Here is a 69,929-nt window from a genome sequence, read left to right as displayed (position 1 = left end):
AATTGAAATGTGCAACGTGCGAGCCTTCATATCGTGTTTTAGTCAGTCTTTTCATTCCGTATGATAGCAGTTTCAATCAAAAACTGTAAATTTTTTAAACATCAACATTTATATAGATGTCTCCTTTTCTGATAGGCAGATTATTTAATTTATGAGTTTGAAAATATTTATATGACAAAATTCATGTCACTTGCAAAGAATGGTCTGTGCTAAAGTGAAATACTCCTCGAGCACTTCTTGCAAAAGCGGAGTTTAATAATGTCTGTTATACAGGTATCTAAGACTCATACTTCGACTTATTCCGTACCTGTGACGCAGATAATTACCATTAGTGCGAAACTTCCCTCACAATTGTTATCTTAGCGAAACGCGTGCGATGAATGTTTATCACCACTAATAGTGTAGCCCTCTCACAGAATGCAATTTAAAACCAACACGAACGTAAGTAGGAGAGATTTAACATAATTGTAGTGTCTTGTATCAATTTCCATTTAATTAATTGTCGTTATGATTTGCCAAAGAAAGACAGAACGAATTTTAGTTTCGGATAATTTATAGCTTTTCTCTGATTCTTGGCTGTTATTTACTAGCCAGGTACATAATTTCATAAGCAGCCATTTTTTTAAAGCGGAGCCTCATTTTATTAATATGTTTATGACCTTCCGCTTAATGCTGTAACTAAATACATTTCCGTGTGCTATTAGCGGATAAGGGACATTTATGTATGAATAACAGTATATAATATGAAAATGGAAGCGATCCTCGCAGCTATAAACACAACTTAAGCAATAATAAAATCCGTACATGCCTGAATTTTTTTCAAGCCTTATCTTCACTACTGCTTAAAAAGTGTTCATAACTGCGAGGATCGCTTCCATTCTTCAACCGCAGTTCATATATACGATTTTCATATATTTATAGTCATTTACTCACCACTTCACAGGTTTATTTGGAACCATCATAATGACCAGCTCCCAATTGGCTTGTTAGCTCAGTTGGTAAAGCGCTGCACCAGTAGCGCAGAGGTTGTGGTTTCAATTCTTCAACCTCAGTTCACATATACGATTTTCATAAATTGACAGTCAAATATATAATATCTTGTGAATAATTAATAATATGCCTTTTCATAAAAACTATTACCATGGTAGTTGAGAGTAGAAGGGAAGGGGAGTTGAGACTCAATTGGGACGTTTAGCCGATGCTTTGAGAGGATCACTATTTTTTTCTTTGAGAAATTGTTAGTTTATCTTTCTTTCTTTCTTTCTTTCTTTCTTTCTTTTTATTTTATTTTATTTTATTTTTTTTTGGGGGGGGGGTACTTCTGTTCAGGTGACAAAATCTGCAGTCACAAGTGGCATGAAGTGAAGCATTGCTTCAAAAACAAAAATTCATAAACAATGTTTGTATGTCCACTACACCGACTGGATTCCACAATGGGTATCAATGCCTATTGTTACGAGAAAATTTACTGATTTTCCCGTGTGTGTTATTCGGTACATATTTATTCGTTAACTGTCACATTTAACCATTTCAAGTTCTTTCATTTTAAAAAATCAAAAAATGCATAAAAACCACAATGGCTTTTAGAATGGATTTTGTTGATTACTCACTTTTACTATGCACCTGCTTATCGGCACTTTTGTCATTTATTACATGGTTTTCTTAGGTAAATATAAGTGTTAATGGTCTTTCTGGAAACATTGGTTTTCATAGTAGATAGCAGCTGAGTTTATACGCGTAAATTTAATTTCTTTTCATGCGATAGTTTCCAAACCAACCTTGCATAAATAAGCAGAAACTTTTAATTGCTTTTCCGTTTTTATTTCCTAAGCTGCGCTACTGCAATTAAGATAGGTATTGTTTTCTATATCAGAGCTGTAAATTCGCACCTAAGTTCCCTACGTTAATGGCCTAGAATGTATTGCATCCGTCTTTTTAATTTTGAGATTCTTTCCGTCGTTGAAACAGATGGAATATTTAAGTAGTTTTCGTTTAACTTCAAAGAGACTTTTTCCGCTCCTTTGTGTCCTTATTCAAATATTGCGATTTGTGTAACAATAGCACTTCACACCAGTTACTTCTTAAGCAAGTACCTTGTACAGTTTTGATGATTACAAACTAGAGTATGCTAGAGGTCATGTCGCTTGTTGACCAGACCTAGAATAAAAGTACTGTGGAACCAAAGATTGTCTTATCCTTGACGTCCGTATAAGCTCGCTCGAAGCAGATCTCCGTGTACCAGGAAATCGTGACGAGTTTCCGTTCTCGCTGCCAAGTCGTCTCTACAGAGTTATTTCCCCCAGTTGTTATTGTGCCGTCCGCGAAGATTCAGTTTTCCAGTTTGGGCGCGAAAACCTATCGTCACACTATTCTCCGCAGAAAGGCTTATGTTTGAAGATTTCTATTTATGTGTTAAATAACACTCCTGTGTCTGCTACACTCTTAAGAGGCTGTCTCTCTTATTTCCACCCGGTCAATTTTGCGTCAAAAATAATTTTGCCTGAAACTCTGTTAACAGAAAGACTAAACCTAGGAAAGACCTAAATTAGATTTGGTTTGATTCGAAATAATTTTCTGACTGCATTACGGGCCATAATTATTTCCCAGTCCGTAGGGACCGTCGCAACGTCTCGAAAATTGAAAAATAGGCATATTTTGTAACGTTGTAAAATATTTGATTCGCATAGTTAAGCCACAGAATTTATATCAGATTGCTTAAAAACCTTTCTAGTTTGCCAAGAAAGTTAGAATTTTCCCTCTCAATATATTTGAAAAGGCGAATTTTAGCATATTCTGACCACTAGAAATCGCCATCGGCCGATGGCCGTAAATAACCTTGATTTAGACGTTAAGTTTTGGAATTTGGGACCTGGTTGATAATTCTACCCTATACAGCCGTTAAGTTTAGACCTTTATAGGCAAAAATTTGCAAAAACGCCTGTACGTTTTCGATTTTTCAAAAGTTATGACCGTTTGAACCAGCACATGTACGAGCATTCGCGATTTTTTCACCTACACCAAAATCGAACCACTGGAGCAGATTTCGTCATAAATACAGCTTACCTTCGGCGCATCTTGGGTTTATGTGAAATTTCAGATATTCCTCGCTCCCCAAACTGGTGAACTTTATGATAACTCCAGCAAGTAACTCCAAAATTCAGCGGTCGGCATCTATCGATACTCTTCTTTGACTCGTTGTTGCGAACTAAACTCGAAAACTAAAGCCATGTTTCGCGCTTAATGTCCCGTTGAAACATTGAATTGCAGCTGCATTCTCTTCAAGAATCAGTCATAGAACTCCACTTGTAAGTCTTTGCGCCGAAGTTTGGGGTTTTGGAATTTAAAGCTGAACGATTGCACTATCGCGCATAACAGAGGTCCACATTAACCATTGGGGGTGAACCCGCTGACCCTTTATTTTTTTTGGAAGGCGTGCAAGTGTAGTATGGCATGCAAGTGCTTTTTCAGCGAGGTTGTTAAAGCTTTCAGAATGTAGAGGTGATATCAATGATCATCTACAAGCGTGTCACTTAGGTCAGCTTAAAGGAACGGTACAAGAATATGAGCTTATCGTTAACAGGTCAAGGTTGCCACACGACCTTTACCCTGAGTGTTCTTTGATTCGTCGACTATGCTCACTGCAGTTGTTGTTCCCTTCACTGGGTGTTGCGTCAATGCATCTCTCATGTCCAAGGCAGTTAGAACATCGTGCCCTTCGTTGCAGTAAGCACGAATAGAGGACTTCATTGGCGAATCAAAGAACACTCTCTGTATAAATAAGATTGAGCATTTTAGTAGCTTCCACAACTTCGAATATGGAGATACCAGTCTGAGAGTTTGGAAATGTTATGGCATCGGTAAAGGGAAGTACATTCCATATGACGTAATTTATATCAAGCACCAAGGTCAAACGTCCCTTCAAACCATAGAATCTCAAGGGTTTTATGATCCTCTTGAAAAGCGTGTGGTCAAGCGTCGTTCAAAGGGCAGCAAGGAAACAGAGAGTACAACGCCATTGTTTGAATGCTCTGTGTTTGGATGTGTTGAAGTGTTCGAAATCTTTTCGCAGCTAGAGCTGCACCTGGACGTTGGAAAGCATACAGTCAGCAGGTTAAGACAGTATGATGCAATCAAAAGGGACTGGGCCCTTAAGTTCTCGTCGATAGATACCGCTGGTATCGAGTGTTCGAGCTGTTCGTTAGATTCCAGTACACCACTCACTTCTCCCGTGGGTACTTCACCCTACTCGTCTCTACGAACAGGATGGGCCGTAAGCAAACCAAGGGGCAGCGTTAGATTTTCAGAGAAGGTAAAAGAATACCTAACGGCACGGTTTACACTTGGAGAAAGAACTGGGCGGAAGGTAGACCCCGCCCAAGTTGCAGTGGACATGCAAAATGCGAAAAAGTGAATCAAATGCACGTTTGTTCACTAGAGAACAGTGGCTGACAAAGAGCCAAGTTCAGAGCTATTTCTCCCAGCTAGCAGCAATGCTGCGAAAAGATCAGGCTGTGATCGGGATATCGCTGGATGAGGAGGAAGATGTCCAATGCGTCCAGGAAAATTCAAGAGAGACAAGATCTGGTAGACAAAGTTAACAGAGAGATCAAAGTCTCACATCCAGTCTGCTACGACACGTAGGACTTATGTGAACGTTACCACAGTAACACACTTCAGAAATTCAATGTGGTTTTGTTGAGAGCCATCTGTAGTCATTTTGAGATCCCTGTAAAATTGAGAGACAAAAAACAGATTCTCATAGACAAACTGTCGAACGTGATTAGTGATTGTCAATGTGTTTCTGAGTAGACTTATATAAACAGTGTCTTATACGGTGGCTGAAAGTGTAGAATATGCTCTACAGATACAAACTACCTTTAGTTCCGATATCAAGTTCTGACGGCGTTGTTATAGTGTAATATATTATAATATCTAGTAGTCAGTGAACTGTTTTGATGAAAACGATCGAAAATTTACCAAAAGCAACACTTATAACATCTGTTCTTACGAAGCATGTGTCAAGTTTTTATCACGTTGGTAGCCGATTTCTCCGGCTATTGACAGGTTGCTGTTCTGTGGACACAATCGACGCGGAACCGAGAGAAGCAAGCTCAGGATATTTGAAATTGATTTATTAATTATATGATATCAAACTCCAGGTAAAAGCATTTATTCTTTTCATCCAAAATTTTTCTCCCCAAATATTACATTGGGATACAAAACAAAACCATACGGTACAACGTACGGCACAAGCTATCAGCGGTCTTCTCTTTTGTGCGGACCTTTGTGAGAACAGCAAGTTATTTATGCTGAACACCATCAGAGATAATACACTGAATACTCTCTAAAGATGAGTTCCGATTGCATGCTTCGTTCACTGCTTTCCACACCTTTTCTGAGTCACCCTTGGCTTCCTCGATCATGTCAGTAATATTTAGACTTGGCAGTTCGTACTAAGCCATTAACTTTGTTCCTAAGCTTTGCATACATTGACCAATGACGCGCCGAGTTCGATTTTCGCGCCTTTCTATGCGCCCAGTCACGTTCTTTCATAGTATCACTTATTTGACTGTTCATCCATGGAAGAGGTGTTCCCTTGACACGCCTTCTTTTTACTGGTGCGTGTTGATCAGCAACCTCCGAAAACATTTTATTCCACGTAAACAAGGCATCGTCGACGTTGTCCTCGTTTTCAATAATATGCCAGGGAATATTCCTAAGATCATCATTAAATAAAGTCGGATTAAAATTCTTATAGGAACGATACTCGAGTATTCTCGGTTTAGTCTTTGTTGTAATACCAGCTTTAATTATGCAAAATACCAGAAAATGGTCGCTAAGCGGTACCGGAACAACACCAGATTTGACAATGCGGTGTTCATTATTAGCAAAAACCAAGTCGATCATTGTCCGCGAGGTGTCAGTTATGCGCGTCGGTTCTTTTATTAATTGAGTGAAGTTGTAGGCCCGCAAAAAGTTAAGAAGTTCTTGTTTATCTCTTTTGGGCAATTTAGAACTCGCCATCATGTCTGCGTTTAAATCGCCTAGAATTACCACATCCGATTTTTCCAGATCCACAGATGATATACTCTCATGTAGCGAAGAAATAAAGGTCTGAAAGTCAGAATCCGGTGCTCTATAAGCGCAGCAGACGAGTGTTGACTTGCATTTGTTTCTAATCAACTCAATCATAGACACTCCTGACCGCCAGTATTAATATCATTCCGCAGGCGAAAAGCCAAACCCTCTCTCGCATAGATAGCTACACCACCATATCCCTCTTTGATGCCAGTGCGATCCTGACGAACGCACACGAATCCAGGAAGATTAATTTCTGTGTCGCAAATATTCCCATCCAACCATGTCTCGGATAGAGTTAGAATGTCAGAATGTCAGGATAATTCATTTGACTTTTGCTCCCCAAGTGTTGGCTATTAATAATACTTGTAAACTAATTTTTGTCTCTGTCTCTTAAGAACTGTTCCCTCACAAGCTAGGTGATAATATTTAAAGTTGCTGGTGGCCTTTCTCTGCCAAATGTTGGTAAAATTTGGTTTTCACGCTCTCCACATTTTGAAAGTCTCAACGGAACCTTAGACGTGACTTCAGCTTATCCGATTCATAACAAGAACCGTATTGTAATGAAGTGGGAATGTTTCAAACCGAAGAGGATGGGTTTTTTTCATATTTATGAACATAAATAACTTGCCAAATGTGCTTAACTCCTGCTACGCGTCATTTTATGCAGACGACACTGTGATTTATTGCTATGGTACATCCTCAAAGGAGTTGAGTGATAAGTTAAATAACGATTTACCGGGTGTGGCGAAATGGCTTCATGATCACAAACTGACTTTAAATTTGGACAAAACTAAATGCATGCTTATCGGTAGTAATAGGAAACGCGAAAGCAAAGTTGACTTGACTGTCTCAATTTTAATATCATAGTATAAGTAATGTTCGCAGCTTTAAATACCTCGGTATACATATATCTTCGGATTTCACATGGACTGATCATGTTGAACACCTAACTGGGAAAATCAATCAGAGGCTTGGGCTTCTCAAGCGTATAAAGCATTTATTGCCTTTCAGGGCGCGTCTACTTTTCTATAAAAGTCTTGTTATGCCCCTTTTTGAATATGCTGATCTTGTATGGGGCGATAAACATAATATTACCCTTATGTCTAGCTTGCAAGTTTTGCAAAATAAGGCCGCTAAAGTTATTTTAAATAGACCATTGTACTCATCCTCCACTGAGGCAATAGCCGTTCTCAAGTGGCTGCCTCTAGAGAAAAGGCGATTTCAAAGAAGGTGTGTACACGTATACAAATGCATCGATGGCTTAATTAATCACGATATAGACTTGATTAGACAAGACATACTTCATAGGCATAATACACGTAACAAAGGCAATTTTAGATTACCACGTGTCAATAGAAATTGGGGGGAAGCAAAGCCGTTTCTGATTTTAACTCCCTCAGTCAGACGATCAAAGACTCAAGGAATGTAAATAGTTTTAAACGTAATGTTTTTAAGTTTTTAATATAGCTACTTACGTTTAATTTTTACTTATACTTATTTTTAAATTTTGTGCATTTTTTGTATCTTTTTAATCCCTTTGCAATTTTATAGCTTTGTTGTTTTTACTATATATATCTAGTTTTGAGGTCCTTTTTGAAAACCATATTTTCTATGAAAAAGTTTCCTCAATATAGATGATGATTATTATTATTATTATTATTATTATTATTTATCCATTCCAATCGCACAGCCAGTGCGCCTAAGTTACGGTAGCTAACAAAAGCTAATAGAAAAAGTAGAGAAAATTGATGTGTGAACAAAGTGTAAAATTATATAATTATATAAAGCTCGAGCAACCGTATGTTTATTTAATTTTTTAAATTTTTGTTGGCCAGGTAACACGCCTTGATCGCGAGAAACCTTAAGTTGAATTATCAACTTAAAATTACAAAAACAAATGCTGTTAAGCTGTATTATATTTTTTTCTTTGTTTCATTCACTAGTGGATAATTTCTAATCACAAGCACGTCCACACACGCTTATGTTGCTTTTTTTTTTCTTTGAGACAAGCACACGCCTTTGATGAAAATTGTTTTTTCTCCCCCAAAATATTTAAATACTTTTGGTTTCTTTCGAAAGGATCTTTATATTACAACGTTAATTGTTTACTATTTGAATGTCATGAAATACCAAATGCCTGTTTCTTGTGGGGTAGGAGAGCCATAATATTTTAATTTCTCCAGACAGTTAATAAATTTAAAAGTACTTTTAACGAAGGCTTCAAAGTAACGAAAAGGGATCACAATTTTAATTTTTTTTTCTGTACAGAGGTTCATAAATACCTACATAGATAAATACATTTGGTGATTGTTTTGAGTTCCAAAATGTGAAATAACGAAAACAGTGTCAGTTAAAGTTTGTAAATTCATTGTTTCACAGCGGGGTATGGAAATAATTCACAGAGACTGAGTCACGATTTTGTATTTTCTCTTTCCTATTTTTTCTTTCTCTGGCCTCTATTTTCAAGAACAGAAAAAATATTGACTTTTTATCTAAAACCGAATATTTATTTCATCGTTATTCTTATTTGATGTAGCTTTTTTTTCCTCAACATAAGTTTTTCCGGTTTCGTGACCTATCCTGGATGTTTTGGAAGCGAATTTGTTGGAACTTTGACATGTGGTCACAGCAGTGGTCGAATCTGCTTAAAAAAACCTTCAGGTTGATCTCTAGGGATTTTGAATCCGCAGTTAAGTGTGAGAACTTCTGATTGGAATGTAAAAATTTGGGAAAGTCTATTTGTATTAGACATAAAACATTCACCCTTCAAGGGTATGTAATGTCACGATTTAAAAGCTCTAACAGTTTGCCATATCTGAATACCGCCTCATTTGAAGGCTCTTAGCAAACGTCTAGGCTAGAATTGGCGGCGTTTAATTCTATTTTTTTTTACATGCCCACGAGCGTAAAGTAACATCATCGCCCGAGATGCATGTAGAATTTCGGGGTGATCGGGAAGACCAGGGCGAATTTACAGCGTTTTACTTCCGGTGGATTCGTTTGGTTGGCGTTTCTCACAGACGTATCTTAGAAAGTATTACGTAGAAGGCAAAGAGGATAAACGAAAACCCACCTAGACTACCCTAAATCAGCCCAAGAAATTCATACCATGCCAAAAACAACCACTCGAGCAGGGTAAATTTGTCTTTATTCAATACTAGTCCAGATCGTTTCAAGGTTGAGAGCGCGAATGTTCACCCATCGCGTAACGTGAACATATTTGCATATTCACAGAAGTTCACTGTGTGAGCTTGGGCTTCCAGCGGTTGGACGTGAATTTAGATAAAAAAAATATATTTTTCTTCTGACATTATCTTCTTTATACCCGAAAAAGAAATTTCGAACAGTGCTGAAGTATTTTTAGTTTTAATTTTACTCCATTATTTTAATTTTTTTTCTGTTACAAAAAAATTAATTGTTCCGCGGGTTACGCTGAAGAACTTCATAGCTAAAACAGGATCTACAGAGCAGAATTAACATACTGATGTCTCCAAAAGCTACCTAAACAATCAGACTCAATTCAATACCATCAAACACTTGCAAAATCTTGAAACATGTCGCTACGAGGAGGCAAAACGCGTGTTGTTTGTTGCAAAATGTTGGGTTGAATTATTGTGCACATTTTCCGCACCCAAACAGAAACGCTAAACGATTTTATATGAAAAAGGACACCTAAAGCAACTCATTCAGATGCCAACAGTCCAACAGTCACCATCATGCTGCTTCTGCCCCTCTTACTATTTTTTCCTTCTTTGTTAGGATTGATGTTTGCAGTGCAAAACAGCGCTCTCTATCGATATCCAACAGGCTGTGTTTCATTTGGTAAATTCAAGTGTGATCCCTACTATTACTTATGGGAAGAGAAACTTAAATCGTCCATGGTGAAAGATCAACTTGAATGCAGTTTCCTTTGCATTGGTGAACCAAAGTGTTCTTCGTTCAACATTGCAGCGTTTCCGGACTCCGAAGGCCTTTATCTGTGTGAGTTGTTGGCTAATGACAAGTTTAGAGGAACAGGAAATTCCTTCAAAAATGCCTCATTCCATCATTTCAGTCCTTGGGTAAGCTCGCCTTATATATTTGGTGATTTTACTCGTATGTTAATTAATATAAAATGCATTATTCGGAACGTTTTTTCTTTTCAGTCTCCATGTGAAAGCGCTCCTTGTAAGAACAGTGGTGTCTGTGTTCCTGAATATGAAAGGAATTCCTATCACTGTGACTGTAAGCCTGGATTCTGTGGAACTCACTGCAAACGAGGAGGTACTTAATCCATCTCTTTTATTTTTTATTTTTCTTTTGCATGTAGCAGAAAGTGAAAATACTGCCAACAAGGGTAGCACATCAATTGAGAAACACCATATGTACTATGTTCAATTTTTTTTTATTTTCCAAGGTGATAAAAGCTGCAGTCAGATCAAATTGTGTTCTCTTCCAAGTGGCTCCTACGAAATCGACCCGGATGGAGAGGGTGGGGTAAAACCATTCAAAGTCTACTGTGACATGACCGACAAGGACGGTGTTGGAGTGACAGTTGTCAACCACGACAGTGAAAGCAGAACCCTGGTAAATGGGTTTGAGACCTCTGGCAGTTATTCGCGTAATATCACTTACATGGAGACAGATCTGGTTCAGCTGGCAAGTCTAACAGCTTCATCCGTTCACTGTGAGCAGTTTATAAAGTACGAGTGCTATAACACGGCACTCTTCCGCAATAGTAAAGCAGACGGCTGGTGGGTGGCACTCAACGGCGAGAAAATGTTTTACTGGGGAGGAGTCGATTCTGATCCATACAAATGTGCGTGCAGCTTGAACAACACATGCGCAGACCCTGATTACGACTGTAACTGCGATAAGAATGACAACACATGGCGAGAGGACAGCGGTTTTCTCACTGACAAGTCTAAGCTTCCAGTGACACAATTGAGATTTGGAGATACCGGCATTACTGATGATGGTATAGATGAAAAAGCATATCACACACTTGGAAAACTGAAATGTTATGGACTTAAGTGAGAATGAATATTGACTTTTCTTGGTTATTAGATGCATAACATATTCTTTAGACTCACTTAGTTGATATCTATGAGAAAAGAACTGCTTATCTATTCATAAAGTTCGGAGAAACTAAAAGAAATGGAGTTCGTGTAAAGGATTGAATTGACTCTTTGGGAAATTTTTTAAATTAAGAAAAAGATTATGCGCATAAATATACCTTTCTTAGTTAATTTTTATCGGTTAGTATATATCTATCGGAAAAATAGGAGCTAAGGTTGGAAATAGCAATCTGCAGCCAATGTTTAGGGGTCGTCGAAGTGTTGAAACAAAGATGCATGTAATACCGGTAACACCACGACTAAAGTTTACACAGGACGCATGTCAGTTTAGATCGAACAGAGCATTACTCTGTATTTCCTTATTCTTCTTCTCTTTGACCAGTATTTCCACACGATGTATTACCACCCTTATGTATTAACCTAAAATGAAAGCAATATAGGTTTATCAATATTGTCATATGATTAGTAAGTATTTATTTGTTAGTTATATTTGCATGTACTGCCCCTGGAACGAACAACGAACAGCGAACAAAATTTTAAATTCACAGATTTTGTATTTTTCGTTTGGCCAGTTCCTCCACAACATCTCAACACGCGATCTGATAAAATTGTAAGATGCTGTGTTAAAGTGTTGCGCGCGTTTGGCCAGGCCTTAAGGGTGCGGGAAACAAAGTTAGCGAGTAAATTAAGATGCTGCGTTGAAGTGTTGCATGCGTTTGGCCAAGCCGCAAGGGTGCGGTTGGGAGCAAGCTTAGCCTGAAAATTAACAAGAGACAAGAGAAGAACGTAGAATTTTCGGAGAATCATTTAGGAAAGAGTTATCTTCATGTTACGAAGGAACTTTCGCACCTGGTTCAGTTCAATGTCCATCTGCTAGATGATAATTGTTCGGATTTCTTGATCATGCTTTCCTGTCTCCGTAAACTATTTTCAACCTCGGCTAAGAGGTTGATAAATTCATAAACTTTCACGTGAGCATAACAATGATTGCTCTTTCATGATTGGCTGTTGCCTCTATCGACTTTGTCTCTACATTTGGAACTCGTTGTAAAAGCAGGTAGTTTTCAAGGAATCTACTTACTGAGAGTCAAAGTCCAAATTAGTAAAAGCGAATTTGTTTTGTTTAAAACGTGAAAGTACGTTAAAGCACGCATTTTTTTAAAAGATTAGGAATTTTTTCTTGACGAGTGCAAATGAAAACCTTTCAAAACAACGCAAGTAATCATAAACCACGAAATGCACTCGTAGATCACACAGTTTTTATTTTATCATATTCTCAACAAATAACTTTATAATGCTATGTAGTATTTTATATCTATTCAAAACACTTTTCAACTGATAATACGATGAATGTGGCAAACAAAGACAAACGCAATGATTTACAACAGTAAAAGTGTTAGTTGATATTTAGGAGAGAAGATGTGGGATGTGAACAAGGATTTGGAATCAGAGGCCATCGTCAATGAATGGATTTGTTATCAGTAGGTTCATTGGAAAGTTTTGATTAAGAGTAAAAGTAGCAGTGGAAGTAGCAGTGGGTAAGTGGATGACTGTGCCATTAATAAGCCAGGAAATTTAAAACACGAATCAAAAATTTTGGGAAATTTGTAAAGAAAACTTGAATAAAATGTAACTCGCCTTCCTTTTTCCAGCCTTGTCATAAAATATAACCTTAATATTATGCCTTATCTTCCGCCGACATATTTAATTAAAACGGTTTCACCATGAGCTCAGTAGAAATTGAAAAATATACATTTGAAAGGACTCACAGAATAACTCTCAAACTCAGAGTCTTTTCAACTCTGTGCAACTTTTGCACAGAGTTGAAGAAGACGAAGTTGAGTTGAGTTGATGAAGACACTTACACCGAGCACTAATAACGTAACAAAGGCCACCTTGTGAGCGATCTCCTTCTTCTATGGCCAAGTTATGAGCACTGCTTGCCATGCTGGGCAAGCAGATGTGACCAAAATCGTCCGGGATGTTTGTTGTTTTTTATTGTCCACTGCACCAGCTAATTGCATTTTGGCGAATTGCGGATGACGTACTTTTGAAGGGAACAATTTTACATCTTTAGTGTGTTGGCCTAAGAATCGCTTTTGTTGTTTATTGCTGAATCCTTGTTATTGAGAATATGGCTCTGTAATAGCCCTCAGGCCATAAAAAACTATTGAAAAAAATAAATTCACCAACCTGATAATCTATGTCTTTCCTTACCCATTTTTATGGTTTGGTAGAGGGTATTGGATCAAGAATATATCATGAAGAAAAAATCCCTTTGTCCTTCCACACTGAGTTTACAGAAATGTTACAGGATTTAAGTCATTTCATCTTATTCCAAACTGCGCGTAGACTTTAAGTCTACCAAAGCGATATCAATTTCATGAGCTGACCACGTCCTCATCAACTAATAATAATACTCAGTAAAATTGGACATCTCCAATTAAACTTAAAGTTGTACTTTGGAAATGTGTTTTTGCCCTCATGTATTTTCTTTGGTCAAAAATTGCTTACGCTTTGAGTGCTTTGACCACCTTTGTGAAAAGGAAAATCTAACTTGTATATCTGCACGTACACTTTTGGCTCCCAATTATAATTCAAATGTTTCATTTCCAAAAGATGTTGTTCTCGCTGAAAAGCATTTCATTTCAATTTTTTTTGTCGTGTGTTTTTTAAGAAACTCAATTTATTTGAAACGATCGACGTAGAGCTTATCCGCCTGCATTTACTCAGAAACGAATCATTCAGATCTTAAGTAATTTCTGATAACAGAAACACATCATAAAACATAAACGTTTTCAGTTTGCCTCAAGGAATGTTTTTCATTGACAGGAATTCTAAATTATTCTTGGAAAAGCAAGAGTAGCATAGATTATCAAGTTTATAACAAGGAGATTTCAAACCCTAATCTATAGTGAGTAGGCTAAGGTAGATTAACAACTTTATTCGGGGTCAGAAAAGCATAAACAGAAAAACTCATGTCCAGTTGATTTGAAAAAAGAACGGAAAGAAAAAAACAAATCGAATTTCCCAGTGTCTGTCATGGCTCAATGGATTAGTAATAATCTTTCAACGACTAGTTTTAATCGCCAAAGGAAATTTGAATCGCTCAGACAAATACGGTGTATGCCTGAGTAGAAGTGGGCTAGGATTTTTCGACAATTTTCAGTGAGTCGGGAGGGAAGGAAAAATTTTTATTTAGAAAGGACGTCTCCAGACAGGAACAAAGTAATTATTCTGCGTTAAGATCGGGATGCATCTGGAAAATTTTCATTTCATGACTTTCAACGTGAACATGACACAACGGAAACGTAATTGCTATTCTGGTTAGTTCTCAGTCTGGTATATTATAATAGCAATTTTAAACTAACGACAAGGAAAGGAATTTTTAAGCAATATCAGTTTTAATTTTAAACACCCATTACGTAACCTCCAAGGCTGTAGGAAATGCAAAATAAGATCGCCAGTTTAGTTACCAGATTTTATTCCCAACCAAGCTTTTATGCCCAACAGATGAACCAACTGCAGTAAATAAGCCGACATTTACGGAAAGAACATCAGAACAAGTCAGAAAATTTTAGCAAGAGATATGATAGTCCTTGAAGCAATAGAAACATTTTTTCGGATTTCTAGGTGCGATATACTTCAGCAGGATGTTGGGATAACACAAGAAAAAAAGCCTCAATCGTGAGCTTTAAGTGAGTGAATTACAAGCTTTTCTTGTGTTCTTGCAACATTCTAAATGGGTTCAGTACGTTATTAACCCCGGATAAATGTGTTTATTACCTTTATTAAATAACTATTGATGATGTTAAGCTGAAAGAACTGCGACAATGATTCATAGGCCATCTGTAATCAGGTTGGAGATTCCCAGTTCATCAGTCAAAAACTTTGAGAATCCAATGAAAGCTTGTAGAAGAAATTGAATAATTCACAAGAGCTTCAGCAAGGATAAAATGTAACCAAGAATCCAAACTAAAATCATATCGTCCATTTATAACTATAAGAAAATTGCTACAAACAGAAACTCATAGGGCTGGTTATTAACACTATGTCTAACCCAAACCATGGTTTGACACAAGCAGTGGGAACCAGGGATTCTTGAGAAGAGGGTTGATTTATATGTCTTTCCACTATTAGTTTTTGGCCCTCTTGATGCTGTTAACAAAAAAATAAATGTTCAGATAAAAAGGTTTCGCTGAATTGAAGATGACTTTGAATGTGGTTTTGCTAAACTTTAAGGCTAAACTTTGTTTGAATAACCTGCCCACAGAGGCCAGCAATAAGATAGATCTACATCTCTATCTAAATAATTTTAGGTTGGTTAAATAAATTCGTGAAACATCAAACAATGTGTCAGCTGACAGCAACTATTAAATGAACATTTTAATGAACATGAAAGAAAATTTTGTTTTTGTTATCACATATGGTTAAAAATGCAGCCTACTACCAGGTAACTGGCATCAATCCCTCAGGGACACCTGGGTGTCCAACAGGTTTTTTCAAGGCATCCAATAAAAGGGCAATCCCCTTACATGGCCAGTATGGATGAAAAAGAGGCAAAACAATCTCCTAAGATAGGACAGTCCCTCAGTCATGTATTCTTGGGCTCAAATTTTGAACTTGCACCTAATTTTGTACCCTCCTGCAAAGCCATTCCCAGATTTGTCAAGCAACACACCTCTCTCATTATTCATGGAGAGGAGCATTGTGTGACAAGGATTAGAATGGCTGCAAGGAAGACTTCCAAATTTGGTTGTTGTGAGCAAATATGTAATGGTGAAATAAGATGAATTCCTGTAAAATCATTGAATATAGAATATTACAAAGCCAGATGAGGTAATGAAACTACTGTTTTCTGAACCTTTAGGTGCTCACTAGTTCCAGGTTCCCTTATTCTCTTTTTCCACCCTTCAACTTCTGATTCATAGCAAGATTCGAGGGCTACTGGGGCAGAGAATGAAAACAGAGCGTGTTCACTGCAGCTTTTTGTACCTCTGCCTAAAGCTTGAATAAGTCCATTATTATGTTTCATCAACCAAGAATGGATCAAAAATGATTCTTTTACAGTCACAGTGTAACGATTGAGTGGTAGCATGCCGAGGCAATTGCAATTAATACACGTATCCTGATCGTTGCACCAGTAAATTACTGGATAACCAAGAAGAAAGCCGAAAACACAAGGAATACACCACATGCTATCGTTAATATTACAACTATTTAAATCTATCACCTCTGATTTTTTAATGGCATTGTCTCTTCGCGTTTCGTTCGAACGCTGATTTCCTAATTTCTGATCTAAAATGTTCACAATCTCAGAGAACTGTTTGTAAACGCTTTTCGAAGCATCTGATTCCAACATACGAGGCTCTGACAATGTTCCTGAAACGTCGATTAAAATAAGCTCTTCTCGCTCCACAGATGTCTTTAAATGACTCACCAAATATCTCAAGTCAGCGAAGAATGTGTCGTCGCCAACTCGAAGAACGTCCAACGCATAAGGAACAACACTGTCTGAAACCAGGGCATCGATCAAAATGCTTGCGTTCGTTGCATCAATGACCGCGTAATCGAAGAGAAGCGAGGGTTTCAGACCAAGGTAGACGTTTGCAAGGTCTAAAAGAAACGATCGGTAACACTTTTTACTCATTTTACCAACACACCGCTGGAATAACGGGTTCCGTTCACAAGGAAATGACTCCGCCATGATGAACAAAAAGCCATAGGCGTTCCTCGGCATTAGTGCCCAGTTTCTTTTCTACTACTCTTGGGAGCGAGGCAATTCTAAAAAAAAAAAAAGAAAGAAAAAAGAAAAAGTCGGTTGTAGTATCATTCGTATTTTGTATGATTCATCTTGCAAATTTGCATTTTTTGAAGGTTTTTGTTCATAGCATAGTTAGTAGAGGGGTCCCCTCAACTAACTATGTTCATAGTTATCACCCAGAATGGGTCTTTGAGCTCTTTTTAATGACCTCATATGGCTGTAAATAACTAAATAAATAAAACAATAAGCAATGAATAGAATGGGAACCGTATCTGAAAGCAGGAGCACAATGACCTTTGTCATGTCCTCAGTTACGCTAGCGTTGCCGCATTCCTACTAGATTGTAATGCTGTATGTACATACAGTCCTCAGTTACGCTAGCGTTGCCGCATTCCTACTAGATTGTAATGCTGTATGTACATACAGTCCTCAGTTACGCTAGCGTTGCCGCATTCCTACTAGATTGTAATGCTGTATGTACATACAGTCCTCAGTTACGCTAGCGTTGCCGCATTCCTACTAGATTGTAATGCTGTATGTACATACATCCCCTTTCTTCCTTGCCCAACCCCTTATCTGGTGTGCCATATACACCCCAGTTATGATTAAGCATAAACAAAAAGACAGAAAAACAAGATTGTTTTATTTTACTTTATTTTCAACTCTGCTTTACTCAAACGACTAAATTTAAAACTACTTTTGGAAAAAGGACTTCTTTTCTAGGAACAAAAAGGGGATAAAATACACACAGTACCATAACAGGATACAAAGAAACACCAAATAAAGCAATAACACCTACCTACATGTTTACAAGGTTAAGTATTATAGCTGAGAACACAAAAGAACAAAGGGGATTAAGTACAGTTGACCCTAAGAACTTAAATCACCCTCTCAGAACAAGCTCTCACAAGTGCAACAGCCCAGGCCTGTTTTAGATGAGCCAGCATCTCTAACAACTTTGCCACTTGAGTTGCTTAGCCTATGAGAACCTCCAACTGGCTTATCAAAATGAAATTCTTGGTTGCCCCTAAAAAGGTTTGATTGTAAGATAAGGAGTCTACTATACAGACAGGGGAAGAGTCACATGATCAGTCAATTCACTTAAAATGGAACCCAGCAGTCAAACATCTCCACACGTGACAATATTTTAATGAGTAACAGAAGTGCTTCCAGGCAAATTCAACAACACAGCTGATGTGAAGTTAGCTCCCTTTTTGAGTCTCAACATCTCTTAACAGATTTCTAAGAACACTTTTTCCCCTACGTTTTGCATGAAAGCAGTCATTTCTTATGTTTTCTAGCTGTCCACTGGCTCATGCCTGATATTTGACTGCTGTGGTCAACCAACACGTTACAGAATACAACCTAACTCCATTAGTCTTCACATTGCATAGTAATTGCAATAAATGTTCTACTAAGTGACCCTCTCTTTGAAGCCTTCAATTTACTCCTAAAAATGACTAACAAGCTGTTTATGGAAGCTGAGCAACACCTTGGTGTACAAAGAGTTTATCAATGAATCCAAGGGGAAAATCACTGTTACCTCATTCTTATGTATACCCTGCAAGTACATGTGTATGGTTATCAGTCATTCATTTACTATTATCCTCAAATGCAAAATGTTTCTGACCTGCAGAAACCTCTGGCTGACCTCTCCCACAACATCAGAACATTTCCCCTGAAAAATACCATTGGCATGTACATGCAAACGGAATTATTTGTTTGCAAATTTACAGTCAGTTCTGGTGACAGATCTATTTTGCTTTGAATTTATAGTCACATTCTTCAACAGTAAAAACAAACAAAAAATTGTAATACACATTGCTTTATCTCCTTCAAATCTCACAAAAAATGCAGCAGTTCTGTTTTATTATTGGTTAATTGTCTTTAAAATATCAATAAATAAATTTTTAAAATTTTCTACAAGTCACACCACTGTAAGTTTTACAACAGGAACTGAGTCAAATTCAGCCATTATAAATCTTACAGCTCCAAAAAAGAAAAAATAACCTCTGTGAAATCACTACAAAGTTTGAAGTCTCTCCTTCAATCTTGTCAAACTTCTTGGCTATGCAATTTGAATTTGTTTTAAACTATTCTCCAAACTTAAGGTACCTTTTACTTTCACCAAGGAGTCCATGCTTACAATGGATTGGAAGGAGTAGTGAGGCCTACACACACAAATCAGCTCAGCCTTCTTCCACTGACTGATTTATGATGGTTGGATATGTATAATCTTCTATGAGAGAACTTAGAATACTTTGAAGGGACTAAATTTACTGAGCTGTTAACTGAACAAATAAGAAATGAAAAAACATTACAAGATTATACATTTTTTCTTCTTTTTAGGAGCGTTCACTGGTTTCTTTCCTTTCTGTAAGATAATAATAAAAAATAGAAAGTTAAGGTTATATTTACATGTATAAACAGCCTAAAACAAAGAAAATAATTTCTGAAATTAAAGTCACTTACATCCCGTCTGATTTCTCTGACTAAAGTGTAAAAGGCATCCTCGACTCCTTGTCTTGTCTTAGCTGATGTCTCTATAAATGGAATTCCATAACTTGTTGCTAAGTCGTATGCTTCTGCTGGCATTACAGTCCTTTGAAGATCACACTTGTTTCCAACCACTACAAAGAATAACATAACATGAATTAAAAATGAGTCAAATGTGAAATGGCTAATATCTCTACTTACGAGAGGAAATTACATGGGTTGACCCTTTTGCCTTCAAAGACCACAATGTACAGGGAAAAGGCAAGCACAGGTACATACATACATGTGCATGTATCCATTCCTGTGTCAATTTTTTACCCCTATGACAAGCTGTTGTGATCCAATTCTATTGATGTGACCATGAAAGGGAACACCTCGTACCACAGTAGCTGAGCAGCTCTTTCATGTGTCTCTGTTCATATATGGAGTGGATGAATGAAAAATGTACACCATGTACTTGCTTAGATTAACCTTTCATATCCTAATATCAGTATCCCTATTTTTCCCCTTCTCCACACATTTATTTGAGCAAAGATGAGGATAATTTGTTGAATGGTCACCATTTCTTAGCTTGAATGATTTGGCAGTATTATTGTGAGAGAAATTAGATGCCAGTCGCTTGGGTTTAAAAGGTTAAGCAATGAAGGAATTTTACAGTGCATGATAAACCACACCTCATATGAGATCTCTTCATTATTCAAGCATTGTGAGCTTGTTTGTTTTCTTTGCAATGTTTCTGATTGAAATGACTTCAGACAAATCATACACACAATGTAGGGCTGACTTGGAGTTATTTTTTTATTTAAAACCAAGAATTCTTTGACTACTTACAAACCATGGGGACTTCATCTGCATCTTTCACTCTTTTAATCTGTGAAGGGAGAGAACAAATTTGAAATTAAAAAATAAATTTGGAAAGGAAAATTGAATGATGCTCTCAACAAATTCAATGTGCATCAATAAACATTGGGAATGAGTCAAAGGAAATGATCCTCACATTGATGTTTTACAATAAGTGCATTTGTGAAAAGCCTGAAAAATAAATTGAACTCAAACATAACTTGAGTGTATCACCAGTGAACAAACTGAGTGTGTAATGACTAACCAGTTTTTTTTTTACAGTGCATGTTTTACAATTTATAGTATACAGTACCTGTTGTCTAAATGCATGGATTTCTTCAAATGATCTCTTGTTATTGACTGCAAAGACGCAAAGAAATCCTTCTCCAGTTCTCATATATTGATCTCTCATTGCACTAAAAATGAAAAAAAATATAATATGTCAAGTTAACCCTTTCATCCCTAAGAGTGACAAGGTTCTAATTTCTCTTTACAATCTATCCCTTAAATCAAATGTTAAAGTCACCATAATAAAGGAAATGATTAGCAACTAACAAAGCTCTTGATGTTTTTTACAAATTCTCCTTGTTAGACCCTTGGAAATGTATGGAGAATAGTATGGAGAATATGCATAATGATTTTAAGGTGTAAAGTGTATGATCCTCCCTGATGAGCTGCAGTTTTAGCCATGGCAGAAAAGAAGCCACACTTCCAACATAAAATTCTCAGTTTTATGATACCATGAACCAGTGACCAAGCAGAATAATAGGTGCAGAATTTGTAGGCCTTACCCAAAAGAGCTAGAATTTCTGAATTACTTGCACAAATACCACCCATGTACTCAAAAGTTGACAATCTAGATTCAAAACTTGATTCTCTGTCTCTTGAAAAACTTGAACACAGTTCGAAAGCTGCAGTTTTGGGGCTTGAGTTTTGAGTTTCAAGACACTCTAAGAATTCTTTGAGGATCCTGATTTGCTGTTTCAAGGAAAAGATTTGAAACATTTTTTGGAAACCCTTGAATATCAAAGAACCTTTTAAGGTAAAAAAAAATTCAGATACATGTACATCTGTATGCCTCAATCCCTGAAAGTCACAAGATCCAAAGATTGAGAATTGAAGATAAAATTTTAAAGGACTGTATGTTATTACAGGAATGGCCTGGCTCCTGCTCAAGCTGATCAGATTGAGGTGGCTATTGCATTTGAGTAATTCTGACTTAGAGAAATAAGTTTGTCCCTGCATCTAAGAATAGTATTATATTTCATGCTAAAGCTGTCATCTTGATAATAACCTGTATTCTTCTTGTCCTGCTGTGTCTAGAATATCCTATAAAGGAATAACAGGAAATGAAAAAAAGTTTGAAAAATGTTATGTCTCTAGCACAAAATAGAAAGTTTCTGAGCTGTCACTTAACTCTTTACCCACCAGAATTGATTAAGATGGAATTACTCCCTAAAATACCCATATATTATCCAGCAACCAGGCAATGAGAATACTCAAACTTATCAGGTAGAGGTTTTTATCTTGATCTACAACCAAATTCTTGTAACTAAGTTGAAGGAAATGTGAAGCACCAAAAGGGGAGAATTGACAAAGAGATCTTTGGAGTTGAAAATGTAGCCAAAATAATGGCAGATAAGAAACACATATCAGTACATAATGTAAGACACATAAGAAAACAATCTTTTATGTTTGAATTCATGATGTACTTAAATTTGAAAAGGAGTTAAATAGGTTATCCATTAATCTAAATAGAAGACATTTACATGTAAAATTTCACTTTGAGTTATCAAAAAGGTCTTACAATTGATCTCAGTCTTGATGCACTGAACAATACAAGCACATTCAAACTCACCAATAAACACGTTTCCCCATCTATGACAACTTGTTTTCTGTAAGAATCCTCTGCAGCAAAGGAAATATTTATTTAGTATAAAGCTGTAGTTTATACCTGTACAAGAAATGCACAAATTTAAATTTACAGCTTTGACATAAACAAGTTTCAAGGGAGTTCCTATTAAATTGAGGAAAGAATTTAACTGAGTTTGAGCCAATAAGGCTCTACTGTATACACATGGAGCAATGTTGAGAAAACACACAAACACCCTGGGCAAGCAGATGTATATCAAAATTTTCAACACCGTCTTTACTCACCAATTGTTGGGTCGTATTCATCTACAAAGCTAAAAGTAAAAAAAAAAAAAAATGTGTAAATTCACTTAACTATAGAATGAAGCAGCTTACATCTAACTTGAAGAGGACTGATAACCGCAGGGCATGAAATTAATTTTTTTTTCTAATAGCCACTTGGCTCCTAAATTCATCAAAGTGGTAGCCAATTCAAAAAAAGTTGGTCGCCATTTTGAAAGACTAACAAAACCTTTTTTTATGCTGTCATCATTCTAGAAATTAAGTAAGGGAAAAGATCTTTAACGTGCTACTAAGGGGACACTAGGATGGATAATATGCAATGTTTAAGCTCACCTAAATCCAAGATGTTATCGATCGAGATGCATCCGCTGCGTTTTGGAAACAAACTTAACAAGGAAGTTTGCTGCGGATTTGTCTTTGCAAATCTTTTTAATTCACTATATCTCTAGGTAAGGTTATGTTGAAACATTCTAGCCGCCAATTTGGCGACTAATTTTCAGGATCTGCTCGCCAAAGTGAAAAATTTAGTCACATTGGCACCTGTATTAAGCACAATTTCATGCCCTGAACCGGAATAGAAAAAGCATTTCGAAATGAGCTATAATGATACCAAACAAAATACATTGTGTACACTTTGCATTTACTGGTTGTTTAAGTAAGCCTCAAAATGTGATTTACAATAACTACATTACAATAGATTGGAACAGAATTAAAACAGACAACAGGAACAAAACTGGAAAACAACAATGGAAGGTCAGATATTTCCCTTGAGAATCATTTTTGCCCTCTCAAAATTAAAATTCTAACGTCTAATTCATATCAGTGACACTTTCTGCTTTGCTGTTAAAAAAAGAATAACAAAAGCCACAAGGTGAGGGGGGGGGGGTTATAATGGTTGTATTTTTTTTGTTTACAAGCAGATGGGCCCATAATAGAGGGGGACTTATGAACAGAAAATTATAATAGAGTGCTATTTCTGCGTTGCCCTCTAAAAATCAGAGCATGAAAAAAATATAAATTGGAAAATATTAAAATGGCATTCACTGCTACTAGGTGACCTTTTAACTGCCAGAAATATTTATAAAGAGGGGCATAAATGCCAGCTAATGTCCTTCATTAGTCGAAGTTCTGTTTGTAGAAAATAAACAATGAGCATATAATGTAAAACATATGCATATTCTTGCTCTACTTGTCCTATTTATTTTTGTTAATAAGTATGATGAAAAAAATTTACCTCTGTCTTAGTCTACCCCAAACTCATAACTCTATACCCCACCTTTAAATCTGTGTCCACACCCTTTTTACTCTCCCCTCCCATGGTATACAGTTAACTTTTCACATGTACATCAACAACTCCCCTACTAGAATGGAATAAAACCGAAAGGCCCAGATATGCTCATGAAATAACCATATGGATTACTCTTTAACCAAATTTACTTACGAGAGAAAGAAAGAAAGAAGCTTACAAAACTAAGTGAGAGAATTCAAAATTACCCTACTCCGCGCACAGTCTTAGCGAAGAGTTCCTGTTTCAGCTAACAAGGGCGAATACCATAATCCATACGATGAAGGGGAGGTTTAAACACATGTTTGCAAAACATTAATCGTTTGATATGAAATCAAATGAAGGCTTGTGGACTTGTAGTAAATAGTACGATTTTGCAAAATGCTGTTGTTCGATCGAATTTATCGGGGAGCGTCTGATAAAGTTGAATTTACAGGTAAGTTGCCTTCAAAAGCTTGTTGTTTGTTAGAAGTAACATGTACCGACTCACGCTACAACGATTTTGAGAGAAAGAACTCAATACGACATGCACATTTAAATCGAAGTTTACAGTACTTCCAAAATCGAACGACTCGGTGGAATATTCTGAATTAAAATTCATCCCGGGTCGTAAATGAGTCCCGCTTGAATGTAACTACACTCAACCCTTGCATAATTCGCCACAACACAACTTCCAAACAGAACAACAAGTTAAACTGTGCACGAACTGGCTCTTCAATAGACAGACACTTACTGATTTTGAATGAGTTGTATAGTCAACGCACTTTTCCCAACACCGCCGGCTGCAAGAGGAACAAAAGCGCAGAATTAGGTTGGAAGGATCAAATGTTCAGCGCAATCGGTTCAAACAGACATTGAAAGATCACACGTTCCATCGATGGAGAGCACCAGAATCTGATTACCTCCAACCACCACCAGTTTGTATTCAGTCATGGCTTACCAACACCAAACTATCCACGACTTCTGTCTCCGCTCTAATATAGTCTACTTTCCACAGCGCAAAGTGCTAATTTTTTTTCTGATCAAGGTCGAAGCCGGGTACAGATATCGCGCATGGAAAGTGACTCACAGGCCGTTTATATAGCCAAGCTAAATTTATCAACCAATCAGCATCTCGATATGTTCTATCTGACCAATCAAGGCTTTTATATCCTCAGTGGCTAAGTTCCTCTTATATAAGAACCACCCAATTTTCCTATTGAGAATTAGTCAGCAAACTAAGGGCGATTTTTAAGAGGATTTTTTTTAAACTTTATGAACATCTCTGACTCTTCCCTTGAAAGAAGCAAAAAGGTGAAACATTTGCGATAAACTGATCTTGGTTTGAATCCTGATTTGAACTCATCGAGCATGTGTTTGAAAAACAAACCTGTGATTGGTAAACTTTTATTTTTTATTTATTAATTATTATTATTTTTTTGCGAAGCGACTGTATTAAACAGAAACCTTGTATCTAGCGCACATCATACAGAATTCATCGTAAAATGACCTGTATTCAGAGGAAAAGCAAACGTAGACTCTAGAATTGAGCTCTTCGTGACCATATACCTATACTCAGCGGACTTTTCAAGGGGCTTTGTTATACGTCGTGTGCCTCACTCCCGGAGTTCTGTGCGGCGTACAAATATCTATTTTTCCGCTGATTTTCGGTAAGGATTGTGCCGAAGAGGAGGAATACTCGTGGTCTGTTGCTAATGGTGACGTCATCTATGCGTCTGTCCTCCATTAGACTGATAAGAACCAATCAAAATTCATGTATAATTTAGCTTATCGTATAAATAATGCCTTCTGCGGTTTTAAATTGATGATCGTTCCAGTCATTTTCATGACCATAATGGCGTAAGGAGAAATTTAAGATTATTACAGGTTAAGGGTTAAGCAGACACTGGCAAAGGACCCGTTCTTTTCATTAAAAGAGAAGTATGCCCCAGAAAGCATGACTTTTTTTTCTTATCTCCGCCCTCTGATAAATACATATAAACAGATAAACTATGTACTACAAGCTTCCTTTTGTGATTCCATAACTCACCTGATGAAAAATTTCCACGTTTTATCCGAGTCAAAACAGAAAAAAAATAATCGCATACGCAAGTATTAAAGTAAGCAAGCGTAGCGATGTATGCGCACATTTCGCACCTTTGATTGTAGACCACGTGAATTCCAACAATTTTTGTTCTCAAACCATGCGCAGCTCAGCCGAATTTCCAACGGTTATTGTTTACTTTGTGACATTGAAAAGAAATGGATTTACTGAGTATCCTTCATGTCACGATTACATTCAGAGGCACTGTCCGAATGTGTGGTTGAGGAAGACAGCGGAAAAACATAGATGAGTCTTACGAGTTTTATCAGACCTTTTATATTATAAAACTCCCGCGGAACTGATCCCAAATCTGATCCTCGATTCACTTATACAGATATCAGGGTCTCACATTCGGTACTGAATTAAGTTTTGCTGGTGTTATTCGTCTGTTGTAATGGATAACTCCAGGGGAGAAAGACTCCATTCCGAGTTCCACAGTTCTGCAAAATATCTAGACTTCCAGGCTACAACCGTGATGATAAGAGTAACTTTGCTTTATAGACGTGGTAGTATAATATATATATATATATATATATATATATATATATATAGTAATTGCTTATATGTATATATATATATATATACAAAGCTTTGCTTTCATGTCCAAATTGAGCACTCTACTAGGATGAGTCATTGCTGCTAGCATTATGCATGCTCACTAGTTTTTCTAGTTTGAGCACTCTGGCATGGCTTAGATGGTACCACATATGTGAGATCACTTGGGGTGGCTATATAGCCTTACCTCCATCCTAGCATCAGCACTGCACTGATAAGGCCCAGAAGGCCGAAACAGTACTGTCTGCAGTTAGTTATATATATATATATATATATATATATATATATATATATATATATGCATGCTCACTAGTTTATCTAGTTTGAGCACTCTGGCATGGCTTAGATGATACCACACGTGTGAGATCACTTGGGGTGGCTATATAGCCTTACCTCCATCCTAGCATCAGCACTGCACTGATGAGGCCCAGAAGGCCGAAACAGTAGTCTGCAGTTAGATATAGCTCTTTGGCATACAAAGCTTTGCTTTCATGTCTAAATTGAGCACTCTACTAGGATGAGTCATTGCTGCTAGCATTATGCATGCTCACTAGTTTATCTAGTTTGAGCACTCTGGCATGGCTTAGATGATACCACACGTGTGAGATCACTTGGGGTGGCTATATAGCCTTACCTCCATCCTAGCATCAGCACTGCACTGATGAGGCCCAGAAGGCCGAAACAGTACTGTCTGCAGTTAGTTATATATATATATATATATATATATATATATATATATATATATATATATTGTGAGAGGAAAAAAGGACGCAACTACATTTCCCGACAAGCCTGTTTCGTGAATCGCTTCACTCTTCACGAAACAGGCTTGTCGGGAAATGTAGTTGCGTCCTTTTTTCTTCTCATAATATTTATTCTGCTCTGCTTCAACGTATTGAGCACTGTTCCACGCGAAAATCGACTTGCAGACTTCCTATATATATATATATATATATATATATATATATATATATATATATATATATATAAATCTGACGGTTGAACCAATCAATACGACATAACTTTTCCGTGACTCTGAGTTTCACGCTTACGCGATCATCAGACCTAATGATCAGATCATCAGGTCTGATGATCGCGGTGGAGTGCCCTTGCATTTACGTTTTGGGCCTGGGACTCACAAACAATCAGGGTCCACAATGAGGATTCGAATCTCGAGCATTCAGCCTAATTAAAAGCGATAGCAGCTTGGTGGAGAGTTTCGCGTCCCGAGGAAAGGTGCATTTATTCTAAAATATAAAAGAGTGCCAGATACTAACATAAAAACCTTTTGCAAGCAAATCCTTAAAGCACGTAAGATACAGACGTAACGATCCAATGAAAGAGAATCCTAGAAGTGCGCTAGATACTGACGTAAAAATCGAACGAAGGATAGTTCTAAAAGTGCGCAAGATACTAAAGTAACATTCTAATGAAAGAGAATCCTTAAAATGCGCGAGATACTTGCGTAACAATCTAACGAAAGATAATTCTAAAAGAACACGAGATACTAACGTAATAATCCTATGTAAGATAATTCTTAAAGTGCGCGAGATACTGACGTAACAATCCAATGTAAGATAATTCTAAAAGTGTACGAGATAATAACGTAACAATCCAATAAAAGATAATCCCTAGGAACCCTTTCTTACGCGGCAGCTCCGCATTTAGATAGGTATTTTCCATGAGGTGGAAAACGGTTTTGTAGTCGATAATTTTATTCATTATATGACTTCTAAACAGGAATCAAGCTGTGCAACATTTGATAAGCCTGCAAAGCCTACAAGTGACTAATAAGGCCGGGAAAGACAAAGTTATCAACTCGAGTGTTTTGCATCAGTTTAATATTTCATAATATTTACTTGTCTTCACGTTAGTCATGATTAAACAACAAGACAAAAAACAAAAAATGCGAAAAAAAGGAGAAAAAGAAAAAGTGATGATAAGGCAGATTTCAGCAAGGCGATCACTCATTGGTTTACAATACAAAAGACAGCACGCAGTATCCCAAAGTACACTGCGAAAACCCCAGGTGACATGCGCTGGCCTGCAGCAACTGGGATTGGTGGACAGTCGGACTTCTCGGTTGGAAGAGGCTCAGCGATTTTTGGTATCGGCACCGTGAAGTTTGGATTCATTGTGTCCTGAGGAAAACAAATATAGTGCAAGTCAATTCAGAAGAAAGTATAAAAATGAAAATTGAACTTCGAGACGACTGTGGTTGTGCATAAGTATCGAGTTTCCACAACTCGGCAGTGAAATTATCTCTGGAATATTCTCCATTTTAAATTTTGTTTTCGCATCTGTACTCAAAATGTTGCCCAGAAAAATGGCCTTGTCAAGGAATAAGGCGTTCGCTTTATACATCTGTAGATAAAACATGGTCAGAAATCCCCTTCTGGAGTCACTTCCATTAGAAAATTTCGTGATGGCCAAGTTTGCCTCACTCATTAACTTACAGGTAAGGTTTGGAGAGTCGGATGTCGAAGAAACGTGGATACTTACAGCAACAGAGGAAAATTTACGAATACCACAACGAGGAAATACTCTCTGAACTTCTTCGTTGTACTCTCTGAAGTCAGCCACCATTTCATCAGTCCAGTCCAATGACGATTTGGTCATAGGATTACGGTATGGAGAGGTTAAGCTAGCATCTTTCCTGGAGTCAAGGCCAAATCAAACAAACAAATAATCAAGCATATCGCCATGCTCGTGAAAGTTTTTTTTTTTTTTTAACAAAATCTTTATTTGCTCGCTAGCGAATTCCACACAGGTTACTTTAACATACTGAATTTTTTTCCAGGCCTTATTTTCGCTACTGCTCAAGTAGTGTTTATTACTGCGAAGATCGCTTTCATATTCACGTCTTTATCTGCAGTTCACATATATGATTTTCATGTATTCACAGCCATTGATATTTTAACATTTGCAAATCAAACATCATGCACGAGGCGTGTATATCACAAATGAACCTATTGTTTAAGCGTACGGCTTCGATTTCTGTTGAGCTTTCAATAGTTGAATTATGACAAAATACAAAATACTAAACAAGTTGGTCCAATAGTTATCGATTGATGGAACAAGTCTGCAGGTTGATCTTCTCGGAATCAGGTGGCACGACATGTTAAAAACGTACATTGCACCTTGTTTAGTCAAGGGAACAAACCATAATTTTCTGGCTCATTTTTAAAGAACACGAGGAAATGCAGTTTTTTTCAAAACACAGTTGGCTGTCAGCCCACAGAACATCTGAGAAGCCTGGGAGGAGGGGGGGGGGGGGAGTAGGGAAGGGAACCGTCCAACTAATACAACAACCTTGAAATGTCTAATACGAATTTAAACGAAACTCACAAGTATTTTTTGATGAACTTGTATGGAGGACCATATGCAGTACTTTGACACAATTTGATCTTGGGTACACGTGGATAATAGGCCCTTTGCAGCTAGAGGTCACGTGCCTAGATACGCGTTAGCAACGCTGAATTGGAGAGCAAGCTCTCCAGCAAACACAAATTGTATAAGTCTCTTGAGCGTCACGCGTGTGTCTAGTTGAAAGGCGATTATTCTGAATTCAAGCTTTAAATATCTTTCCATCTCTCTAAGTTTAGCATAGAAATATAGCTTTGAGCACATCTTTGAGTCGGAAAGGTTGGTTTTCAGCTGGGATCGCGGCAAAAATATCAGCGTCAAGTCGACCACGAGTTACAAACATGGCTTCTCCGTCAGGTATGTAGAACAGAGCTTGTCTTCTTGTTGCACAAGAATCCTTTTTGATCCAATTTTTTTTCAGGGAGCTAAAGATAAGGTGGACAATTTTTTTTTCAATTACTATCTAAGCTGATTTGCCTCTAGTCTTTGGTTACTCGTAACACTGTATTAGTTATGAAAAGGTTTAACTTCAATAAATGTTCTTTAAAAACATTCTACATTTGCTCTAATTTGTGTATAGTTATTTTAGATTTCAAAACTTTTCTTAAAAAGGGGCTTACCAGATATTGTCAGGGTGAAGGATGAGGTGAAGTTGACCCAAGATATGCATAGAGCATTTTTTTCGCAGAAACATAAATGTGACTTATAACTTTCTTGTTGGTGTTTTTTAGCTCTTTTTAGCCAAGGTTTAATTATTTACTTGCTTCATCACAGTCAAATTCAAGAACTAATTATATATGGTAATCCCCTGATTAACCAACCTTAAAAGAAAAACACCAAAAATGTCTAACACTATATTTAAAGAACAATTGATTCAGAAATAGTATGTCCAGTTGTAACTTTTTATTAACAATTCAAATTTACAAACACTCTTTATGACTACTTAAGCTTTTTCTAAAAGGTTAACTTAATCATTCTGAATGATCTTCTAATCCAAATGAACGCACTACATTTCACTGTTGTCACTTAGATAAGATTAAAGGTCCTTGAAAATTTGTTAGAAGACAGGCTATAGAAAATAGCTGGTTAACTGAACCTAAAGTTGACAGAGGAACATCGGAATCAAAGTGATACTCCTTAACCCTCCTGATGGCACGTTCTACATGTATTCTAAGGCTTGCAATAGTTTTAGTTTTTTGTACATCTTGAGTTGAAAACTGCCCTTGATTTTCCAGAAAAGGAGGGATGTTTAACTCAACATTATACTCCTGTAGCATGTTACCTATATCAAACCCCTTGTCTGCCATGACTGAGTCTCCTGCTTCTAAGAGGTCTAAAATACCACTACATCTTGTGATTTCCTTGTCACTAATCCCTCCAGTGTATAAAGTGGAAACAAAACATATTGCTCCACAAGGGGTGATTCCAATAAGACCTTTCAAAGTTGTGTTGCTCTTATAGGATGAGTATAGCTGTGACTGTAACAATAGTGATGTGGGTGTTTGCACAAAAATCTCTGTGCAGTCTAAAGTAACTCTAGTGCTAGGATAGAGTTTTCTGAAACCCTCAGGCATGCATCTATCTACATCTGCCCTAGAGGGCCAGATAATCTGACTTCCAAGAAAAAAATACAAAAAAATTGGACCAGGTTACTAATTTTCTAGAGACTGAGGATATATGAATTTCAAACCTATCAGCAAGATCTTGCTCAAATAATCCTAGTTTAAGCCGAACAAGAAACATAAACATTTCATCTATTAGAAGCATATTTCTGGAGGCTGGTCTGTTTTCTCTCTCTCCAGAGGCATAACAGTAGGTCATTAGTTCAGCACTGGGCTTAATAAAGCTAAAAAAAAACTTAATGTGTTCATTTGAGGGGAAACCAGTGTAAAATTTTATACTCTCGTTGTCTACACCAAATCTCTCCAGGCCAAATGTACTTAATATTGCTTTATAAGCTGCCTGCTTTTTTATCTCCTCTAATTGTTGAGCAGCTTCAGCCTTGACATTTCTTAGCTCTTCTTTAGCTACAGCTGCTTCCTTTCTGCTCACCTCAAGCTCTCCCTGCATGGCCAGCAGCTGAGCCTTCAGAGACTGCACCTCTGTTTCCACACTTTCCCTGCTTTGTATTGCCTCACTTTCCACTCCATCGGTGTCACTATCATCTGTTTGAGTATCTCTGTGAACAAAGCCAAAAAATTAGATATCACACTTTCATACATAATTCTAAATTTTAAAACAATTCTATAGGGTGTTACAAATGCTTTTAAAATTAGCAGTTAATACTTATCCCAAGCTGATACAGTATTTAAAAATTAGAAAGATGCCATTATAGTCTAGACTTATCATTATAACCCCATAAACTCACCGACACATTAAAATATAACTGAAGGATAAATTACCTGTCGACATGTCGAATAATCTTTCTGCGTGCTTTGGAGGAGGAAGTCCAGTTAAAATTCGATGGAACAGCACCTCTTTTCAGTCGCTGGCTACCAGACTTGGTCGGTGGAAGGTAATCTTCCTTGGTAAAGTGCCTTGAGCATACTCTCGTACTAGTAGTTATTTAAATAGAAAAAAGTATAAGCCATTAGACACATAAGTTTACCGAACAGTTCCTTGTGAAATGCTTTGAAAATCGAATGTCTCTATAAAATACCTTGAATTCAGGACCTTCGTCTCTTCGGATTTTCACGAGCCATTCCTTCCTCAGCTTTTCGTCCATGGCACGACCGGGAATGCGATGGAAATGCAGATCTTCGTGGTATCTTGAATCCCCATTACATTGGGGAACACAGCAATGGTATGCAGACGTTTTTTTTGCCCGTGGCGGATTGTTCAACTGATTCGTCCGTATCGATATCTACAACAATGAAAACAACGCTTGTTGGTTCAAACACCATAGTTTTGAGGGGAATGAGCAGCCAAAATTCTATGTTTTTCGATAGTAAACGGCTTCTAAACCTCAAAGCGTAGTGAATTACCGTATTTTGTTTCTTTTTGCTTGTATTAATTGTCCAAACGTCGTTCTAAAAGTGCAACAAGAAGACAAACTCTGTTGTACATACCTGACGGAGAAGCCATGTTTGTAACTCGTGGTCGACTTGACGCTGATATTTTTTCCGCGATCCCAGCTGAAAACCAACCTTTCCGACTCAAAGATGCGCTCAAAGCTATATTTCTATGCTAAAGTTACTGGATTTGGAGAGATGGAAAGATATTTAGCGCTTGAATTCAGAATAATCGCCTTTCAACTATACACACGCGTGACGCTCAAGAGACTTACTCAATTTGTGTTTGCTGAAGAGCTTGCTCTCCAATTCAGCGTTGCTAACGCGTATCTAGGCACGTGACCTCTAGCTGCAAAGGGCCTATAGAACAAGAAGTCCAAGCACATTTCTTCTCTCGAAGCAATGCCTCCCTAAATATGGATAGGTGTAGGGAAAGAAACAGTGCAATCAATGTAGCCTGCATTAATTCCTAAGTTATTGAGGACGATTGGAAGGGTGGATAAGTGAAAATTAGCGGTCCTCAGGGAAACAATTTTTTGCGTGTTTTCCTAGGGTGCTCCAAGGTCTTTTACCAGGACTGTAACACACTGGTTCGCGTCCTGTTTAAAATAATGAAACTATGAAGCAAGATCATCACCTTTTTAGAAAACGGATCGTTATAATTGTTACCTTCGTTAGCTGATCCCTGTCCATAGAATTGTATTTGCAGTAGTGAATCATTTCGTCTCCCTTAAAGGAAAAATTAAGGCAAAACAAGAGCATCGGTTATGTCAAACACTGATTTACAGCATGCAATGACTTACATATGATAATATTGGTAACATTATTTCGAAAATGTAGTTCATCGGTTATGTAGTATTGTACATGTATACTCACCGGCTGAATGTTGATTTCTTTTCTGAGAACTTGTGTGTCCTGTGAACAAGAACGAATGGCATCATTGTTTGCTGGGGTGTTGCTCGCGTTTGGAGGAGAAGGAAGGTGGAAGAAAAGGGGAAGACGGAAGTTCCTAATTTGCATGGATTTCCCTTTTTGTTAAGAAATCAATATATTCTATGATGACAAAACAACAATGCCAACAAATACCAGCAAGAAACTATTTTAGGATGTGTCTGCCTGACATCCCAACAGGAAATGTTTCTAGCCCCTGCTTTTATTATTTCTGGCTGAGAAGTGAAAAGAAGTACCGGGTAGTACTTCTTCACAGAGCACATCCTGTTCGTAAGATTTAAGTGCACCAACAGTGCCCCTACCTGGAAATTGAAGTCGTAGTGATCGTCACGCGCAATTTCTGGGAGTTCTTTTCCATTTCGAATATGTCTAGTCCATATAGCTCGACCTATTAATAGAATGCGTTTGTATTCAAAGAGAAGACTTTTTCATCTGCAACGTACGCACCCGACAACACACAAATTAATGATGGCAGTAACGGTGTGATAAATATCTGTTTGTAGCCATAAACATAGTGGGGAAAAAAGTAAAACCGGGATTCCCAATAGAGTTTGGGGCGACGAAATCTCCGATTATCTTTTGGAAGACCTGCCTTTAAACTTTAGAGAGCTGAAGGGAAATAAACTTAAGAGACAGTTCGGTGGTTTCATATTTTGTGAAGCATTTAGTAAGTTGCTTATTTTATGGTGATCTGTTTACATCCAGCATTTGAGTTAAGATATGAACTCAAAATCCGAATTTATTTGGGTTTTAGCTATCTCAACAAGTTCTCTGATTCTGGTAGTCTTCCAGTGTCCTCCATTAACGGACGTGTTTGGTTTGCCTTCCGATCTTGCCTTGGATCTACACTAATTCGTGAGGTGCATCTGAAAATGTTTGAGTTAGCGTTTTGATAATACATGTGTAGTCTTTCACGGTTATTTGGCCCGCACGCCCTCTCATGCCTACCGATATTGTCTATGAAAGCATGTACTTTAGATTTATTGGTCAGTGAGAATCAAAGTCCATCGGACTTGATCAGAGTCAGAGAGATAAAGGAAAAGAGAAGTGAACTTGCTGTAAGTAGAATTGAAGCAGAAAACAGATATCAGAGAAGAACTAAAAAGGCAAGTAAATGATTTCGGTAATCCAACTTCAATTAGGGCTTTCTGTGTTTGCTTTTTTATTCATTTGCTTACAGATTCCTGTACAAAAGGGGAGGAAGCGTACGAAGTAGGGGTTAATGGGTTACGTTCCCTGTCCCCCCCCCCCCCCCGATTCGTTACTTTACCAAAGTTTTTTGGCCGAAGGACCCGAACAAGAAACAATTTATCCATTCGAGCATCAAATGACTGTTATCCTCGTCGAAGGTGAGCTTACCAGCCAAATGAGTGTGAAGTATGGAGGCAAACACATTGATGCCTCCCCCTTGTAGAGACGTCGAGTTAAAGATGGACTGAAACAGAAATAGGATCCCATGAGACGCCAGTTTTTCGGTCATACACAAGTGCGATTACTCATCATGTTGTACCACGCACAGTCCTTGACGTATCATAGATCATCTCTTTCGTTTTTCTTTTCGATTACACCTCACTACACATAAATTTCTGAGTAACTTATCATTGAAAATTCGCACACTCAGCCAAAATTTGGTCAAGGCTTCCTAAAGTACTTATTTGGTCTCGATATAGATATGCAATCCTCCTTCTCCTTCGTCGCTTATGACCCAGCTTTAAGTATTTTGACTACAAAGGAGGCCTACAAACTGAATCTAACTTTGGATCGGAGTTTTCATAGCTCCGAACGACAGCAGTAACGACAAAAACAACAGTAACAGCAACAGCAATAACGAGAGAACTTGTTAAATGTAAACAACAACAAATAAACCTTTAAGATTTAGCAGTGATCTTCTCTCTCCCTCCCTCCCCCCCCCCCCAAAAAAAAAGAATATACAATGTGTCAGCTTAATTAAGCACCGCAGAGAATTAAATGATACCATACCTCGGTGCATTCTGCTGTACAGTATCCAATGCTGAGCCAGTCCTTTTGTTTGGGGGGTATGATGTGCCAGTTATTTACTTTGACTCCTACTGATACAATTCCACTGTCATACTTACGAAGTTTGTCGGTGTAATAAATCCGAACACCTGAACTGTCAACTCGGCCTTAAACATTGAAGATGAATACGAAAAGCATAAGCAGTTGTAAGAGGAGCCCTTGTATGAGGAAAGAGGTACAATATTCCCGCCGTTGCGTCGTCATTGATGACACAACATTTAATTAAACTCTCTCCAACTCTTAGATGTAATCCACATTCAACTTATCCCTCGGTAAAATACCTCTTCATTATCCAGCAAAAAATTGAGTCAAAATAGACAGCTTTATCAGCGTGTGATAAAACCCTAAATTCCTTTATCGAATCTGCCATTCATCATAGGCAATTGTCTAAATTTGATTTTAGATCATCTTTACTCACTCAATGAATCACCACAAAACTCTCACTTATTCCTTAGTGAGACTCAATTTACGAAGCAAACTTCAGACAAGTATAAGCTCCTTACCTGGTACATTGCTTGGATTATCATAATGCATTTCCAACAGGAAATTCTTGGGTGAATCATCTGCGCCGAGTGGAAATCCCGCGTGCAGAGGGTAATAAAACGACTGTTAAAAAAAAAAACAAAAACAAAGATGGAGTAAAATAGCACAATAATTCATGGAACTTTAGAAGATTTTAGTAAATTTTGAGCTGTCAAATAAGGAAAAATGGTATCCGTCTCGTTAAGAGCAAGTAATCAAGAGAACTCTGAGCTTCCCACTAGGGATCGATCCTTCGGATTTCACGCTTTGATGCTCTATCACGAAGAGACAGAAAACTCTATAGTGACCTACTGTTACTAGGTGCATACATAACAAGAGGCTGCCTGCCTACAATTTACTATTGGTACAATGTTGAGAGCGCCTTTTTTTTTAGTTTGCTTGGCAAATATAAACAGATTTTAAGTGTCTGGCCAAAGAAATTAAGCTAGGTACATATATTTATTGCTTGTACTTCATCTAAAGAAAAAAAGGAGCTCGTCATCATTAGGCGAAATCGCCCTTCCATGCGAGTGAATTTCGTCACTGCCAGGACGAAATTCACGTTATTCTTAAAACTGCCAGTTAGTTTAGGATCAAGAGACAAGAATACTTCTCGCATCTTCTTAGCGGTACTAGTATGGAGAATTTGTAAAGGGTAAAAATGTCAATGGTAATGGGGCTCGAGGAAGTAATGTAGAGATGATACCGCGCACTTATTCGCCTAAATATATGATGTTATGCGCAATACGGGATGCACAATGCTGAGGAATCACATTAACTGAAGGCTTACACAAAATTGAATTTTTACCTCTCCCCCAACAGCCCAGGCGACGACAATACTGGCATCTCGGCATCTGGCATACGGCATGTTAGCTGTGTCCATGCAGTCCCTGCCTTGATCAGAATCACTTTCAGTAAAGTTCCCTTCACATTCGTAAAGAATAAGATGATGAACAAAACCTTCATTGCCTTTCTATACAAGTGGTTCGACCTACAAAACAGAAGGAAATTAAGAGTTTCAGACTGTTTTATGATTGTGACAAGCACGAGGGGATAGAAAAGTCTTCATCCTATAAGTTAAAATAATCAATCACATCTCCAGTCTTAGTCATGATTTATTTATAGAAAATCAACAAATGAAATGACGCACAAGAACCACCCAGGCAAGGAAGAAAACTAATGGCAACCGGACTGATTGGTGTATAATTAAGGAAGTAATGCGGTAAGTCAGTCCAAACTGACCGAACGATTTGTAATTAAGAGCATGCTTATGCTTGGATTGCACGACACCGAGAGGAAATAATGGGAAAGAGACTGAAAATTGGGGCGTTGGCCAGGATATGTCGATTTCACTAAGATCAGGTAGTTACTGACTTTCATGCGGATGTCACGAAACTTACTTACTTCCTTTTGAGAGACTATCTATAAAAAACTGATATTAGAGTATCCTTCTCTGTTCCATTTTTTTTATCTCGATGACACCAATTTCTGGACTAATTGGCTGAATGAATAATAAGATAACCCTGCAAAATTCTTTAGTCGTATGTTTACAGGTGGTTTCAGTTGCATTATTCACATATGTTTGGTAGCCATGATGTGTTCATTTCTTTTATTTTCACTTTCGGACTGAAGCTGAAGAGTATTAAAATGTAACTTTATTTTCACTGGACATTAAATGTCCGAATTTATCTGGGTAATTACAAGTGCTAATACCTTTGTGATGTGATGTTTGGATTGCAGTTCGGGAGCTTTGATCAGAGCGCACCAGTAAGTTGTTTCCTTGGCAGGGATTGTTACCTTCAAAGCAAATCAGAAAGTTTGATTTAAAATACTAAAACATGAAAACTTTAGCCTAAGCTCAGTGTTAGTGGTCAAAAAAGTTCTCAAACCAATCGGTGTAAAAATGTCTTTGAAGAAATGATCCTCGTTGCGATTAAAGAAACTTAAGTATTAGAGTTCCACAGTAACTAGTTTGGCATTTCTACCGACTTAGTTACCAAGCCATATGTGCATGTTGAAGAAGAAGTACAGATTATTCGTTCCCGTTAAGAAGTGTGATCAAAATCAGACGAAATAAATTATTTTTCAAGTTAAATAAAGTAAATAACCGGTCCTCGTAAATGAGCAGCAATAAACGAAATTTCATAATTACAGGCTTCGACGGCATGCTAGACGGTATTAACAATAACTGAATAGTTCTTACGTTCTTAGTAGTTATAGGAAAAGAGAGCCAGCCAGTTTCGTTGATGTTTCTTTTATCCATGCTGTTAAGAAGCATAAGTGTCCTGCTTCCCCTGAACGTGTGATACTTTATCTTCGATTCTGAAGCCGGGTCATCGTCATGATATGCGAACACAACTTTGGTAGCTCCAGCCTGTGAACATACACAGACCAGCATGCAGTGATCAGAGAAATAAAGTTTGCTAGCTTGCAAGATGCTATCTCGTAATATCGATGTGATGATTAAACATGTCCTTAAAGCTTATAGATGTAAACTTCGTGACGTACTCTCTCCTTTTAGCTGCACCAGCGACAAATTCATGATCAAGCTTAGTTTCCTGTAAAACTGAGCTGTTTGATCTGAGTTCGAGATCACACTTCATGAATTGGCAATGCTACTTAACTATTATCTTAGACAAAAAGCTTGAGAGACAGAAACAACTTCTACTTAGCCCATAATACAAGCTCTATCCAGAAATTAGGCGAGCATTTAACATTTATATTTCCATTTTGGTCTTCTTCACAACAGTATTTTTGTTATGGTAGTCAGATATACTTAACTCTTTTCCATTCCGGAACAAAAGCGAAAAAATTAACCACATTACATTCTCAATTTTTTGTTTCTAAATCTTACTTTGTATGTACAGCATGAATGAATTTTAATTGTCCAGTGGAAAAATAACGGGAGATCCTCCTTCCTAACCCTGACTTCATGTATTTATTTATTTATTTTTTTGAGCGAGTTGCAGGATTTTTTTGGTTTATCTTGTTTAAGGCCCAGACTCAGCAGTTCAGTTTTTACTATGTGTGGGCTTGGGAATACCAAATCCGAAAAGGGAAAAAAAGGGGGGAGGGGGAGGGGAAATAGCAAGAAAAATAGATGGCACCGACTCCGTCCTTACACTCACTGTTCTAAACTGATTTATTAGAACAACAAACCCTCTCTCGCTTACACAATTATTCTGACTGAAGACCTGTTCGATTTTACCTTTTGTCTCGATTGGGTTCTTTGCTCGTGTAATATAAACCTGTTTTTGTCGTATTGCTTGATGAATAACATATCTAGGCGATACGCCTTCAAAACTGTCAATCTTAATAACGCGTTCCCTTATGTCGTAACGACATGGTACAAAATCCCAACACTTACCTCAAGCTTCCTGTCGCGCGAATCACATGTGTCAAACTCTCGTTTAAACTTAAGCACAGTTTTTCCCCCACTCTCTTCAAATCCTATCAGTTTGTAGTCCTGCTGTTCATCGACTGGTGGAAGTTTTTCCTCATCTGCAAAACGATCCTGTAACGGAATAAAAGATAAGCACAGAGGGACCCGCTTATTCAAACCTCCCTCTTGTTGTATATTGCGTTACATAAGGTCTGTACTGGAAGGAACTTCCAATCGCGCCGTAAATTTACTCTCCTATGTGAAAGTAAAATAACTGATTACGAGTGTCGTACGTTATATATATTATCCTGATGATTGAATAAAAGACAGTTCATATAGAGGAATGAGAGTGTTCACTTGACCTACGAGTAATCTACACCCCTAGCAGCTTGGTAAAAACGTCGGTCGATAAACTTCAAAGTGTCAAACATGGTTGATTGACACGTCCCAAACTGATCTCTCATTAAAAAGACTAAATGAGTGGAAATGACTGTTGAATTTGCAAGAACGGTAAAAGCATGATCACTTAGAATAAGACAGATGGTAAGTTTGATCCTTGCAGAGAAATATAGAGATGATGATTTTCGTCTTGTCACGAGCGTTGGACAAAGGAAAAGTTCCCATGAGAAATCGAACCTCAGATCTTCGGATTCCGCTCTCAGATGTTCTATCACTGAGCCACGAGGGTCTATTACGAATTTCACAAACGTCCTGCATACTGCAGGATCAGCAATGTCACGCTCGTGTCAAGACGAAAAACATCTTTCCCTATTTCTTTACCGGGCTCAAAACTCTCTTATTCTATTTACAAACATCACGCTATTGACATTGCTGATCCTGATCGAAATGAAATACTACGCACAGATTTAGTGGGAGCTTTACATAACAGTAGAAGTCACAAATCCAAACATGCTCCGTTCCCTTAGTCCGAAATGAGACAAGTAGATTTACATCCTTACCCGAAGATATCCCTCGTTATTCTTCACCCAGCCTATAACAACATCGCTTCCGATCATAGCTCCAGAGCGGCCGGAGAATCCAAATCCTACCCACCCAGTGGTTGCTGCCCCCACAGCGAAATAAACCATTTTTGCGTCCCAATCAACGGTCCAGTATAGTTTCATTTTTTCTGCTGGGTCCAGGACGGCATGATGAGCAAACTCCGAAGACAGATCAGCGATTGCGACCGAATAGATTGAAACGAAGCACAGGAAAAGAACCAGTGGACTCGCCATCTTCGGTAACGTTGTTTGTTCCAGTGTGTGACCAACACCTATTTTCCTTTGTGTACCCACATGTAGCCCAAGCTCCAGCTGTGAGATGAATCATCTTACGTAATAAGCGTCATGGCGGAAATATGAGTTTATATGGGAATATTTACGATCGTTCTTAGGAAGTAAAAATTCAGTCAAATTTTCTATGAAAAATATCTCACCTTACTACCAAAGTGAATTTCTTGTTGTCTGACCGCTTACTTTGTTTAAAAGAGGCCATTACGGCGAGTTATTTCGTCCAAAAGTAATTTCGTAAAAAGACGCTTCAAACGGCCCATGAAGGCTAAAAAATTTCCACAAATGAGTTGATTAACATTTATTTAAGTTAATTGAGATATTAAGACCGAAATATAATCTAGATATGCAATTTTCAGAGCTTTCTTTATAACCCTCATACATTTTGTTCGTCTCATGTCAACAGTTATTAACCACGAACACGTAGTGTGGTCTACCTGTGCCAATTCATCAAACAATTCAATCCAGTTTCCGGAAAACTGAACTGATGGTTAAAATTGTTTCTCTTCTATATTTTCAGGATTTCTTATTCGAAGACTTAAATTAGCGAGGTGAAGACAGTCTTTAAATTCCGCAAATTTGAAGCTGCAGATGTTTCACGGTTCACGCTTGCGAACAAGAAAACATCGTTTTTATTATCAAGTTGAATGTATCAATCCAGCAATCCCTTAATTAGATCCGAATCCGACCAAAATGTTCCAACGATTTTTTCTTTCGTAAATAGTTTATGACAAGAATGGCTTAAACTTGGGAGTTTGAATTTAATTCATCCAACTTCATAAAAACGAACGATCGTAGGGACTATAAAGTGTTATAACAGCGTAATGCATAGCTCGTTGTTTTGAAGCCAAAATAGCCAGATCTTATTTATTAGAATTAAGGCTGATATCATCCGGAGCAAAATGAAGAGACACCCGAGGATTTCACGAAATATGAACTCCTTAGTTGTTTTAGATATCAGCTTGCCCGCTGTCTATTAATTATTAACATCATATGCTTCATTAAGTAGAAAAAGAATATTTTCATGGAGATTTTTCAAGAGAAGAGCGGTAATAATTAATTACTTTTGGTTGCTTTTCCTCAGCCTTCCACGTCAACGCATTCAAAACTGTCAGCCGCTATTTCGCGCGCCATGGTTTTCGTTACATCTATGATGTTTCTTGCTTTTCACATGATTTTTGCCGAGGAAAAGCACGTTGGTTATCCATGCCCTACAGCCGATGTTACTATTGGAAAATTTAAAGCCATTCCTTTCCACTACTTATGGGCAGAGAAAGTGACATCGTCCGTGGTAAATGATGAACTGGAGTGCACTTTCCTTTGTATTGGTGAACTAAAGTGTTATTCGTTTAATATAGCTGTGTATCCTGACTCTGAAGGTCTTTATCTCTGTGAGTTGTTGGCCACAGATAAGTACAGAGAAACTGAGAAATTTTCCGTCAACTCTACCTTTCATTACTATTTCCCAAGGGTAAGTTCGATATTTTGTCGCATCTGGATGTTTTACCTCCACTTCTGGATTTCTTTCATTGTTTTGTAACTACCCCAAAGCTCAAGTTTCGAGCGTTAGCCTTCGTTATTCGCTTTGACGAAAGGCTAACGCTCGAAACGTCAGCTTTGACATTCTTTACGGTGATCAATTTTACTTTATCAACTCTCCTACTGACGCAGCACCACAATTTCTTCAGAAATTTACCCTCTTTAGTTTAAGAGCTATTTTTTGTTTATATCTTAATTCACTCTGCAGCGCCATTCTTTGCTTTATTACAGTCTTGTGAAGGCGCTCCTTGCAAGAACGGTGCTGTCTGTGTTCCTGAATATAAAAGGAACACCTATCACTGTGAATGCAAGCCAGGATACGTTGGAACTATCTGCGAACAAAGAGGTGCGTCTTTAAATATATTTTAGTCAGTGTTATCGACGAACTCACGAAAACTAGAGGCAATTTCGAGTGCTCCTAATACATCGCAGCAATAACAAATACATTTTGACTGTACCGAGAAATGTGTAGGTAAATTTGCAGGCCGTTTGTTAAAAAAAAAAACGGCACTGTATACAGCAGCTGACCAGATAAAGAAATAATTTTCCGACAAAAATGTATAGGAGCAGCACGAGAGGGGCCGTCTGAATAAATTAAAAATATTTTGGACAAAATCTCTGATAGAGACAATGTATAAAGTGAAAAGTTCCTCAATTTTGGAAATTTCACAGTTTTCCTTTTGATAAGCGGTTGTTGCTATGGTTATTGTGATCAATTCTGTGGTCGGTAGATTTGGCTAAAAAGGAATGACTATGATTGGCTGCTTCAACTGTCTGATTACAGGTGTCCGATTACAGCCAACCGTCCGATTACATTATCCGATTACAAGTGCACAGAATGATAAGTGAAAAGTATATCAGTTGATGCACCAATCACATTTGCGGAGATTGTAATGGTTATGATTTGGCTAGGTCTTACGTTTTTTCGAAATTATCGATTGATTCTTACGGCAGGATCAAAGGAAAAGTGTACACAGTGTGTTTAAATGAGTATAGAAACATGAAATTAAAATGCCTTTAGCTCTATAAAACCTATAAGATGTGTGGAACAAAAGCGTGAGACAAGAAAACGAATTCAGTACCAAACCATCATATTCCGTGCTGCAATGAGTTTACCCTGAGCCTTCAGCTACAATGAACTGTGTGGTAAGCTACGCCGAGATTAGATTCATGTGTAATATGCGTTATGCGCCGTTCTAGGATCGGTAGTGTCGAAGGATCATGTCAGCAAGTCGATATGGAAAATGGTTACTTTAAGGCTGGGTCATGAAATAGAGAAACGTTTTATTCTTCTTGTCAAGAGGGTTGTACAAAGAAAAGAAACAAGAATCTTGCATTTTGCAAGGAACGTCGGGGTTCAGCTCGTACGAGTGACCGCTTCATTCAGGGTATCCAATAAATGCAGGTTTCACTACGCTAAAAATTGGGAGTAGTTTGGTGCCCAACGTTTCAGTTCATGGAATCAGATCAGAAGGTTGACACACTTTTGTGTTTAATCAAATAGGAAAGACATGCAGTGACATCAAATCTCACAGCTCACGTGCCGCTAGTGGTTCTTACGTAATAGACCCCGATGGTGAAGGTGGCTACGAACCTTTTGCTGTGTTCTGTGATATGACGGATAAAAATAGAGTTGGCGTGACAGTTGTTGGTCACGATAGCGAGGAAAGAATGCTAGTTGATGGATATGATGACGAAGGGAGTTATGTTCGCCGCGTTCATTACACTGGAGCTGGGCTGTCAAGTGTTGCACAATTAGCTGGCCTGCCTGTTGCCTCTGCCCATTGTGAGCAGTTTATTAAGTACGAATGCTATGGATCACTTCTGTTGCTCGATGGATTTGCTTGGTGGCATTCACGTAATGATGAAGCCATGAAGTATTGGGGAGGAGTTGCATCATCTAACATCAATAAGTGCGCATGCGGATTGAACGGGTCATGCGCAAATCCAAATCTGGGATGTAATTGTGATGCCAATGATGGCGTGTGGAGAGTGGATAGTGGCTTACTGACTGATAAGTCTGACCTTCCTGTGTTAAAATTGAAGTTTGGAGACACTGGTTTTGATGGGGCTGGAAGAGATGAAAAGGGGTATCACACTCTTGGAAAGTTTAAGTGCTATGGCATTGCTTAAGTTTTCCATGACTTTGTCAGTAATGTATAGGTCGCTTCTCTCCAAGTAATAGCATGAGTAATGCAAATAAGTAAGAAGAAAAACAAGTACTTTAAATGATTTTTTTAACCTCAGAGAAAGGAATCGGTTGAATAGTTACGGCATTTTTATTATGTGTTCGTGCTTAGTTAGATTGCCCTCGGGACTTATGAATAAATTTCATTAATAATCCCTTTATGTGGTCACTAGTTCATTAAAAATACCGCACACTTAAACATTTGACTCAAATCAATTAATGCTAATTCCAAGAAGAAAATACTGGTTGAAATAGATAGGTCAAATAAAATATTAACATCCTTATCGAAAATATGAGAGAAACTCTTCGACATTAATATGAAATGATTTATCCTAAACTGATGAATAAAGATGACGAGTCTCGTTGTATTCTGCGGTCTCTTGCATTATGTTTGAGAAATGTAAAAGATAATAAATATTTATGGCGTTCAAGGCAGAATTATTGCGTGCACGGACAACGCTTCAAGCCGGACGTTTGAAAACGAATTCAAGCGCGTTGTCTCCGATATGACTCTTTTTTGTCAAATTTGGCTGATGGCTTTCTTCCAAATCTTATTTATTTTTTCCATGACCGAGTATAGCTTTTATCGAAACACAAGAGGTAACCTCAATTTTGGTAAATTTAAGCGTGATCGCATTTATTACTTATGGGAAGAGAAATTAGCATCGTTCATGGTGGAAGATCAATTGGACTGCGCTTTCCTTTGTGATGGTGAATCAAAGTGTTATTCATTCAACATGGCAGCGTATCCTCACTCAAGAAGTAATTATCCTTTCTTGCCCTGACTCCAGTGGTCTTCATCTGTGTGAGTTTTTGGCCATTGACAAGTACAGCGTAACGGAGAAGCTTCAGGGAAATAATTCTTTCTATCATTTTAGCCTAGCGGTAAGAAAACAATAATTCTTCCAGGAGTTAATAAGATGCAGTGAATGTTTTTTATTTTAAAATACTCAACGATACTAAATACCAAAACATCTAATAAAATATATTTATAACGATTCTGCTTACTCTGTAGGGTTTTCTTCTACGAGAAAGCAAGTTACGTAAGAATTAGCGACAAAAGTGAATTTCAAAATTAATTAACAACTTTTTTGTTTAGCTGTTTTGTTCAATCAAATTTCACAAAGTCTCCATGCGACAGCGCTCCGTGCAAGAACCGCACTGTCTATGTTCCTGAGTACCAGTGAGACTCCTACCACTCTGAGTGTCACCCTGAATTTTGTGGCATCAACTGTGATCGCAAAGGTAGCAGGAATTGTGTAAAGTTTTCTAATGACGTGTCATTTTTGAGCTCTGGCTAGTGTAATAGTAAGTCTTGGTCGACAGTTGCATTTTGATAAAATAACAAAAAAAGCACACTGTAAGGCTTGTGGGGTACATGCCGTCCTGAGGATGCCTTACGTATCCTAACGATAAGTTATCGGACAGGCTGCTGACGCTTGTAACATTTTCGAGGAGGGTCTCAAAGAGACGACTTCAGGATGTGAAAGCTGTTAGCGAAAAACGTTAACCTATGTTTTGCCATACACAGTCAATAATGAAATGCTAAAAGGGAATAATATGAAGTGTTAAACATTAATCGAAGTAAGGCTCGACAAAAAATGAGGCTCATTTCTATTGAACAGATTTGCAGCGCAGAATTTATTATTTCTGAAATCTTCGTGGGATCTTACGAAATCGTGATTGATTTCACCCCTTCATTTCCCTTCCATCCCTTTTCCTTCTCTAACTTCACTCACTCCTTTTCTATAAATTACTGGACATTTCTGACAATTGAACGTGGGAATTATCCACATTATGGGAAGTGGTTTTTGTAATTAAGAATCAACCAATTTCTCTGTAATCTTTTAGTTTGAAAGATCAATACAATCACAATTTGTGCCTTTTTGCTTCGGTAATGAAATTACGTTCTTTATCAACTCCAAGAAGTTGCTACCGCAACGCCACTTACTCTCAAAAGCACTCAGTACATGTTGCTTAAAAACGAGTTTGATGAACCTATTTTCACTGCCAAATTGCAACCGGCATACTAAGTTTTCTCCTTATGTCTAAAAAAAAACATGGATGCAGCAAAGGTTTTTATATTAGCCATGCAGTCAGATTGTTCAATTGTTGCTGTTGTTGTTTTTTTTAGTAAGTTTTTTCCAAATAAGAAACCTCAGTATAGAATGACAAATGTTTTTCAGCCTCCTAATTTCTTTCCTTTAATAAGAAGAGTACCCGATTCTAAGCACTAGTTTCTTTTTGACTCCTTGGGTCGTCAGGAAAGCCGCTAATAAATGTTCGGAGACGATTGTGAGAAAGACTTGGGAGGTCCAAGAACTCATTTGTCAGCATGCACGAGCAAAACTGCTTGACAACAGCTTGACTGTCAGCTGGGGCCATATCAACTTTGAAGATCTCACTGGAGACATTAGCTGTGGCACGGACTTGTAACTTTGCACATCAGTGACAGAAAAGACGATGAGAAAGAAGTCTAAGAAACTCCAGGAAATATGAAAACGCAGAAAATTCAGAACACCATTGTAATAGGCAGAGTGCACATCTCAGAAAGTTCTCACCAATAAATTAAATTTAAAGAAAACTTCTCTAGTAACTTTTATCAGCCCCATAAGTATATACTAATGCAGTGGATAGCGTTGGAGGCGCTCTCTGATTGGTTACACAAACTCCGAATATCCACCAACGCGGGCGTGTGATTTACGCCCGAAAACGTGATAATCGTTGCAGGAATAAATGAGATAAAAATCATGTTTTTCTGTTGTATTATCTCACTGTTTCGGTATATACTTAAACAAATATTCGCCTCAGTTTCGGTGGCTGATGGTGGATCAGCTCGGTAAATATCTACCACCTGGTAAATATTTGTTAATCATTGTTATTGTCAAGGCTTATAGCTATTTGTAGGACTTCTTCCCTTCCGATCATCGATACCAAATTAATTACGAGGTGCGGAAACTTATTTCATAACCGAATGCCTTAGGCTGTTCTTTCATAGAGCGACAGCATTTTTTTAATTGTAAAGTACGTAAGGCGTTTTTATTAAGTGTGAAAGTTTATTTCAAAGCAGAAATTGCGACAGTTATGGCTAAGAGCGAAGATTATTACAAAGTGTGACAGCTTTTTTATTACAAGGTGCAACCAGCATTTCTTAGTACAAAGTGCGACAATTTGTGCAAAGAGCTAAGATTATTACAAAGTGAGACAGCTTACTTATTACAAAGTGCCTCAGCTGTGTCATTACGAAAGAACGACAATTGTTGCCAAGAGCGAAGATTACTACAAAGTGTGACAGCTTTTTTATTAAAAGGTGCGGCAAACAATCTTATTACAGAGTGCGACAATTTTTATTAAAAATTAAAATGCCATTGAATGACCTTAACACGGTATTTATTACTTGTTTGTTGTCAATTATGCCCCAACAAGAAGGCTCAAGTCCGTTTTAACTCCACACATACACTAGGTCGGTCTTCTCGTCTGCTGCACCTAGGTTCTGGACTGATCTGAATCAAACCCATTGGTCTTCCCTTATAATTCAGATTAAAGACTTTTCTTTTTAGAAGGGTATAAACCGCAACCAGCGTCATAATTTCAAATGCCTCGGAAATTTTACAGTGGTCTCAAGTATTCCAATTTTTGAAGCTTTATATATACTGGGTTTGTGAAGCCATGTGAAGCAGTGCTGAGTATACCACTATAGATATAACATTACTATGTGATCAGAGGCCGTGTTCGTTCATCCAATTTAGAATTAGGAAATATTTCAACCGAATAGTCTTTAATTTGTTTTCCACTGGAACGTTTGCACAAAGGCGGCCATTCCCACTGTGAGATATTACGGCAAAGAGGAACAAATGACGTTCCCTGTTAGAAAAATAGGTGTTTTTACAAGTCAGTACAAAAGCATTTATATTAGCGCATAGAATATATTACTACATGTAAGTATCTAAATCATGGAAGAAGCGGGAAGGTTTCCGTAAATGGAAAAATTGACATATAAGGTTCGCATGAAGCACGTACTCAACTCTCAATTAGGTAAAGAACCCTAATCACTGAATCAGACATGTAATAGTAAACTTTTAAACTAGCCATTACTTGATCAAACAAGCAGCGTCTCCGGTTCTCGCCTGCTACAGATATCTAACGTTCGCCTCTCCACGGCATCTCTTTCGTGTATTATCTTTTGTCTTTTCCGCTCTATAATTTAAGAGAAAATGGGTTTTTACAATCTAATGGCATTCCTTTTAGCTCGTAGAACATGATAATAAGTATTTTAAGTTTTAAAGAGAAAATGGGGTTTATCATTATTAACTTAGTGCGTAGAACATATTCGTAAACGGACAATTTGACATAGAGTTTCTCCTGACCCATGTGCAAACTGGTGAATTATAGAATGAATCAAGAACTACAATTCCTGGATTTGGCACTTGATAGTAAATTGAGACTTTTCATTACTTGGTCATCGGGATCTCAGCCTAAAACGATGTGAGGAACTCTAACCAAAACGTATCACTTGCGTATCTCCTGCTACTGATATCTAGCGTTGCTTCTCTACGGCGTCTCTTTCGTTTATTTGTCTCTGTCATTTCTTCCTGACAGTTCAAAACACTACTTTCAAGAAAGATGTAACATTTGATCCAAAAAAGGCAACAATTATTTCTAAACGTCCCTGGTAATTTAACACTCAACACCTGTGTTTCCACCTCCACATAAGATAATTACCAGTTCATTACCTTAGACAGTTACCACACTGTAAAATTATAGTTCAAAACCAAAACAATTATTTTTCGTTTCAAATTAAGCTCTTCTGTCTAATGACGAATTCATTCAGGTGTTGTGGCCCAACGGCCACCATCATGCTGCTCCTGCCACTCTTGATATTTTTCCCTTCGTTACTTAACTTGATGTTTGCCATGCAGAACAGCGCTCTCTATCGAAATCAAACAGGTCACGGCGCCATCGGAAAATTTAGACGCGATCCCTTCCATTATTTAAGAGCAGAGAAACTGACATCGTCCATGGTGGAAGATCACTTAGACTGCACTTTCCTTTGTGCTTGAGAATCAAAGTGTTATTCCTTTAACATGGCAGCGTATCCTGACTTCAAAAGTCTTTATCTGTGTGAGTTGTTGGCCACAGACAAGTACAGAGAAATCAAAAAGTTCACTGCAAATGCAACCTTCCATCATTACAGTTTATCGGTAGGAACTCTTTAGAAGGTTCCTTTTTCCCATATGAATGTGGATAATTTATTTATCTTAAAACACATCACTTACCATTGCTTTCTTCTTTGCATCTAAGGAGATAAGACCTGCAGTCAGATCAAGCAATGTAATCTCCCGAGTGGCACTTACGTCATCGACCCTGATGGAGGGGGTGAAGTGAAACCTTTCAAGGTCTATTGTAACATGACGGACAAAAACGGTGTTGGAGTGACAGTTGTCAGTCATAACAGTGAAAACAGAACACTGGTGGACGGGTTTAGTGACCCTGGCAGTTACTCACGCGATGTCACTTACCATGACACCAGTTTCCTTCAGCTGGCAGGTCTAACAACTTCATCCGATCAGTGTGAGCAGTTCATAATGTACGAGTGCTACCAATCAGTACTCCTTCTCTTTGGTCGAAAGTCCTATGGCTGGTGGGTGTCACGTGACGGCGAAACTATGAAGTACTGGGGAGGAGCTGATTCTGTCGATGACAAGTGCGCATGCTGCTTGAATTCTACATGCGCAGACATCAAATACGATTGTAACTGCGACAAAGGAGAGCAAATTTGGCGAAATGACAGCGGTTTACTCAAAGACAAATCCAAGCTTCCCATGAGGCAACTGAGGTTTGGAGATACCGATTCAAATGCTGATGATAAGGGATACCATACACTTGGAAAGCTGAAGTGTTTTGGACTCATCTAAGACTCGTAAACAATATAATACACTGTAACTGTATACCAACGATATGTAGACTGGCCTGATCTATCATCTTAAAGTTTAACTTTGTCTTTAAAGGCGGTTAGTTTCTTTATGCAAAAGAAATCAATGAATTGATTTTAATGTCAAGTGAAAACCATCCTAGTTTGGACAGATGTCCTTTGCGCAGTAGAATATTTTGGTGCCAAAAGCTCATTTTCCATTTTTAGAGGTGAAAAGATGGAAAAAAAAAACGCGAAATCATTGCACCATAAAATATTTTACCTTTCCATCGCAATATCGCTTTTAGTTTGTCTAGCAGAGTAAAAGTGGATTAATTTGATTGAGTTTGAGGCCTTTGGTGATGTCAGATGATTAAAATGCGATTTACCAAGCAGAAAAATAAAAAGCGATTAGGAGATACTCTATCCTGAGTTTTAACTGTATCGTCATGGTTTATTTGGTCCACAAAGCGGTTTTAAGACGAAGTTATAAATGCTGTGAAAATGATTTGTAAAGGTAAAAAATCACTCAGAATCCTCTGCCTATCGATGATCGCAAAGTCACTATGTGGATGGATTCTTCTCGCCTATCGAGGCCTGTTATTTCTTCATAGTCGCTCTATTGCAGCTGAAAAAGTCTAAATTGCCGGCAACGTCACCGCAGCACTTCATAGGAAGAAGTAGCGGAGAATAAGGTGAAATAACCTGATGATAAATATGAGCATGCGCAATAAGTATAACCTGCCTTGGTGCTGACGTTTATGGCGCGGTAATCGGCGCCCTCAACTCCGCGTGCTCGTTGCCTGCGGGCATCCTCCTCACACTTCAGACGCAAAATTCACTTTAATGAAGGGGAAGGCATAAGCACGATCGATGCCTTTAAGAAATAGAGCGTGATATGTATTGACTTAGGGAAAAAAAAAACAGAGAGACTACGCTTTATCCCGATCATCGTGATTAAATCACAAAACAGGCTTAAAGTAAAGCTGGTGCATGTCAAATGACGGCGAGAACATGAAGTACTAGGGAGGAGCTGATTCTTCTGACTACAAATGCGAATGCAGCTTGAACAATGCATGTGCAGACAATTATTACGAGAGCAACTGCGACAACGAAGACCTTAGCTGATAAAACGATAGCGGTTTACTCACAAACAAATCCATGCTTCCCGTCAAGGAACTGAGGTTTGAGGATACCGGTCATGTTGATGAAAAGGGATACCACACACTTGGAAAGCTGAAGCGTTTTTGACTTATTTAAGATTCATAAATCCATAAACAGTAAAAAAGAGAAAATTGGTAGTTTTTCTATGCGTATAGGAGATTGTTATACACAATCAGAAGTGCCGAAAGCACAATTTTCTGTTTTTAGAAGTAGGAAAAAAAGAGAGGAAGAAGAGGTAACGCGAAATCATTCCACCTCAAAAGATTTTTGGTCTCCATTGTTATATTGCAATTTAGTTCGTCAAGTGGAATTAAAATGGATCGACTTGTTGGTATTCGAGAACTATTTAATCCTTGGTGCTATATGATTAAAATGAAATCTACCAAGCGGAAAGCAAAAATAAAATTATAAGATACTCCATCCCGAGTTTCTGTTGATCTTTATTGTATCGACCTGGCTTATCTGGTCTTACTACGGCGAGAGTTATTACAGTATTGTCTTCAAACCTAAGCGTAAATATAATCATCACGCAGGGCTGGATAACCCCGTTTCCCATGTGAGTCTCACAACCTTCTGATATTTGCAGTTTACGACAAACAAAGTTATTTATATTTTCCATTGAGCATTGGACACTCGTTGGAAGAGAATCCCTCCGGAGTTTAAGACAAATGGCGCAACTGTCCTGCATCAACAAATAATTGGAGAGCCCCATTCAAGCTGAACCGTTGGTGAGCTCTTGTCACCCTCTTGAGAATTTACAATTAATGAAAACAAATCAGAGACATGACGTCATTCCAAAAAAAAGGAACAGATAATGATGGAATAAAACAAATCAGAACAAATAAATCGCTGATGATTTAACTACCTGGTTGTATGACAAGTTTACATGAGTTTCCTTGATCAATCTTGTAATTCTCCTGTCAACTGCAATACACTTACCTGTGAGTTAGATGGAAGAGTTTGGCTTCACTTAAATGATAACATTCCTCTAACGGATGCAATTGTTAAATTTTTACTTCTGCTCTTGCATGGATAACGAGCTGAAATTATGAGCAGAAGTTAATTAATGAATTAATTGATTTTTTTTTTCTCCTTTGGCGGGTAGTTGCTGTCAGTATCTTTACGCATCGAGTTCCCATGATCTCACGAGCTGTATGACCTTAATGCGATTACATGGAAAATTGCAACAGTTCTTAAATCATGACACTCGTGGTAGATCGGTATAGCATCAGAAAAGCCCAGACCATGTGCACATCATTTAAGCTCCCCAGGACTGGGCTTTCTCGGCAGCAGCACAAAGGTTATGAACTGATTACCTGATAATTTAGAATCGATTCATTGGTTCTCGTTCTTAATTTATATCAAAGACATCTCTTTAAAACAGTCTAAATTACGTATATTCCAAATGTCTCTGACATTTTGATGCATTCAACTTGTCATACATTCGCAGCGGATAGGGAAGGCGGTTTCCCTGTTGATTTCTCATTTATTTTCTTATTTCCAAAGTTGCATTAGTCAGAAATCCAATTCTTTTAGACTATGAGCAGTCCCTTCCTTTCGGTAAAGTCCGTCGCGTGAGTCCGAAAAAGATCAGTGAAAAAAAAAAAATTGATGTTAGAGCACCGGGGAAGGTCTGGAAATGAGGCACTTGACTCTCGCTGCGCAGCTTACGGAGGTTCACGCCTCGAGAGAAAGCCAGTGATTAATTCATGAAAGCGTCACGCGTTGTGTGACTTAGTGTTAAGTTGCGAGGGGAACCGTTAAGAATTTGACACGCTATAAGGAATAGTATGGTGAACGAAATATGGTCGATTTACAACGATAAATATTTCGAAATATGAAAATTTTACATATAAAATCAATAGCACTTACTCACAGCTTGTGTCCGCTGTGGTTTCTAGCGGTTTCTGCCGTTTAAAGCTTCCTTTTCCATTATTGTTATTCCTGTCAAAAGACGAAGTCCCCATACTATTCTTTATAACGCGTTAAAATTCTCCACGGTTCCTATCGTTACCTAACACCGAGTCACACAACGCGTGACGCTTTCATAATTAATCGTTTGCTTTTTCTCAAAACGCGAGCTTGGGCCACCTCTGGTTTCACCTGTGTTTTATGCATTATTCATTTGTGTTTATTTTGGCGATGTATGGGATCGATGGTGATTTTCATTGTTTCAAAAATAAATTCCCTTCTGTTCTAATTAAAGCCATCTAAAAAGATCTCATTGTGGCTGTAATTCTTTGAAAGAAAGAAGTATCCAGACACGACATGCTGTTGAAAAATTATTGATGTATGTGCAGTAAAACGTGATTTAGAATTATTTTTGTAAATAGTTTCACGAAGAGGATGAAAACTCAACATCAAACTTAACAGCTCATTATTTTGAAACAGCAAGGTTTAATTTGCAAAAATTCACCGGCTGAGATGCCTTATATCAAGAAAGAAAAATCCTCAGGTTTTAATTAATTTTTATGGAATTAACGAGACCTTCGACCAAAACTGTTAAACAGGATTTGCCATAACATTAGCATAATAAAAGCGATCACATTGCCACGCCCGCCCACTTTTTCGAACTTCTATCCTTCGGTCAACATGTTTGAAATGGTTCGACTGCTAAGGGGGGAAGATAGCTTTTGGGGGCTTTGAAGATATAATTGGTAGGCTTCTCGGAAAACTGTTTCCAGCCACCTTAATGACTTCACACAAGGGGGGATTTCAGAGATTTAGTATGCCAACTGCTCGAAAACAATACAAATAATGTTTTTCTATATTCCACAAATAAAATATGTGCATATTCGTGAATTTTGAACACATTGTGGAAGGTCACAAACTTGCCTACTTTTGATCACGTGATTTCTTATACATATCGAAAAGCTCATTCAACGTAACATCGTAAGCCTGAGTCGTCTCAGGGTAAATGCGAGCCATTTCTGAAAAATAGCCAGCTTTTCTCTTCTCTTCTTGTTCTCAGCATGATGTTACCCAAATATAGAGTAGTAGGTGAACTTTTTTAATGAATATTTTCTAGTGAATTTTGAAAAAATATTTACCGTTTTCGGTAAATTATTGTCTGCTGCATTAGTTTACATGTATGCATCTCACGCAATGTACAGATCACAGAGCTGCAATGAGCTCAAAGGGAATTTGTACATTCTACATTACAAAAATTATTTCCGCCAGCTCTCGAAATTTCGTAATTCAAACATGCGTTGCACCTGCCCATAGAAGGGCTTTTAATCATAAAAAGCAAACAATACCATAAAAGGATAAGTTTCTTTTTCACAATTAAAGTGCTTTATATCTTAAAGCACCTCATTCAGGTGTTGTCGTCCAACAGCCACCATCATGCTGCTCCTGCCACTCTTAATATTTTTCCCTTCGTTGCTTACCTTGATGTTTGCCATGCAGAACAGCGCTCTTTATCGAAATCCAACATGCGAAATTTCTCACGGTAACTTTAAGAGCGACCCCTTCTATTACCTTTGGGAAGACAAAGTTACCTCTTCTATGGTAAAAAGTGCGTTTTCTTGTGTTTTCCTTTGTGTTGGTGAACCAAAGTGCTTTTCGCTTAACGTAGCAGAGTACCCTGACTCCAACGGTCTTTATCTTTGTGAGTTGTTGGTCACTGACAAATACAGAGCTACTGGAAAGCTCTTTGCAAATGCCACATTCCATCATTTCAGTCCTGGGGTAAGCTCTCCTTACATATTTGGTGATTGAAACGTATTTTTACCAATAGAATTTAAAATATTTGTGGAACGTTCTCGGTCTCTTTTCAGTCGCCATGTGAAAGTGCTCCTTGTATGAACAGTGGTGTCTGTGTCCCTGAGTATGAGTGGAACTCCTATCACTGTGACTGTAAGCCTGGATTCTGCGGAACTCACTGCAAACGAGGAGGTAAAAAATGGTTTTTGTGTGTGTACGTCTATTTTATCCCAGATTTGAAAAAATACATCTGTAGAAGGTTTAGCTTTATTTTTATTTGTGATTGTTCATTTTCACTGAAGCGTTCACAATTATAGCCTCTTGAGAGCTCTTCATACGTCTTAAGTGCTTCATATCCAGATAAGCACACAGCTGTTGCGATAGAGCAGTTTTAACGTAATAATTCGCTTCCTTTCAATACGTACACTACGTCATCATTGTGTACAACGGAAATATGAAGCATGCTAATGAGCGTAATTGTACACGAATTCTCTGGCGAGATATAATCCTCCCCGTAAAAACTCCATGAATTTAATCCAATGCTAAGAACGCTTGAAGAAAGATATGCTTGTGATCAATTTCTTCCTTTTTGCTTCCAAGGAGATAAAACCTGCGGTCAGATCAAACTATGTAATCTCCCGAGTGGATCTTACGTCATCGACCCTGATGGAGAGGGCGGAGTGAAACCTTTCAAAGTCTACTGTAATATGAATGACAAGGGCGGTGTTGGAGTGACAGTTGTCAGTCATGACAGTGAAGGCAGGACGTTGGTGCGAGGGTTTCGTGCCAAAGGCTCTTATTCTCGCTCCATCAAGTACACGGAGGCTGATATGGCTCAACTGGCGAAACTGACCGCTTCATCAGCTCACTGTGAGCAGTTTATAAAGTACGAGTGCTACGACTCACAGCTCCTCTCCAATGGTAACATGTACGGCTGGTGGGTGTCACGTGATGGAGAGAAGATGAAGTATTGGGGAGGAGTTGATTCTGTTGATTACAAATGCGCATGCGGCTTGAATAATACATGTGCAAACATTAACCGCGGATGCAACTGTGACGCGAATGACAACACATGGCGAGAGGACAGCGGCCTCCTCAAAGACAAATTCAAGCTGCCAGTGAAACAACTGAGGTTTGGAGATGCCTATTATTATGGTGACAAGGGATACCACACACTCGGAAAGCTCAAGTGTTTTGGACTCATTTAAAACTCACATACAAAAAAGTGCATTGTAACTATATACACTTGCTTTTTGTAGACTCGCTTGACGTACCGCTTTAAAGCAACTAGCTGTCTGTACAATTGCTTTTTGCAGTTCGCTTTTTGCGAACGTAATCGACGAAACAATTTTGATATGAAGTGAAAACCACCCTAATTTCGACACATATCGTATGCGTAGTAGATTATTATACATCCCTATAGGTACCAAAGGCCTTTCTTCTACTCATAGAAGGGAAGAAGAATGGAGAAGGAAGAAGTGTGAGGCACCGAGCGGGATCACTTCACCTGAGAAGATTGTTTCGCTTTCCACCGATATCTCACAATTTGTCTTAAAACCTTTTAGGCCTTTAACACCATAAGATTTCAATGCAAATTCTCGCCTGGGAATGCAAAAAAGCCAACAAGAGCCACGCAACATTTAACTGTATCGGTGTGTTTTATCGAAAAAAAGGAAAAGCTTGACCTTCAACCTCAAGTTTATATTATATTGTTCGCGGCAGTAGATCAACAAACACGATGATTCAGATTTTTTCTGTGAGCCTAAGGAAATCGAACATATTACTTGTGGTGGAGTGAATGCAATTATCTCATAAATATCAGTTGGAAGGTGAAAATTATTGGTTTTGACATACAGTGCATGTCTTTTAGCATTTTAAGCATAATTTTTATCCGCCGAAGGCCCAGTTTCCGCTGCTTGTAGTTTTAGACGGAGATTGTTAACAGTATGAAAAGTATTTTCATTAAGCATCTTCACTAAGATTTTTCCCGTACGCCTGAGACATTTGTTGATTTAAATTCTCGTAGTTTAAAGTTGGAGAACAACGTACGTTTACCTTGTTGGTCTCCCAACATTCTGATAATTGTCTTTTTCAAGAAACTCGGTAGCTGAGATTTTTTCCGTAAGCCTAAGACACTCGTTGATTTACATTCTCTAGTTTAAAGTAAGTAACTCGGGTACACTGCCCCAACAAATAATTCGAACTCAGCCCCATTCTAACTGAGCCGTTGGTGAGGCACTATCACTATCAAAAAAATGAAATGAAATAATACAGACCGCAACAAGTAAGCTATTAATAACATAACTACCCGCATGCATAACAAGCTAACATAGGCCCAATGTTTCCTGAATAACACCTTAGTATCCTTAAGAGAAATGTTATGGTTGTACCACATTTGCTTACCTGATTGCCGGTTTACCATGTAAAGAGAGGCTCTCTCGAGAGCTTCCTCTTCAGAGTCTATCGGTATAGTTGTCATACTCTAAACCTAAACTGTTAAGACATCTTTCATCGATGACTGGCTTGATTTATATGATTAAGAATGCAAGTTAAGCTGGACGTTCAAATAAGAGTTTGAAAACCTCTTTCATAAGGTCAATGAAGACAAAGGCCAGACACTTCATCAAGGTGCGATTGAATAAACAGCCTGGATACTGCTACCCTCCTTGAGGGCAGTTGGCTTCAATTCTTGACCAATGCCTCCAAATTAAATTCTTGAAACCAGAAATACGGTGAAAACAATTACAAGACGAGTGAAAACAGGAAATCATCAGCGGCTGACGAGTATCTCTTAAGGGTGGAGTAAGGAAGGGAGCCTCTGCTTTAGTAGCTATCAGATCAATGTCACTATGCGCATGCACCTTTCGGTAGGAAGGAGTAAACAAAATATAGTGTTTAAGTGGCACTGATTAAAAACATAAATTGCATTTCCCCGAACGCAACCCAATTACCCAGCCAAGGATCGAAGTCCGACACGTTACTTACCATTTGGCTGCATTTACTTTTGGCGCATCACAGCACTCTGATTTTAACCTCCTTAGCCTCTTTTCGCTTTAGAGGCCCGCCTATAGAATTTATCACTACGCTCACTCACCACGTTTTTATGGCTTACCTAAAATTCATAAACCGGGAATTCCTTTGAGACCCATTGCCTCTTTTGTTAATTCTCCGACTTATGCAATTTCTGGTTATCTTGCGAGAAATTTGTCGTCTGTTGTTGGGAATACTGATTACACTGTCGAAAATTCTTGGGAATTTGCGGATTTCAGAAGAGATAAAACTCTTAACACTTGTGAAGAATTAGTATCTTTCGACGTTGTTTCGCTCTTCACTAAAATCCCAGTTGATCTTGCCGTTAAGGTTGCGGAGGAGAGACTCAGAGATGATGCTTCCCTGAGACAAAGAAGTTCTTTGCCTGTGGAGGATATTATTCATCTGCTGTCTTTTTACCTCAAAACCACGCAATTTACATATAACGGCACCTACTATCAACAAGTTTTTGGTACAGCGATGGGTTCGCCCGTCTCTGCTGTCATTGCTAACATGGTAATGGAGACGTGAAACAAAGGGCCTTAGCCACTTCACCGGTTAAACCCTTTTTCTGGAAACGATATGTCGATGATGTTATTTCTGCGGTATCCGGAAATGAAGCGGAGCGCCTCTTGTCGCATTTGAATTCAGTAGAGCCGTCGATCCAATTCACCCTTGAGCGTGAAAAGGATAGACATTTGCCCTTTCTTGATTTAAATGTGTCCAGAGGAGTTCAGGGTAATTTAGAGACAAGTGTCTACCGTAAACCTACCCACACCGACAAATACCTAGCCTTCGATTCTCACCACCCTATTTGCCATAAAAAGTCTGTAGCCAAAACTTTACTTAAGAGGGCTGACTGTCTACCATCTTCACTCGATTCGAAGCCTGAGGAGAGGAAATATGTTTCCAATGTCCTAAAGGCAAATGGCTATACAAAAACTTTTCTCCGTAACTGCCAAAAACCAGTTACAAATAGTAACGCTCTTGATGAAAGGGAACCAGCGACTGGTTTTGCTGTTATTCCTTACATACAGGGTGTTACGGAACCCATCAAGAGAATTTTGAATAGCCACAACGTTAAAGTTGCTCAAAAACCTTTTCAGACTTTGGGGCATATTTTCGCCAAACCTAGGGATCCTGTCATGAAAGAACAACGAACCGACGCCACTTATTCTATTCGTTGCAATGACTGTGACAACAAATACATCGGACAGACCAAACGTCAGTTTGGTACACGGTTAAAAGAGCACCAAAAAGCGGTTTTCCTTTGCAAAAAGGAAAATTCAGCTTTATCGGAGCATACATGCCTAACTAACCATACAATTGGGTGGAATAATTCTAAAATTATCACTACTAATCGGCGTTACCACCAGTGCCTTTGTTTGGAGGCTTGGCATATTAACTCCGCCCAGGCGGTGTGCGCACTCCGATTGCTTTGCATTGTGGTAGCTTCATTTTCAATATGGCGGTGAAAGCGGCAGAAATCGGAAGATTTTGACTGAACATTCTGCAAAAGTTAGGCCGCTCCTTTTTCCTTTCACCATAGGTAAATATAACCTGATTTATTCTGAATGTGTAAAAGTATTTTTTGTACGTATTTGTCGCGTATTCTATGGTTCTCAAGAACAAACGCAATCACTGTTTTTTTAGTATGTAATTTGAGACCAGTTTTCGAGAAGGTCAGATTTGATACACGTCGTAGTTTGGAGCCTTTCAAAGATTTGGATGGCCGCTTTGATCCTTCTTCAACAACTCTGACTAAACGCTCTCAAACGCTCTCCAACGGTACATGTGTTTCGCGCATTTTAATTGCTAGTGTTTGAGACCGATTATGACCTATTGTTGCGTTACACCGCGTTTCTATTGTATACTCAATTGTGTCGTAAATCTAAGTAGAAGCAAATTAGCTAATCGCGAGTGTTGTATGGTAAATCTACTATCTTGATCATTGAATGAAGGACAGTTGAATTAGAGTAATAAAAGAAGTCACTTTACCACTGAATAACTCTACAATACACACGGCGACATGCCGGGTAAGCCGGAAAGCAAAATGCAGTCGATCGTGAAAAAGTGTTGATAGACTTGTGAGACTCCTGTCATTCGCTTGCGCTTTTAAATCTTCTGACCTGAAAACTTAGCTGTTATTAAGATATCTTTTAATGACTTTCCTTTGCGATGTGATAATAAGGGTTAGTTTTAAGATGTAATTTTCTTGTCTGTATGTTCTTGAGGTTTGGCAAAGCCGAATGAGATTGTTACAGAAGGTAATATTTTCATGTGTACGCGCTATTTTCTTTGCTTTCAAGTATACTGTCTCTACCACAGAAGATAACTCCAGAGATACGGTTTTCAAAACCGTATTTTAAGTATTCTCTATTCTTTCAAGCATATTTGAAAATCTGTATGTTTTTTTATTAAACGTTGAGCGTGACGAATTTGGTCTCAGAAGGCGTAACGCTTCTCCTTTTGCAAATCCCGTATTTACGCCTTTAAGTGTATCACATGAAAAGTAATTCGTGTATAAGAAAGTAGCTGTCTCTTTGTAATGAGTTTGCATGTCAAGGGTTGATTCCCTGTTAAATAACTCGCGAATTTGTTATTATTCACACAGCCATCGGCTGTGAGTGTAGCTGCTGTCAAATGAATAGATTCTTGGGAAAGGCTGCAGTTTCGATTCTTTTTGAATCTCTTCAGTTGCCTCCTAACAACGAATTTGTCACGGAGGAATAGCAGGAGTCGCGCAGGCCTGCCAACACTTTTTAACTTCCGAAGGAATGGCAACAGGCAGTGAATCCCCATCACATTCCACGAGTTCATTCGCGCTATCTTGCTGCCACCAAGGATGTTCACTCGACCGCGACAGGATGTAAATGACTCGCTTTTCGTTTTACGACCATGATGCAACGCAATCAGAGTGCGCACACCACCTGAACTCCGCCCACGCTCCATTAAATCGTGACGATGCGGTTTACTTCCTGACGCCTACTTACATCTCGTCAGAAAAAAGGCCGCTAATTAGTGATCATATAAAAGGACTTCTTGTTGCAGATTTAGATCACCCCTGATAAAGGCACCAGACAGGAGTGTCGAAACGTTGGGTCTATGAATTGTAACTTCTTCGGTTACATTCATTAAATCTGCAAACCAGAGTAGCATCAAACTATGTCTGATTGCCCACCTGGTTGCCGTGTGAACTTTTATATACTTCACAAATTTTTTCTCAAATGAGCCATACCTAAAATTCGACTACGAACACAGCCACTTTTAATAATGCATATTGTATATAATTATAGCGGAGCACGTAGAGCTTAGCCCCATAATTATACAAAATAGTAGTAACCCATCAAGCCGAAAAAATTTGGATGTACGACCGTATGACCTTACAAGGTGCTGCTTTCAACATGTTTGGTCAACTGTACCGCGGGCACGCCAACGCCACGGCTTTGTTCAGTAGTACAGTGGTCAGTCCACTGGGCTCCGAGTCGGACGACCCGGGTTCTAGTCCTGGCCGGGGCAAGGCGTTGTGCCCTTGAGACGTGCGGGAAAAAAAATGCGAGCTCCGCCTCTAGGCTTGGCTGAATCCATATATTATATTACAAAAAAGTTACCTGTTAAGTTTCCCTTCGTCTCACCGTCGATGGCAATGAAACATGCGTTCGATGTTTCTTCGATGTAAAAACTGATAAAAGAAAGTTGAAAACTTCCTTTTTCCCCTTGTTCAATATTTTCCAAAATTAATAGGGTAAGAAGTTTAAAAAAACTGTGAACATAACATGTTATACTAGGTGGTCTGAAGATAAAAACACCATAGGTCGTTTGATTATTTTACGCTGGGAGCAAGAGAGATGCGTGAGAATACCTAGAGCAACTCGAGCTTCTTGATTTTTTGAGCCAATCTTTTTTATGTTCAACATTCTTAACAGTTTAGTTTGAAATTTGAATGATGAGGAGCGATTTTCTCTGATAAACTTCCTCGTGTGCAAAAGCATCATTAGCACGATAACAAAATGAAGCAAGCTCGCGCTATTGAATGTATAGGTTACAGTACTTGTTTACGTGAACAATGCTGGTACAGACAAATTATTATCAGCAGTCAAATATAATGATCATAGCGATAGTTCATTTTGATGTAGACGTCTCAGGGTTCTAGCTTCTCCAAATAACCAACGCAAAGGATATTGCATAAAAACAGTACCTAAGGGGGTCTTACTTGAGAGACTCAGGAGTTACAGACACTAGGTTTAGACAACTGAGAAGTTCCTCTATGAGTTTGTTCAGTTTACCTACATTTTTCGCAATCTTCGTTGGTGTTTTCCATTTTTTTTTTTTAAAAAATACTGCTTTGTGTTTTACTCGAAGCCACCTACGGGGATCTCACTGCGGCTGTAACTGGCTCAGTTCATTGTTTGAAAGAAAGAACTATCCAGACACGACATGCTGTTGAAAAATTATTTATGTATGTGCAGTAAAACTTGATTTAGAATTCTTTCTGTAAATAGTTTCCAGTAGAATCTGAAAACGCAACACTGAACTTAACAGCTCATTATTTTGAAACAGCAAGATTAAAATTGCAAGATTCACCTGGCTGCGACGGCTTATCTGAAGAAAGAAAAATCCTCAAGTTGTTGATAATTGTTATGAAATTACCGAGACCGTCGACTAAGATTGTTTAACAGGATTTCCCATAACATTAGCATAATAAAAGCAAGAAAGAACTATTTATATTAGATACGACATGCTGTTAAAACATTATTGACGTATATGCCATAATACTTGATTTAGAATTCTTTCTGTAAATAGTTTCCTGTAGAAGCTGAAAACTCAACACTAAACTTAACAGCTCATTGTTTTGAAACAACAAGATTTAATTTGTAAGATTCACCTGGCTGCAATGCCTTATCTGAAGAAAGAAAAATCCTCAAGTTGTAGATAATTTTTATGAAATTACCAATACCGTCGACTGAAACTGCTTAACAGGATTTCCCATAAGATTAGGGCGATCCAACTTTGGAAGGTACAAAAAAAGATAACAAAAATTTGTTTTAAACGCTCGAAACGAAAACTAATGTGAGGGTTATGAAATAAATATCCCCCCTTCTAGCTTGCTGGCATGTCGGCTGATAATACCCTTGGCTGAGAGACTGTCCTCAAAATTTCAAATTTCCTCTTGAAGCCTTGCTTCTCGGCCAATAAATTCATTTTATGGACAATTTCTCAGCCCTGGACATTATCAGCCGACATACCAGACGCCTGAATATGGTTTCTTTACACATTATTTCGGCCAGCTCTCGAAATTTCGTAATTCAAACATGCGTTGCACCTGCTCCCTAGATGCGACTTTTAGTCATAGAAACCAAACAAATACCATAAAAGGACGAGTTTTTAATTTACAATTAAAGTAAATTGTATCAATAAGCAGCTCATTCATGTGTTGTCGTCCAACAGCCACCATCATGCTGCTCCTGCCTCTCTTAATATTCTTCCCTTCGTTGCTTAACTTGATGTTTGCCATGCAGAACAGCGCTCTCTATCGAAATCCAACAGGCAACCTTTCTCTTGGTAACTTTAAGTGCGACCCCTTCTATTACCTTTGGGAAGAAAAACTTACATCGTCCATGGTGAAAGGTCAGTTTTTCTGCGCTTTCCTTTGTGTTGGTGAACCGAGGTGCTATTCGTTTAACGTGGCAGAGTATCCTGACTCCAACGGTCTTTATCTTTGTGAGTTGTTGGTCACTGACAAGTACAGAGCTACTGGAAAGCTCTTTGCAAATGCCACATTCAGTCATTTCAGTCCTGGGGTAAGCTCTCCTTACATATTTGGTGTTTGAAACGCATTTTTGTCAATAGAATTTGTATTGTTTGTGGAACGTTCTCGGTCTCTTTTCAGTCTCCATGTGGAAGTGCTCCTTGTATGAACGGCGGTGTCTGTGTCCCTGAGTATGAGTGGAACTCCTATTATTGTGACTGTAAGCCCGGATTCTGCGGAACTCACTGCAAACGGGGAGGTAGAAAATGGTTTTTGTGTGGGTACTTTTTTTTTCAGATGTTGAAAAATACATTTGTAGAAAGTTTAGCTTCAATTTTTTTGTGATTGGTTATTTTCACTGAAGCGTTCACAATTATAGCCTCTTGAGAGCTCTTCATACGTCTTAAGAGCTTCATATCCAGATAAGCACACAGCTGTCGCGATAGAGCAGCTTTAACGCAAAAGTTTGCTTCCTTTCAATACGTACACTACGTCATCATTGTGAAGAATGGAAATATGAAGCACGCTAATGAACGAATTCTCTGACGAAATGTTATCCTCTCCATTAAAACCCCATGAGTTTAATTCGATGCTAAGAGCGCATGAAAAAAAAATACTTGTAATCAATTTCTTCTTTTTTGCTTATAAGGAGATAAAACCTGCAGTCAGATCAAACTATGCAATCTCCCAAGTGGATCTTACGTCATCGACCCTGATGGAGAGGGCGGAGTGAAACCTTTCAAAGTCTATTGTAACATGACTGACAAGGACGGTGTTGGAGTGACAGTTGTCAGTCATGACAGTGAAGGCAGGACGTTGGTGCGAGGGTTTCGTGCCAAAGGCTCTTATTCTCGCTCCATCAATTACACGGAGGCTGATATGGCTCAACTGGCAAACCTGACAGCTTCATCAGCTCACTGTGAGCAGTTTATAAAGTACGAGTGCTACAACTCACGGCTCCTCTCCAATGGTGACATGTACGGCTGGTGGGTGTCACGTGATGGAGAGAAGATGAAGTACTGGGGAGGAGTTGATTCTGTTGATTACAAATGCGCATGCGGCTTGAATAATACATGTGCAAACATTAACTTCGGATGCAACTGTGACGCGAATGACCTCACATGGCGAGAGGACAGCGGCCTCCTCAAAGACAAATTCAAGCTGCCAGTGAAACAACTGAGGTTTGGAGATGCCTATTATTATGGTGACAAGGGATACCACACACTCGGAAAGCTCAAGTGTTTTGGACTCATTTAAAACTCACATACAAAACAGTGCATTGTAACTATACACTTGCTTTTTGTAGACTCGGTTGACGTACCGCTTTAAAGCAACTAGCTGTCTGTACAATTGCTTTTTGCAGTTCGCTTTTTGCGAACGTAATCGACGAAACAATTTTGATATGAAGTGAAAACCACCCTAATTTCGATATCTCACAATTTGGTTCATCTAGCAGAGCTAAAAATGGAAAAGTTGATTGTATTTGCGACCTTTTAGGCCTTTGGCAGCATAAGATTTAAATGAAAATTTCCCCTTGGAAATGCAAAAAAGCCAAAAAGAGTTACGCAACATTTAACTGTATCGGCGTATTTTGCCAAAAGAAAGGAAAAGCTTGACCCTCAACCTAAGGTTTATATTATATTGTACGCAGCAATAGATCAACAAGCAAGATGATTCAGATTTTTTCTGTTAGCCTAAGACGCTCGTTGGTAGAAAGTCCCTTTGCTTAGAGTAAACAGCGCAAGTGTACGGAGAAAACAGTATTTAAAACCTTTAATGTGTTTGGTTGAATCTTCTATTCAACGAAAACTGAATGAAATACTCCTTCGAGACTCGCGCGTGGTGTCATTTGAGCAAGGGGTTTCCTAACATCTTCAAAGGAAGTCGAACATATTACTTGTGATGGAGTGAATGAAATCATCTCACAAATATCAGTCGGAAGGTGAAAAATGTTTGCTTCTGATATATAGCGCATATGTTTTAGCATATTAAGCATAATTTTGGGCGCCCAAGGCCCATTTTCGCTGTTTGTAGTTTTGAGACAGAGATTGTTAACAGTATGACAATATAATACACTGTAACTGTATACCAACGATATGTAGACTGGCCTGATCTATCATCTTAAAGTTTAACTTTGTCTTTAAAGGCGGCTACTTTCTTTATGCAAAAGAAATCAATGAATTGATTTTAACGACAAGTGAAAACCATCCTAGTTTGGACAGATGTCGTTTGCGCAGTAGAGTATTTTGGTGCCAAAAGCTCATTTTTCCATTTTTAGAGGTGAAAAGATGGAAAAAAAACGCGAAATCACTGCACCATAAAATATTTTACCTTTCCATCGCAATATTGCTTTTAGTTTGTCTAGCAGAGCAAAAGTGGATTAATTTGATTGAGTTTGAGGCCTTTGGTGATGTCAGATGATTAAAATGCGATTTACCAAGCAGAAAAATAAAAAGCGATTAAGAGATACTCAATCCTGAGTTTTAACTGTATCGTCATGGTTTATTTGGTCCACAAAGCAGTTTTAAGACGAAGTTATAAATGCTGTGAAAATGATTTGTAAATGTAAAAAATCACTCAAAATCCTCTGCCTATCGATGATCGCAAAGTCACTATGTAGATGGATTCTTCTCGCCTATCGAGGCCTGTTATTTCTTCACAGTCGCTCTATTGCAGCTGAAAAAGTCTAAATTGCCGGCAACGTCACCGCAGCACTTCATAGGAAGAAGTAGCGGAGAATAAGGTGAAATAACCTGATGATAAATATGAGCATGCGCAATAAGTATAACCTGCCTTGGTGATGACGTTTATGGCGCGGTAATCGGCGCCCTCAACTCCGCGTGCTCGTTGCCTGCGGGCATCCTCCTCACACTTCGGACGCAAAATTCACTTTAATGAAGGGGAAGGCATAAGCACGATGCCTTTAAGAAATAGAGCGTGATATGTATTGACTTAGGGAAAAAACAAACAAAGAGACTACGCTTTATCCCGATCATCGTGATTAAATCCCGAAACAGGCTTATCGGAATAAAACGTGGTCTCTTTGTTTGTTTTTCCCCTAACTCAATGAGTATATATATATATATATATATATATATATATATATATATATATATATATATATAACTAACTGCAGACAGTACTGTTTCGGCCTTCTGGGCCTCATCAGTGCAGTGCTGATGCAAGTGATCTCTCACAAGTGATCTCACACGTGTGGTATCATCTAAGCCATGCCAGAGTGCTCAAACTAGATAAACTAGTGAGCATGCATAATGCTAGCAGCAATGACTCATCCTAGTAGAGTGCTCAATTTGGACATGAAAGCAAAGCTTTGTATGCCAAAGAGCTATATCTATCTATATATGTATTGCTGTAAGTAATGCCTTGTCAAGAAGCCTCAAGTCCGTTTAAACTCCTTAATGAAGATTTAACTACCTGGTTGTATGACAAGTTTACATGAGTTTCCTTGATCAATCTTGTAATTCTCCTGTCAGCTGCAATACACTTACCTGTGAGATGGAAGAGTTTGGCTTCACTTAAATGATAACATTCCTCTAACGGATGCAATTGTTAAATTTTTACTTCTGCTCTTGCATGGATAACGAGCTGAAATTATGAGCAGAAGTAAATTAATGAATTAATTGATTTTTTTTTCTTCTTTGGCGGGTAGTTGCCGTCAGTATCTTTACGCATCGAGTTCCCATGATCTCACGAGCTGTATGACCTTAATGCGATTACATGGAAAATTGCAACAGTTCTTAAATCATGACACTTGTGGTAGATCGGTATAGCATCTGAAAAGCCCAGACCATGTGCACATCATTTAAGCTCCCCAGGACTGGGCTTTCTCGGCAGCAGCACAAAGGTTATGAACTGATTACCTGATAATTTAGAATCGATTCATTGGTTCTCGTTCTTAATTTATATCAAAGACATCTCTTTAAAACAGTCTAAATTACGTATATTCCAAATGTCTCTGACGTTTTGATGCATTCAACTTGTCATACATTCGCAGCGGAAAGGGAAGGCGGTTTCCCTGTTGATTTCTCATTTATTTTCTTATTTCCAAAGTTGCATTAGTCAGAAATCCAATTCTTTTAGACTATGAGCAGTCCCTTCCTTTCGGTAAAGTCCGTCGCGTGAGTGCGAAAAAGATCAGTGAAAAAAAATTGATGTTAGAGCACCGGGGAAGGTCTGGAAATGAGGCACTTGACTCTCGCTGCGCAGCTTACGGAGGTTCACGCCTCGAGAGAAAGCCAGTGATTAATTCATGAAAGCGTCACGCGTTGTGTGACTTAGTGATAAGTTGCGAGGGGAACCGTTAAGAATTTGACACGCTATAAGGAATAGTATGGTGAACGAAATATGGTCGATTTACAACGATAAATATTTCGAAATATGAAAATTTTACATATAAAATCAATAGCACTTACTCACATCTTGTGTCCGCTGTGGTTTCTGGCGGTTTCTGCCGTTTAAAGCTTCCTTTTCCATTATTGTTATTCATGTCAAAAGACGAAGTCCCCATACTATTCTTTATAACGCGTTAAAATTCTCCACCATTCCTATCGTTACTTATCGTGACGCTTTCATGATTAATCGTTTGCTTTTTCTCGAAACGCGAGCTTGGGCCACCTGTGGTTTCACCTGTGTTTTATGCATTATTCATTTGTGTTTATTTTGGCGATGTATGGGATCGATGGTGATTCTCATTGTTTCAAAAATAAATTCCCTTCTGTTCTAATTAAAGCCATCTAAAAAGATCTCATTGTGGCTGTAATTCTTTGAAAGAAAGAAGTATCCAGACACGACATGCTGTTGAAAAATTATTGATGTGTGTGCAGTAAAACGTGATTTAGAATTGTTTTTGTAAATAGTTTCACGAAGAGGATGAAAACTCAACATCAAACTTAACAGCTCATTATTTTGAAACAGCAAGGTTTAATTTGCAAAAATTCACCGGCTGAGATGCCTTATATCAAGAAAGAAAAATCCTCAGGTTTTAATTAATTTTTATGGAATTAACGAGACCTTCGACCAAAACTGTTAAACAGGATTTGCCATAACATTAGCATAATAAAAGCGATCACATTGCCACGCCCGCCCACTTTTTCGAACTTCTATCCTTCGGTCAACATGTTTGAAATGGTTCGACTGCTAAGGGGGGAAGATAGCTTTTGGGGGCTTTGAAGATATAATTGGTAGGCTTCTCGGAAAACTGTTTCCAGCCACCTTAATGACTTCACACAAGGGGGGATTTCAGAGATTTAGTATGCCAACTGCTCGAAAACAATACAAATAATGTTTTTCTATATTCCACAAATAAAATATGTGCATATTCGTGAATTTTGAACACATTGTGGAAGGTCACAAACTTGCCTACTTTTGATCACGTGATTTCTTATACATATCGAAAAGCTCATTCAACGTAACATCGTAAGCCTGAGTCGTCTCAGGGTAAATGCGAGCCATTTCTGAAAAATAGCCAGCTTTTCTCTTCTCTTCTTGTTCTCAGCATGATGTTACCCAAATATAGAGTAGTAGGTGAACTTTTTTAATGAATATTTTCTAGTGAATTTTGAAAAAATATTTACCGTTTTCGGTGAGTTATTGTCTGCCGCATTAGTTTACATGTATGTATCTCACGCAATGTACAGATCACAGAGCTGCAATGAGCTCAAAGGGAATTTGTACATTCTACATTACAAATGTCATTTCTTGTTTTCGTAAGAGGAGGTTATAATGTTCTTTTTTATCGACATATACAATA

The 69,929-nt window shown here is 38.2% G+C and overlaps 9 protein-coding genes, 1 long non-coding RNA gene and 2 pseudogenes across 11 annotated transcripts in view; 6 read left to right on the top strand and 6 right to left on the bottom strand.

Annotated features, from left to right (window-relative positions):
• LOC113665106 (contactin-associated protein-like 2) overlaps nt 1-1,036 on the bottom strand; it is a 3,832-nt gene extending 2,796 nt beyond the window's left edge. The window contains exon 1 of the mRNA XM_027180759.2: nt 934-1,036. The gene's annotated coding sequence lies outside the window, so the exon portion shown is untranslated. The remainder of the gene's footprint in view (nt 1-933) is intronic.
• Nucleotides 1,037-6,879: 5,843 nt separating this feature from the next.
• Nucleotides 6,880-7,676, top strand: LOC149049355 (uncharacterized; annotated as a pseudogene).
• Nucleotides 7,677-9,675: 1,999 nt separating this feature from the next.
• On the top strand, nt 9,676-11,217 carry LOC113665094 (contactin-associated protein-like 2). Its single transcript, XM_027180750.2, has 3 exons — nt 9,676-10,142; nt 10,227-10,344; nt 10,478-11,217. Exons 1-3 carry the CDS (start codon nt 9,798-9,800, stop codon nt 11,095-11,097), a joined length of 1,083 nt encoding a protein of 360 aa, XP_027036551.2. The 5' UTR covers nt 9,676-9,797; the 3' UTR covers nt 11,098-11,217.
• A 3,695-nt stretch (nt 11,218-14,912) lies between these two features.
• Nucleotides 14,913-16,950, bottom strand: LOC113665104 (UPF0739 protein C1orf74 homolog). Its single transcript, XM_027180757.2, has one exon. It carries the CDS (start codon nt 16,876-16,878, stop codon nt 15,961-15,963), a length of 918 nt encoding a protein of 305 aa, XP_027036558.2. The 5' UTR covers nt 16,879-16,950; the 3' UTR covers nt 14,913-15,960.
• A 589-nt stretch (nt 16,951-17,539) lies between these two features.
• LOC113665105 (GTPase KRas) lies at nt 17,540-24,760 on the bottom strand. Its single transcript, XM_027180758.2, has 9 exons — nt 24,580-24,760; nt 24,411-24,459; nt 22,396-22,424; nt 22,097-22,146; nt 21,533-21,567; nt 20,552-20,654; nt 20,230-20,269; nt 19,375-19,532; nt 17,540-19,276 (listed from the first exon to the last, which is right to left on the bottom strand). The coding sequence occupies exons 1-9, from the start codon at nt 24,608-24,610 to the stop codon at nt 19,220-19,222; spliced, it is 552 nt and encodes a 183-aa protein (XP_027036559.1). The 5' UTR covers nt 24,611-24,760; the 3' UTR covers nt 17,540-19,219.
• A 3,397-nt stretch (nt 24,761-28,157) lies between these two features.
• Nucleotides 28,158-40,811, bottom strand: LOC113665101 (DBH-like monooxygenase protein 1). The gene is given in 15 exon segments (XM_089200725.1): nt 28,158-28,456; nt 28,818-28,971; nt 29,664-29,747; nt 33,062-33,102; nt 33,362-33,421; nt 33,569-33,607; nt 33,946-34,031; nt 35,003-35,078; nt 35,624-35,787; nt 36,184-36,286; nt 37,011-37,193; nt 37,916-37,999; nt 38,406-38,576; nt 39,570-39,716; nt 40,544-40,811. Coding segments are annotated over 15 exon segments (1,731 nt in total). The 5' UTR covers nt 40,709-40,811; the 3' UTR covers nt 28,158-28,282.
• On the bottom strand, nt 30,570-32,383 carry LOC149049354 (uncharacterized; annotated as a pseudogene). The gene is made up of 3 exons (XR_016185413.1): nt 32,355-32,383; nt 32,084-32,236; nt 30,570-31,860 (listed from the first exon to the last, which is right to left on the bottom strand). The product of XR_016185413.1 is annotated as an uncharacterized LOC149049354 (transcript).
• LOC149049353 (uncharacterized) lies at nt 32,406-33,056 on the bottom strand. The gene is made up of 3 exons (XR_016185049.1): nt 32,968-33,056; nt 32,750-32,876; nt 32,406-32,544 (listed from the first exon to the last, which is right to left on the bottom strand). It is a non-coding gene; the product is annotated as an uncharacterized LOC149049353 (long non-coding RNA).
• A 1,101-nt stretch (nt 40,812-41,912) lies between the features above and the next one.
• Nucleotides 41,913-44,964, top strand: LOC113665102 (contactin-associated protein 1). The gene is made up of 3 exons (XM_027180756.2): nt 41,913-42,344; nt 42,644-42,758; nt 43,917-44,964. Exons 1-3 carry the CDS (start codon nt 42,006-42,008, stop codon nt 44,543-44,545), a joined length of 1,083 nt encoding a protein of 360 aa, XP_027036557.2. The 5' UTR covers nt 41,913-42,005; the 3' UTR covers nt 44,546-44,964.
• A 4,922-nt stretch (nt 44,965-49,886) lies between these two features.
• LOC113665103 (neurexin-4-like) lies at nt 49,887-50,656 on the top strand. The gene has a single exon (XM_089200719.1). The coding sequence runs from the start codon at nt 50,009-50,011 to the stop codon at nt 50,513-50,515; it is 507 nt and encodes a 168-aa protein (XP_089056845.1). The 5' UTR covers nt 49,887-50,008; the 3' UTR covers nt 50,516-50,656.
• A 4,364-nt stretch (nt 50,657-55,020) lies between these two features.
• On the top strand, nt 55,021-57,636 carry LOC149049352 (contactin-associated protein-like 2). Its single transcript, XM_089200726.1, has 3 exons — nt 55,021-55,365; nt 55,455-55,572; nt 55,981-57,636. The coding sequence occupies exons 1-3, from the start codon at nt 55,021-55,023 to the stop codon at nt 56,586-56,588; spliced, it is 1,071 nt and encodes a 356-aa protein (XP_089056852.1). The 3' UTR covers nt 56,589-57,636.
• A 6,057-nt stretch (nt 57,637-63,693) lies between these two features.
• On the top strand, nt 63,694-65,587 carry LOC149049351 (contactin-associated protein-like 2). Its single transcript, XM_089200720.1, has 3 exons — nt 63,694-64,211; nt 64,301-64,418; nt 64,809-65,587. Exons 1-3 carry the CDS (start codon nt 63,840-63,842, stop codon nt 65,414-65,416), a joined length of 1,098 nt encoding a protein of 365 aa, XP_089056846.1. The 5' UTR covers nt 63,694-63,839; the 3' UTR covers nt 65,417-65,587.
• The last annotated feature ends 4,342 nt before the right edge of the window (nt 65,588-69,929 follow it).

The sequence above is a fragment of the Pocillopora damicornis genome, chromosome 3 (assembly GCF_964200805.1).
Source record: "Pocillopora damicornis chromosome 3, jaPocDami1.2, whole genome shotgun sequence".
Classification (NCBI taxonomy): domain Eukaryota; kingdom Metazoa; phylum Cnidaria; class Anthozoa; order Scleractinia; family Pocilloporidae; genus Pocillopora; species Pocillopora damicornis.
This window is presented reverse-complemented; position numbering and strand designations above follow the sequence as displayed.

Bases quoted from the DNA above. Each gene is read 5' to 3' on its own strand.
- LOC113665094 (XM_027180750.2), top strand. From the start codon at position 9,798: ATGCTGCTTCTGCCCCTCTTACTATTTTTTCCTTCTTTGTTAGGATTG. The intron at 10,143-10,226 runs GTAAGCTCGCCT...TTTTCTTTTCAG, and splicing joins TCCATCATTTCAGTCCTTGG to TCTCCATGTGAAAGCGCTCC. The intron at 10,345-10,477 runs GTACTTAATCCA...TTATTTTCCAAG, and splicing joins AACTCACTGCAAACGAGGAG to GTGATAAAAGCTGCAGTCAG.
- LOC113665104 (XM_027180757.2), bottom strand. From the start codon at position 16,878: ATGCCGAGGAACGCCTATGGCTTTTTGTTCATCATGGCGGAGTCATTT.
- LOC113665105 (XM_027180758.2), bottom strand. From the start codon at position 24,610: ATGACTGAATACAAACTGGTGGTGGTTGGAG. The intron at 22,425-24,410 runs GTAAGTGTCTGT...TTTTACTTTTAG, and splicing joins ATACAACTCATTCAAAATCA to CTTTGTAGATGAATACGACC. The intron at 19,277-19,374 runs GTAAGTGACTTT...ATTATCTTACAG, and splicing joins TCAGAGAAATCAGACGGGAT to AAAGGAAAGAAACCAGTGAA.
- LOC113665102 (XM_027180756.2), top strand. From the start codon at position 42,006: ATGGTTTTCGTTACATCTATGATGTTTCTTGCTTTTCACATGATTTTT. The intron at 42,345-42,643 runs GTAAGTTCGATA...GCTTTATTACAG, and splicing joins TTCATTACTATTTCCCAAGG to TCTTGTGAAGGCGCTCCTTG. The intron at 42,759-43,916 runs GTGCGTCTTTAA...TTAATCAAATAG, and splicing joins AACTATCTGCGAACAAAGAG to GAAAGACATGCAGTGACATC.
- LOC113665103 (XM_089200719.1), top strand. From the start codon at position 50,009: ATGACGGACAAAAACGGTGTTGGAGTGACAGTTGTCAGTCATAACAGT.
- LOC149049352 (XM_089200726.1), top strand. From the start codon at position 55,021: ATGCTGCTCCTGCCACTCTTAATATTTTTCCCTTCGTTGCTTACCTTG. The intron at 55,366-55,454 runs GTAAGCTCTCCT...GTCTCTTTTCAG, and splicing joins TCCATCATTTCAGTCCTGGG to TCGCCATGTGAAAGTGCTCC. The intron at 55,573-55,980 runs GTAAAAAATGGT...TTTGCTTCCAAG, and splicing joins AACTCACTGCAAACGAGGAG to GAGATAAAACCTGCGGTCAG.
- LOC149049351 (XM_089200720.1), top strand. From the start codon at position 63,840: ATGTGTTGTCGTCCAACAGCCACCATCATGCTGCTCCTGCCTCTCTTA. The intron at 64,212-64,300 runs GTAAGCTCTCCT...GTCTCTTTTCAG, and splicing joins TCAGTCATTTCAGTCCTGGG to TCTCCATGTGGAAGTGCTCC. The intron at 64,419-64,808 runs GTAGAAAATGGT...TTTGCTTATAAG, and splicing joins AACTCACTGCAAACGGGGAG to GAGATAAAACCTGCAGTCAG.